This window comes from Lagenorhynchus albirostris, chromosome 8 (genome assembly GCF_949774975.1).
Source record: "Lagenorhynchus albirostris chromosome 8, mLagAlb1.1, whole genome shotgun sequence".
NCBI lineage: Eukaryota > Metazoa > Chordata > Mammalia > Artiodactyla > Delphinidae > Lagenorhynchus > Lagenorhynchus albirostris.
In genome coordinates this window covers 49,345,284-49,416,260 of record NC_083102.1, presented here as the reverse complement: position 1 = coordinate 49,416,260, position 70,977 = coordinate 49,345,284, and the positions used below count along the sequence as shown (strand labels likewise).

At 42.2% G+C, this 70,977-nt stretch overlaps 3 protein-coding genes and 1 long non-coding RNA gene across 16 annotated transcripts in view; 2 read left to right on the top strand and 2 right to left on the bottom strand.

Moving 5' to 3' along the window:
* Positions 1–15,824: 15,824 nt before the first annotated feature.
* NFE2L3 (NFE2 like bZIP transcription factor 3) lies at positions 15,825–46,971 on the top strand. The gene is made up of 4 exons (XM_060156970.1): positions 15,825–16,564; positions 39,545–39,709; positions 44,588–44,671; positions 45,350–46,971. Exons 1-4 carry the CDS (start codon positions 15,995–15,997, stop codon positions 46,604–46,606), a joined length of 2,076 nt encoding a protein of 691 aa, XP_060012953.1. The 5' UTR covers positions 15,825–15,994; the 3' UTR covers positions 46,607–46,971.
* LOC132524213 (uncharacterized) lies at positions 30,367–32,572 on the bottom strand. Its single transcript, XR_009541822.1, has 2 exons — positions 31,025–32,572; positions 30,367–30,721 (listed from the first exon to the last, which is right to left on the bottom strand). It is a non-coding gene; the product is annotated as an uncharacterized LOC132524213 (long non-coding RNA).
* Positions 46,972–51,035: 4,064 nt separating the features above from the next.
* HNRNPA2B1 (heterogeneous nuclear ribonucleoprotein A2/B1) lies at positions 51,036–61,438 on the bottom strand. Of its 11 annotated transcripts, XR_009541976.1 has the most exons (14): positions 61,209–61,437; positions 58,402–58,437; positions 58,194–58,304; positions 57,880–58,026; positions 57,352–57,562; positions 57,103–57,204; positions 56,948–57,028; positions 56,177–56,239; positions 54,771–54,890; positions 54,400–54,522; positions 53,648–53,730; positions 52,568–53,490; positions 52,139–52,274; positions 51,036–51,585 (listed from the first exon to the last, which is right to left on the bottom strand). XR_009541976.1 is itself a non-coding variant. In XM_060156972.1 (12 exons), exons 1-11 carry the CDS (start codon positions 61,212–61,214, stop codon positions 53,669–53,671), a joined length of 1,062 nt encoding a protein of 353 aa, XP_060012955.1. In that variant the 5' UTR covers positions 61,215–61,438; the 3' UTR covers positions 51,036–51,585; positions 53,648–53,668. The 11 variants fall into 11 exon arrangements, 1 of the variants encoding a protein (XP_060012955.1); XR_009541978.1 differs by having other exon boundaries at positions 52,139–52,796; positions 61,209–61,438; XR_009541977.1 differs by lacking the exon at positions 52,568–53,490 and having other exon boundaries at positions 61,209–61,438.
* Positions 61,439–62,188: 750 nt separating this feature from the next.
* The window catches only part of CBX3 (chromobox 3), a 10,655-nt gene continuing 1,866 nt past the window's right edge, over positions 62,189–70,977 (top strand). Inside the window, exons 1-5 of one of the 3 annotated variants that reach the window (XM_060156975.1) lie at positions 62,368–62,458; positions 63,633–63,684; positions 66,446–66,497; positions 66,580–66,722; positions 68,162–68,324. In XM_060156975.1, the coding sequence (XP_060012958.1) occupies positions 66,586–66,722; positions 68,162–68,324 (300 nt within the window). In that variant the 5' untranslated portion in view covers positions 62,368–62,458; positions 63,633–63,684; positions 66,446–66,497; positions 66,580–66,585. Of the gene's footprint in view, positions 62,208–62,325; positions 62,459–63,632; positions 63,685–66,445; positions 66,498–66,579; positions 66,723–68,161; positions 68,325–70,977 lie in introns of those variants that run through there. The other 2 variants (XM_060156974.1, XM_060156973.1) reach the window with 2 other exon arrangements.

The window sequence follows — 70,977 nt, the reverse complement described above, 5'->3', positions numbered from 1 at the left end:
GATTAAAAATCTTCCAACAAACAAAAGCCCAGGACCAGATGGCTTTACAGGTGAATTCTATCAAACATTTAGAAAAGAGTTAACACCCATCCTTCTCAAACTCCTCCAAAAAATTGCAGAGGAGGGAACACTCCCAAACTCATTCTATGAGGCCATCATCACCCTGATACCCAAACCAGACAAAGATACTACAAAAAAAGAAAATTACAGACCAATATCACTGATAAATATAGATGCAAAATCCTCAACAAAATACTAGCAAACAGAATCCAACAACACGTTACAAGGATCATACACCATGATCAAGTGGGATTTATCCCAGGGATGCAAGGATTCTTCAATATATGGAAATCAATCAATGTGATACACCATATTAACAAATTGAAGAATAAAAACCATATGATCATCTCAATAGATGCAGAAAAAGCTTTTGACAAAATTCAACGCTCATTTATGATAAAAACTCTCCAGAAGGTGGGCATAGAGGGAACCTATGTCAACATAATAAAGTCCATATACGACAAACCCACAGCAAACATCGTTCTCAATGGTGAAAAACTGAAAGCATTTCCTCTAAGATCAGGAAAAAGACAAGGATGTCCACTCTCACCACTATTATTCAACATAGTTTTGGAAGTCCTAGCAAACAGCAATTAGAAAAGAAAAAGGAGTACAAATTGGAAAAGAAGAAGTAAAACTGTCACTGTTTGCAGATGACATGATACTATACATCGAGAATCCTAAAGATGCCACCAGAAAACTACTAGAGCTAATCAATGAATTTGGTAAAGTTGTAGGATACAAAATTAATGCACAGAAATATCTTGCATTCCTATACACTAATGATGAAAAATCTGAAAGAGAAATTAAGGAAACACTCCCATTTACCATTGCAACAAAAGAATAAAATACCTAGGAATAAACCTACCTAAGGAGACAAAAGACCTGTATGCAGAAAACTATAAGACACTGATGAAAGAAATTAAAGATGATACAAATAGATGGAGAGATATACCATGTTCTTGGATTGGAAGAATCAACATTGTGAAAATGACTCTACTACCCAAAGCAATCTACAGATTCAATGCAATCCCTATCAAATTACCAATGGCATTTTTTACAGAAATAGAACAAAAAAACTCAAAATTTGTATGGAGACACAAAAGACCCTAAATAGCCAAAGCAGTCTTGAGGGAAAAAAAACAGAGCTGGAGGAATCAGACTCCCTGACTTCAGACTATACTGCAAAGCTACAGTAATCAACACAATATGGTATTGGCACAAAAACAGAAACATAGATCAATGGAACAAGATAGAAAGCCCAGAGGTAAAACCACATACCTTTGGTCAAGTAATCTATGACAAAGGAGGCAAGGATATACAATGGAGAAAAGACAGTCTCTTCAATAAGTGGTGCTGGGAAAACTGGACAGCTACATGTAGAAGAATGAAATTAGAACACTCCCTAACACCATACACAAAAAGAAACTCAAAATGGATTAGAGACCTAAATGTAAGACTGGACACTATAAGACTCTTAGAGGAAAACATAGGAAGAACACTCTTTGACATAAATCACAGCAAGATCTTTTTTGATCCACCTCCTAGAGTAATGGAAATAAAAACAAAAATAAACAAATGGGACCTAATGAAACCTCAAAGCTTTTGCACAGCAAAGGAAACCATAAACAAGACGAAAAGACAACCTTCAGAATGGGAGAAAATATTTGCAAACGAATCAATGGACAAAGGATTAATTTCCAAAGTATATAAACAGCTCATGCAGCTCAATATTCAAAAAACAAACAACCCAATCCAAAAATGGGCAAAAGACCTAAACAGACATTTATCCAAAGAAGACATACAGATGGCCAAGAAGCACATGAAAAGCTGCTCAATATCACTAATTATTAGAGAAATGCAAATCAAAACTACAATGAGTATCATCTCACACCAGTTAGAATGGGCTTCATCAGAAAATCTATAAACAACAAATGCTGGAGAGGGTGTGGAGAAAAGGGAACCCTCTTGTACTGTTGGTGGGAATGTAAATTCATACAGCCACTATGGAGAACAGTATGGAGGTTCCTTAAAAAACTAAAAATAGAATTACCATATGATCCAGCAATCCCACTACTGGGCATATACCCTGAGAAAACCACAATTCAAAAAGACACATGCACCCCAATGTTCATTGCAGCACTATTTACAATAGCCAGGTCATGGAGGCAACCTAAATGCCCATTGACAAACAAATGGATAAAGAAGATGTGGTACATATATACAATGGAATATTACTAGCCATAAAAAGGAATGAAATTGGGTCATTTGTTGAGACGTGGATGGATCTAGATAGAGACTGTCATACAGAGTGAAGTAAGTCAGAAAGAGAAAAACAAATATCATATATTAACGCATATCTGTGCAGCCTAGAAAAATGGTACAGATGAACCGGTTTGCAGGGCAGAAATAGAGACAGATGTAGAGAACAAATGTATGGACACCAAGGGGGGAAAGCGGCGGGGGTTGGGGGGTGGGGGGATGAATTGGGAGATTGGGATTGACATGTATACACTGATGTGTGTAAAATGGATGACTAATAACAACCTGCTGTATATAAAAAAAAGGTGCTAATAGGGAAGGACTCTAAGACACATCAATAAGTAAGAAAAATACGGTGTAGAATGGAGAGTTATGCTGCATTTGCATAAAAAGTAAGAATGATTTTTCTGCTTTTTGGAAAAAAAAAAAAATTCGCCTGCCAATGCAGGGGACACGGGTTCAATCCCTGATCCGGGAAGATCCCACATGCCGCGGAACAACTAAGCCCGTGCGCCACAACTACTGAGCCTGCGCTCTAGAACCCACAAGCCACAAGTACTGAGCCCACATGCCACAACTACTGAAGCCCACACCCCTAGAGCCCGTGCTCTGCAAGAAGAGAAGCCACTGCAATGAGAAGCCCACACACTGCCACGAAGAGTGGCCTCCGCTCGCTGCAACTAGAGAAAGCCCGTGCGCAGCAACAAAGACCCAACGCAACCAAAAATAAATAAATAAATTTTAAAAAAGAAAGAAAGAAAATAAATTGCCAAGCAGCAGATGAAAAGAACCTAGTCTTGGACATGAGGTAATTTTCTAATCATCAATCCTCTTTGTAAATGTAGGATGTTAAAATTGGACCTAAAGTTTGTAAGATCAGGATTTTTCAATATTAATGAGGTTTTTTCTTCCAGTTTTATTGAGATATAAGTGACATACAGCACTTATACAGATAAGCTTAAGATACGTAGCATAATGATTTGATTTACTTACATGGTGAAGTGATTATCACAATATGTTTAGTAAACATCTCATATGAATACAAAATTAAAGAAATAGAAAAAAATTTTTTCCTTGTGATGAGAACTCGTAGGCTTTACTCTCTTAACAACTTTCATCTATAACACACAGCAGTGCTCATTATGTTGATCATGTGGTACATTACATCCCTAGTGCTTATTTATCTTGTAACTGGAAGTTTGTACCTTTTGACCATCTTCCTCCAATTTCTCCTCCCCTCACCCCGGCCACTGGTAGCCACAAATCTGATCTGTCAGATCAGGACTTCTATCCTTTGTACCATATTTTAGGCTAAAAATTATCATTCTCATAATGCAGAATGGAGGTTAGTTACCTTTAGAGTCAAGAAAAGTAAAAACAAAAGCTAGAATTTTCAGTACTTACTGTGCACAGTGTTTGAAGTGTCTTACATGTATTAATTTCTTGTTCACAATCTTCTGTTGGCTTCCCATCCCACTCAGAGTAAAATACAGAATCTTCACCATGCCATCATGTCCAGCGTGAGCTGGCAGCGGATACTGCTCTCCCTTCCTCCGCGTGGCCTCCCCTTATTCCTTGAACACAGTTGGTGCTCTTCTGCCTCAGGGCCTTTGACCTTGCTATTCTCACTAGCTGGGTTATGCCTTTCCCCACTGAACTGCCTGGTGCTCTCCCTCACCTCCTGCAGGTCAGACTTTCCATGTCTCCCTCCTTATGTAACACGGGTGTGTGCACCGTACACCCACCATCACTCTCCTCCCCTTCAACCCCTTTTCCCTGCTTTATTTATTTATTTTTGTATCACCCTCTGATAAATTATTTATTGTCTGTCTGCCCCCAGTGGATTACAGACTCCATTAAACCTGGCGCTTTGTTTTATGCACAGAAACATGTTCTCAGAACAATGCCTGACGCATAGTAATGTTCACTAAGTATTTATTGAATGAATGCATAAATTTAGTCCATATAAAAAGCCATTAGAGAAACATACCCATGTATCTTTGGGGGCTGAAATATATGTTTCCATAGTGGCCAAGACCCTCTGGTTTAGCTGGATCTAGTTAACCTGGGCCAAGATGTCCAAGATGCAGAGCAGTGTGGGAAGATCTGCCCTCCTGGTTCATTCCAGCCTACAGCAGGGACAGCTAGAGGAGGTGGCCTACAGCCCTCTTGGGGCTGGGATGACTGCTCTTTTCCTGAGAAGAATGAGATTAGGTGAAGGTCCCACTGAGGGCTGGCAGCATCTGCTGGAAATAAACTTGGAAGAAGTGACATAGCTGGATAAAGTGGGGAATCATAAGAATGTTATGGAATGTTCGAGGTTCCCAAATAAATGTGTTCTCAGGGGAGAGCTGGACACTACACAGATGGACTGAAATTCTAAGTGGCAAACATCCCACTGAGCAGTGCTCTGGAGGAGGACTGGGCCCTGAAAGCCGTCGAATGTATTTTGAAGAATTTCACTCCAACCTGAGATGATCTCTTCAATTATTCTTCAGGTTGCTGTTCGAAGGAATCTGGGTTTTCTCCAAAGGAAGCCAGGTGACCAGGTTTCCTTTGGAATCCGAGTCAGGCACCTAACCATACTTCAGAAGCTGGACTCTGTGTCTTATGCCTCCACCCTAAAACTGCAACAGAACTGAGCTTCCATATATCGTAGAACAAAGTAGGGAGCTTATCTGCTTAAGAAGCAGCATGGTTGAAATAATGAGACTCTGAGAAGGAAGCTGTGTCTCATCTTACCAGCTGCTTACTTCCTGAAAAGCTGTACAAGAAAATAACATGTTCATGACCGGAATGTTTAAGTCAGCTAGGTGATCGTGCTGATTAAAAGATTCCTATGGGAAATATTTTGGTAAAGTAAATAATCCTTAGTTTATAGATTCAAAACTGAAACACATTTCTAAACTTCCCGTTTTCACACAGCAAAGTCTCTCTTTATCGGCCTGTTTCGCCTCTGAAAGCCACCTTGCTGAATTTCAGTATCAGTTATGCCAAATAACCATCTCTTGGCTGCGAAAGGATTTTCCTGCAGCCTCTCAAAGACAAGGACAGATGGCGTTCCATTGGGGGTAGTCCCAGCTCTTTGTTTTAGCACATATTGACACTTCTGTAGGAAACAGATCCAGGTACTGTTTCTTCCTAACTCATTCTGGCAATCCTGCAGGTTTGGAGATATTTAGTGCAACGGAATTGGGAAAGTGCACTTACCACTGAATTAAGAAAGACATACATCAGGGTGAGTCATGTTCATGGTTAATTGATGCTTGTAAGAGTCACAAAGTAGTAAATAACACACTGTGATCACAAAGCACTTTCAAACAGAAATAAGACAGAAAGGGAGAAAGGAGACAACTGAAGGAAAATGCACTCCAAAAAAATTCCAGTTACTGTATGAAACTCTTTTTTTTAAGATCCTTTCTAATCTAGATGTTAGTAACAGCAAGGTTATGATAGTTTATTCAGAAAATTAGGGAATATTTACTGTAACTCAAAATTAGGATATATTGATGAAAAGGACTGAAAGTCATCATACATGGTCCTTTCGGGAGAGTAATTGGCAGACTATATCTAACTCCTCTAAAAGTTTATATTCTTTCACTCAAAAATTTGGGGGAATTCATGCTATAGAAATAATCTATAATAATAATCTATTGTGCCCAAAATTATGTCTAAAAGAAGTTTATTGTAAAATTGTTTATAATAGTGAAAATATATGACAACAACCTAAAATTTATCAGTAGTAAACTCTAACTAAATCAAGGCACATCTGTGTTCTGGGATATTTTGCAGTTTATAAAGATGACAGTGTGGAACTATATTTGCTTATAGTGGTTTTTAGAAAGCAGTTACAAAAACAATTTGTTACAAAAACAAATTATTTTTATAAAAATTGTTATATAACTTACATATGGTATTATATAAATTATATAAATTATTTTAATAAAAATAATATAAATACAGGTGTGTATACTATGTTGGGTGGGGAAATTCTAGGTGATTTCAAGTTCCTATTTCCTTTCTCTCTTATCTGTTGGTGTTGTTTTACAAGGAGCACATATTACTTCTATCATCAGGAGGAAAACTGAAAGTTATTTCAAGTTTGTAGGAAGGAAGTCACAGATAAGTTTTTATCAACTTCTCTTACAAAAGCCTGATGCAGTGTTTCGCTGGGGCCTCCCAGCAGGTGAGAGGTGGGGGACAGGACAAGAGTCAGTGCAGATGGAGCCTTGAAGGTAAGACACAAGGATGAGGCCCAAGGTTCAGGTGGTTTCCAAGACGAGCCACCCACCCATCTGCCCTTCCCTGAACAGGCCTCCTGAGTGCTAATGTCGTAACTCCTGTTTCAGCGACGCTCCTTCCTCTATCCTGCCTCTGAGGTTGCCATGAACGTGACAGTACCCAGAGTATCCCAGTCTTTACGCAGGGACAAAAATCGTTCTTCTATAATAACAAGAACAAAACAAAAAGAGAAGGAAAATTGTAAAATTATGTGTATTACATTCCTAGAAATGGCATAACAAATGACACAAAAACCTGGTGGCTTAAAACAACAGAAATGTGTTCTTTCACAGTTCCAGGGACGTGGAAGTCTGAAATCAAACCGCGGGCAGGCTGTGCTGCCTCTGAAGGCTCAAGGGGAGAATCCTTCCTGCCTTCTTCCAGCTTCTGGTGGCTTGTTCAGCATTAACTCCAATCTCTGCCTCTGTCTTCACATCACCTCCTTCTCTATAGGTGTGTGTGTCCTTGTCTGTCTCTTAAAAGGACACTCACATTGGATTCAGGGCTCATCCTAATTCAGTATGATGTCACCTCAATCCTTACCTTAGTTACATCTGCAAAGACCCTATTTCCAAAAAAGGTCACAGTCTGAGGTTTTGTGTGGTGACATGAAATCAGGGGGGTCTATCCAACCTACTACAATGTCATAGACAACATTTGGTCAGCAAGCAGAAACTATGACTAGTATATACCTTTTTAAAAGGTGGGCGAAGGCAGGCAGAGGTTGGCAGGGGCTCAGAAACAGATCTAGATGGCCCAGGAAGCCCCACCTTCTGTTCTTGCATCAATAGTTTGGCAATCAGAAGGCTGCTGCTGTGTTAAGATCAGATAGAGATTCCAGAATTCAGGAAGAGAAAACTAGGAATTAGAGAAAACCAGCAGGGACAAAGAAACAGTTAGGCAGGAAGGAATTGGTTAATGATGTGAATTAGTAAAGAGAACATTATAGCTGCTATCAAAACTACAAATATGCTTAAGGGAGATGATTAAGCAAATGAGAGAGTTCAGGTGCTAAACTAAACCTCCGTTAGGTAATTTTTAAAAACCGTCAACCTTATTGAATAATGATCAGGGTCACTGGCCTCAAAACGAGTTTCTTATAGCAAAGGAGCAATACGTCAGTCCTCTGTAAACTGTACTTATATTAATTCTCAATGGTGGTTGCTTGGGTTTTCTACTTTGTGAATGATCAGTGACTTTCCCCACAACCCAACTTATGTGCTGCTTCCCTATCATCAAGTAGTGTAAAGTTGGAGAGTGAAGATCAATTGGAGTGTTAGACTTTCAGAATGTCATCAGATGGGGCATGTGCAAAAAAAGTAAGGAAGATGCATCACAAAGATGCAAACTTGTCAGAGAGAGATGCCTTTCAGATTCTTCTTCTAGTTCGAGATGGTTAAGAGTGGAGTGTATTGTCTTTTGCTTTCTTTTCTAAAGTTGTGTGGTGGTGCTTTAGGTGTGATAGCCTCATAGTTAAGTGAGAACACAGACCTGGTAGTAATTTTTTTTTCAGGTTTTAAAACTTTTTATTTGCATATTTAAAAAAATTGTGCGTTCCACTAATTAAAATCATTTGAACAACAACAACAACAAATGGCACTCTGATTAAACAGCATTTTACAGCCCGCAGGACACTGCGGACCAGCTTGCTCTTTACTCTAGATTTCACTGTCGTCCTACCCAGCCTCCTCCTTCACCAACATGCAAGTTCTTTTCCTTCCCTGCCAGCCAGACAGGCGGGCGGACGGGAGAGGCAGGCGCGGCCTTTGTTGTTAGTAGTTCTCCATTCTTTGATGTGAAAAGGGGCAGCACAGTCATTTAAACTTGATCCAACCTATTTGCATCTTACCAAGTTAAACAGCTGAAAGAAGTAAAATAAGGAGGCAATGCTTGTGGAATGTACAGTGCATATTGGCGGTGCACGCCTCATTTACGACTCATCTGCTTGCTTCTCCTGTTCAATCGTTTCTTTTGAAGGCAGTGGATTTTTCTCTTGGTTTCTGTTTTCTTCAACTTCGACTTATTGAATTTCTCAGTCTCACCCATATCGGGTTTGTCAGACACGGTTGCAGAGGAAGCAGAGTGAGTTGCGAGCGAGCTGAAGTCCGGTCTGCGCGGTGGTCACTGCCGAGTTCCTGAATTTAGTAGTGATCTAACATAGTCGTCAGTGGTCACCAGGACTTTCGGGGACACTCAAGGTGAGAAGGGAACTTAGAAACCTGTCCAGTTCAAGTTCTGACTGTGCAGGTGAGAGGTGCAGCGTCCAGAGATATAGGTGCCCTTCCCAAAATGACTTGCTTGGGCCAAACTGGGATTAGACTGGGGAATCCCAAGCTCTCGCCACATATGTACCATCGGCTTTGACCATTCTCATCAGGCATCATTTCTGTTTTCTTTTTAATTTTATTTTCTTGAAGTATAGTTGATTTACAATGTTGTGTTAATTTCTGCTATATGGCAAAGTGATTCATACATATATATACATTCTTTTTCATATTCTTTTCCATGATGGTTTGTCACAGGATATTGAATGTAGTTCCCTGTGCTATACAGTAGGACCTTGTTGTTTATCCATTCTATATATAATATTGATAGTTTGCATCTGCTAACCCCAAACCCCCTCCCCCTTGGCAACCAAAAGTCTGTTCTCTATGTCTGTGAGTCTGTTTCTGTTTCGTAGATAAGTTCATTTGTGTCATATTTTAGGTTCCACATATAAGCGATATCATATAATATTTGTCTTTCTCTGTCTGACTTACTTCACTTAGTATGATAATCTCTAGGTCCATCCATGTTGTTTCAGTCAGCATTTCTTAAACACTCAGACTGTCAGTGTAAAGTGCTGCTCTGCCTTGAACAAGCCATTCTAGTTTTGCATTTGTGTGCTAATTGCCTATGAGTGGCTAAAATAATATTTTTAGTCAAAAAGAGCTAGATACCTGTAGTGCTGAGTAAATGGCTTCTGAATGAATAGAATGCAAAATAAGACCAAGGGACAGATGTGGCAAAGACAGGTATCCACCCTTTCCCTTTGGTCTTGGGAGGACAGTTAGGCCCACCTCCCAAGCCTCCATTGCACTTAGGTGAGGCCACATGGCCAAGTTCTGACCGATGGCATGTGAGCGGAAGTCATGGGGGCCACTTCTGGGTTTGGCCCATAAAATCCTCCTCTGCTTGCTCTTTACTCTCTTTCTCCATATGCCAGCTGAATGGAGAGGATGCTGAGGACCCAGAGGAGGACAGAGCCACATAAGAAGAGGGCCTGTGTCCTCAAATGACCCCAGAGAGCACAGACTCCCCTTATCCTAAACCCTCTTCTGGACTGTGAAATAAGAAAGTAAACTTTCATTGGGTTAAGCCACTGAGTCTGGGAGTTGTTTATTATAGTGGTTCGCCACACTGACTAGGTCTGTGGTTAAACAGAACAGGCCCACGCTAGCTTAGGGGTCCAGCATTCTGGATGTGATAGACAGGACGAGGGTTGGCAATGGCAGTTCCCCTTTGCTCCCAAATGTCTCTACTGCAAACTTGTTGTAGATTTCTCATTCCCTGCCGACCGGCCTCACTCCAATGTCCCCTAGACCTCTCTTCTTAATTTCCTTTCTGTCCCTGCAATCCCCTTACACACACACACACACACACACACACACACACACACACACACACACACACACACACACACACACACACACACACACAGCAACTGCAGACTTTGGAACCTTGACCTGAATGTAAGAATTCACACCATAGAGACTAGGTGGCGGGCAGCAAAGCTGTTTAGCTTGTGAGTTCCCTGGCACAGGCCTGGCCTTAAACATACTTCTCACATGAGGAGTCTTATGCCTCCAGATCAGTGGCGTGCATTTCACCCTGTGCACGTCCTGCTTCCCTAATAAGACTGTAAGCGCTTGTCTTACATGTCTTTGTATCCCAATGACTGTCACCAAACGGGTGCCTGCTTTGTCACTGATGGTAATTGAGGCTGACGTGGATCCAGAGGAGTGAAAACTGTGCAGGGATCACCGAACCGCACAGCTGCTCTAAATACAGAGGTGGTTATTTTTGTGTAAAAGATCAAGAAGGTGGAGCATCGTACGGAGAGACAAAACCAATACTTCAGTTCCCCTGAAACTCTGCAGAGAAGATAAACTGCGAGCAGATTTTACACTTTCAAAAGCTGTGGGAAGAATGCAGTGATTGAGGAAGGGCATTCTCTCCTGCAGGAGCAGGAGGTTGAGTCATGAATAAACAAGCCAGACAGCACAGAGGAGGTGTGAACTGCAGTGGAAAGTGGAGAGATTGTGCATTTGAATTCTGACTCTGCCATTTACCACCGGCATGTCTGTGGGCACAGGGTATCATGACGCTGAACCTCAGTGTCCTTATCTAGATAATACAAAGTGGAGGTAATATGTACTTCATAGAGTTGCTGTGACTAGTAAATGAGATTGTGCCTGGAAAGGTCCCAGCACAGAGCAGGGTTCAGTACGTCGCAGCTCCTCCAATGAATGCCATGTGTGAACACACGATGGTGAGCATCACCATCCCAAAGTCCAGAGCAACTTTCAGAAGATTATAGACTGATAAGAGAATGAGGATAAACTCTTCCTCTTCACGAAGTATCAGTTGATTCCTCATCACCAAGACTGTTAGATATTAGATTGCAAATGAGGCCATTCATGAACCTATTTTGCAGAAGCCTTTGGCAAAATGTCTCAACAGTTGCAGAGTCATTTAAATTCTAGTGACTGTGCCTGTTTTGAAACTAGCTATGCTTAATTCTTCCTCCTAGATAATATGACTTATATCTTAATTTATGTCTTAGATTTTTAATATGCTATTAATCCTGGAATTTTTTTTTTGCTTAACCCTGGAATTTCTACCACGAATTTAAATTTCTTGTAGCTAATATTAGCAGAAACTTTCTAAAAGAAGGATGCCAATGTTCGGACCTGTTTTCTTTCTTGCTTATTTTGTTTTGTTTTTATTTTTTGTGGTACGCGGGCCTCTCACTGTTGTGGCCTCTCCCGTTGCGGAGCACAGGCTCCGGACGCGCAGGCTCAGCGGCCATGGCTCACGGGCCCAGCCGCTCCGCGGCATGCGGGGTCTTCCCGGACCGGGGCACGAACCCGTGTCCCCTGCATCGGCAGGTGGACTCCCAACCACTGTGCCACCAGGGAAGCCCTCTTGCTTATTTTGGATAGATAAAGGCAATTGCCATGGGAGAAGATGCTGGTGCTTGTGGTCACCTCACAGCAGCCGACAGTGCCAGTGTTTTAGTGATATCTTTCATGCCAAGTTACAATCTTATATTTATAGGGGTTAGCCAGATTATTGCATGAAGGACCCAGAATGTACTACTGTAATGTTACTTCACAGTTATAACTGACTCATGGAGAATGTCACTAACCATACTACACAACTGCAGTTGCATTTTTAGTTTTTCCTTCCACTTGTCTGATGTCCACTTCTGACACAGGTTGTTAGTTAACTAGGCTGTGTAACAAATTAACTCCACAACTTAGTGGCTTGAAACATTTATTATCTTAGAGTCATTTCTGGGTCAGGAATCCATGTGCAGCTTAGATACATCCTTTGGCTTGGGTCTTTCACAAGGCTGCGATCAAGGAGTTGGCTAGGGCTACCATCATCTCAAACCTCAACCAGGGGAGGATCTGCTTTAAGCTCGCTCAGATGGCTGCGGCAGGCCTCAGGTTCTCACTGGCTGTCGGCTGAAGACACCAGTGCCTTGCCACGTGAGCTTCTATATAGGGATCCTCACAGCACGGCAGCCCTCTCCAAGAGGGAGAGAGCAAGAGATGGAGAGAGAAGGTAGTGCTGTGTGAATGCTTTTATCCCCCCAAAATTCATGTGTTGACACCTACCCTCCAAGGTGATGGTATTACAAGGTGGGGCCTTTGGAAGGTGATTAGGTGATGAGTACAGAGCCATCATGAATGGGATAAGTGCCCTTAAGAAAGCAGCTGAGAAAGCTCCCTTGCCCCTTCCTCTCCGTGAGGATACAATCAGAAGCCAGCAGTCTACAACCCAGACAAGGGCTCTCACCAGAACCTAACCGTGCCGGCACCCTGACCTTGTACTTGCAGCCTTCAGAACTATAAGCAAATTTCTGCTGTTTATAAGCCACACAGTTCTATGGTATTTTGTTATAGCAGCCCGACTAGGATAGTAAGCAAGACAGAAGACGCTGAGTCTTTTTGTAACCTAATCTTGGAAATGACATCCCATCACTTTTGCCATATTCTGTTTGTTAGAAGCAAGTCACCAGGTTCAGCCCACACTCGAGGAAAGGGGAGGACTAGAAGTCATCTTGGAACCTGCCTACCTCACAAGAATGCATTAAGTGCATCGCAAACTAATCCTGGTGAAGGACCAGCTTTTTTTCCCCAATTTGTTATAGGTCAGTACTTCCGTACAATTAAAAAAAAATTCATTTCTAGAAAAATTAAGTAACAAAAGTATACAAAAGCAAACCCACTGATCATGGGTTGGTTGTTACAACAATGTCAAATTACTATAAACATTTCTAAACACTCTCAATTCTATTACTCTCCTCATCTGAACCAGAAACAAGCAGTTTATGGACTGATCCCAGTTTTGGACTATCCTTTGAGTAGCACTGATTTAAGGATTTTAATAAACATAGATAACTTTTCAAGACTTTTACAAGGCAATGGTGGAGGTATTCTAGAAAAAAAAACAAAAAAGAAACCCCAACCAAACAAAAAAACCCATTCTCACTCCACTCTCTCTGCCTTCCTAAAAATGGGACCTTTTGTTATGTTGAAGGTCAAAGGTGTGTAGGACTGATGATGAGTCTCCTGTTTCATATTTGGCCTCAAGGTCCTTTCTGTGCCCCCCTTCTCACCAGTCCATAATCCACACATTTGAATTGAGCAGTCTGACAGATACTGTGATTATCAGCTCACATTTTAAAGGTGGAGGGTCAACCTCTATCGCCAACCACATTAGGAAGGAAGTTTGAAGGTGCTTTCTGTTCCTAGTCTATTAGGATCCCTCAAAACGCATCTCAAGTGTAAATGCCTCAATTCAACTGAAAAAAATATGTCTTGAGCTCCGACTGCGTGCAAGGTTCTAGGAGATACCACCTTAAAGAAGGTACCATCTCTGTTCTCACCTGGGTTACGGCACTTCCTGTATAGTCATTTATATCTCCAAAATATTTAGGCATTTGAGAACATTCTTTCCATCCCTAATGAAATCATATCCTATCCTTCACAGTGTTAGGCAGCTCAGTGGGTCCTCAGTAAAAACTGAGGTAAATAGCTGAATTCAGCAGACGTTAACCAAGCCCAGAACCTGAATCCCTGTCCAGGGACTAAATGCTGTGAACAGGGCTACTGTCCCAAATCTCACTAACCCTGCGAGTGTCTCTCTTCCAGCCTCTTCACCACCCCATAACCCCACCCCCAAGGCTTAAAGCGGAAGCGACTTTGAAGAAGTCTGCTTCAGCTCCCCTGGTTCTCACGGGGCAAACTGACATCTGGTGTGAAGTTCTCATTACAGTAGGCCCAAGACAGAGGAGAAAACCAGGTGGAGGAAGGGGCCTTTAGAAACAAGTCTTGGGTCTTCCCTGGTGGCGCGGTGGTTGGGAGTCCGCCTGCCGATGCAGGGGGCACGGGTTCGTGCCCCGGGAGGATCCCACATGCCGCGGAGCGGCTGGGCCCGTGAGCCATGGCCGCTGAGCCTGCGCGTCCAGAGCCTGTGCTCCGCAACGGGAGAGGCCACAACAGCGAGAGGCCCGCGTACCGCAAAAAAACCCAAAAACCAAAAAACAAGTCTTGCTCAACTTCTTACACAACTGCCAACCCTCAGGTAGGCATCACCACCTTCTGCCTCTCTGCCCTCCCCACCCCGCCCCGGAAGGAAATGGGAGTTAGTAAAACCTACAATGGCAAGGCCCAGTGCTGGCTACCACGCGGGCACAAAGGTGAGCCAAACAGGTTTTTGGCCCTCAAGAATTCATAATGGGCAAATCAGAACAATTTCAACTACAATGCAAAGTGAAAAGTGCCAAGTGTTGCAATGTTGGCATATGGAGAAATCACTGTGGGAGAACAGATGGGGGAAGAGAATCACAAATGGTGAAAATTCAGAGGATGTTATCTTTGGGTTAAGCCTTGGAGGATAGGTAGTACAAATAATGGGTAACACTCAGAGACTGCTTCCTACCTACCAGGTACTGTGATTGGTGGTATACATACAGCTCATTTGGGGCTCACAACAGGTATGCTGAGGGGGTGCTCTTATTAGTCCCATTTCACAGTGAGGAAACTGAGGCACAGAGAGTGACCAATTTGTCCAAGGTTCCAGGCTAGTAAGAAATGGAGGGGGCTTTGAAGTCATGCACGATAACTCTAGCGCTGGTGCTCTTAACCGTCACTTCAGGAGCAAAGGAGACCATGAGGGAAGGCATAGCCTCATGCAGGGGTAGCCCAGGACACAGGGAGGAGTCTGTGAGGCTGGAGCACAGGGTCGGGAGTTGGGGGAGGCGGGAGGGAACGGAGAGCAGTGCTGTTTGATCCTTACGGTAGCAGTGGAATCTATACGTCAAATTCTGGGCTTTACATTTAATATTTCCTCTGACTTCACCACATCCCTATTGGACAGGTACTACTATCCCCATTTTACAGATAAGAGAACTGAGGCACAGAGAAGTAACTTATTCAAGGTCACACGACTGGTAGTGGCGCTGGGATGTGAACCCACTGGGCCAGCTCAGTGTTCTCGTGTGGGTGGAAGCCCTTTGCATGCTGCCCAGTGCCTCGACTCCCCCCCTCCTCGCCCCCCCCCGCCCCCAGTCTACACATCCGGTCCATTCCCACCCACCTTTACCGCGGACCCCCTACTCCCACCCCGCGCACTCAGCCACAACCGCCCAGCCCACGGCCACAGGGTTGGGGGCCACTTGGCGCTCAGAACAACTTCTGCTCCCAGAAAGCTTTGCGTTCCCCCCAAATAAAGAGCCTTTGAGCCCGGGAGCCCCGCCCCACGCAGGCCTGGGGCGGCAGTGGGCGTGTCCCCGGCGGCGGCGCCCGTGGCCCGGGGCGGGGTCTGGTTGCAGCGCGCGGCTGCGGGGCAGCGGGGCGGCTAAGCTGGCTAGCTCTGCGCGTAGGTAGCTCCTCCTCCTCCGCCTCTCCCGAGCCGCAGGCACCTGGGCGGCTGCGGTGGAACTGTTTTTGTGCCCGGCTCCGGGGGCCCGCGACGGCCGCTGCACGCCCGGGTCCATTGTTTCTGTCTCTTCCGGGCAGGTGCCGGCGGCGCGCAGGGGCCGCACGTGCCCAAGCGGCGGCCGGCGCGCAGGGATCCGCGGGCGCCGGCAGGGGCGTCCCCGGGCGCGCGGCGGGGGATGAAGTACCTGAAGCCGTGGTGGTCGGACGGCGGCAGCCTCCTGCACCTCACCATCCTGCTTAGCGTGGCGGGGTTTCGCCTGGACCTGGACCTCTACCTGCTGCTCCCGCCGCGGACCCTGCTCGGAGATGAGCTTCTGCTCTCGGGCGGCCCGACGAGCCCTGCCTACGCGCTCAGCCCCTTCCCGGCCTCAGGAGGGTGGAGGCGCGCCGAGCTCCTGCACCCTAAGGGCCGGGAGCGGGACCCCGTGGCGCCGCCGGAGAGCCAGCTGCTCCGGGAGGTGCGCGCGCTGGGGGTCCCCTTCATTCCCTGCACCCGAGTGGACGCGTGGCTGGTGCACAGCGTGGCTGCCGGGGACGCCGACGGGGCCCACGCGCTGCTCGGCGCCGCCGCCGCCTCTTCGGCCGGAGGAGTGGGCGCCGGCGTGAACGGCGTTAGCCAGGCTGCGCCGGGTAGCGGCGGGAATCCCAGAGCGGCTCCGAGTAGCCCCTTGGCCGCCGGGGAGGAGGAGAAGGCTCCCGCGGAACCGACGGCTCAAGTGTCGGACGCCGGCGGACACGCGAGCGAGGTAACAGGAGAGCGGGACGCGAGCGGGGTGCTGGGGGACCTGGCCGGGAGCCCTGGAGGGTAGCGAGGGACCTGGGGGGGCACCCCTGCGTTCTTCCACCCTCCACCCCCGGGGGACTGCGGGTTTGCGGACGACTGTGCGCCTCCCTTTTTTGTGAATCCGAACGAAGCCTCTTAGTGCTGTCGCTGTGGCTCTTAGGCTTTTGGGAATGAAGTGCGTGAAATCATCCGTTAGGTTTTAGAGAACACCTTTCCTGTGTTTGACGGTGATCAAGGGTAGTTCGGGGGCGGGGAGGGGAGACGGTATGCTGGAAATTTTCTGGCCCACTCTCTTCGTTCGGTACCTCGTGTAAGCTGAGGTGTCTTTTTCTGGAACCGAAGGAGGCCTTGGCCCCCGGGAGAATGCACGTTTCTCTTAAGAACCATGCACCCGGCCCAACACGGTGGCCCCCTCTGGATTTTAACCCATTGCAGTTCGTGTTTTGATGCGTCCCTGGATTAAGCAGCTGTGGTGAGTGTCAGCTCCGAGGCTAGCACACAAACGGACCTGCTCGTACCTAACCATCCCCCACACCTAACAATCCTCCAGCCCCCAGAACTCGTGTAACCCCTTTTTAGCATAAAGAAAACAGGTACCCTGACAGTCACCTAGTGACTAACAAGTCCCCTTTGGTTTGTAGGTTCAAACCTTTCAGTGTAACTTTCTTTTAAAACAAAGTTCACTGAGATCTGTTGACTGAAGCATCTGGTGCTACCAATGGCAAGTTGGAGTCTAAAGACGCAGCACAGCAATTTCCACAAAATGGGCTTATCCAAAGTTCCCTCAAAGGGGCCTTTTTCATTCTCTCTTGGCCCAAACCTTAGTGTTAACAATCGGTAGTGATCAACAAGGGTTCCTCGGACGTTGTTTTTTGTGGACTGCAATCCTATGCAAAATGGGAATTGGGGCCAGACTGGTTTGTTTGCTGCTCTTCAGAATTGCCCTGTTTGTGTAGGCAGTTGCCAGACGAGCTTCTCCACCCTCTCCTGGAGGGGTCATTGTGCCGAAGTGCTGGGTGATTCAGTGTTATGCAGATCTGATCCCTTCCTCTTCCTGGGGCCGGAACTAATGGCAAGGGGGTTGGTGAGAGTCTCGGTGGGCTCCTGTCTGTTCAGAACACCAGGAGGGAAAGATTCTTTCAGCTCACTCGTCCAGTCTCTCTCTACCCTGTGGGGTGGTCTCACCTGCATCCCCTGCCCCTGCAGGAGTGGTACGCACTGCACTGCTACCTTTCCCGATCCTGCGACATACATGGATGAAAGCCAGTGCGGGCTGCCGGCCCAGGTGGCACCCTCCCCTTATCACTGCTGAATGCCAGCCGGCCTGCAAAATGTGCAGTGAGGGAGATGAGGCTGTTCGCTCTTCAAGGACTTCCCTCCCCAGCCCAGCCTTTCCTGGTTGATACCTAGTTAGACCAGCAAGCCTGCCTTGGGGGAAGCTCTGAGGACTTAGGCCCAGCCAGACCTTGGATGCCCTGAGCCCAGATTTCCTAGGGGAGAGGGTGAGGTTCACGCTGGGCCATTCTTCTGGCGTTGCCTTCCCCAGCTGGCATGTGTGGCCCTGCTGGCCGTGGTAGCTGCTGGGATGGCCTGATTTTGTTCATTCTGACGATGATCAGCTGTGGAGCACCTTACAGTTTTCACAGCCAATTCACCTTTATCGGTAACACCTTTTACATGCCCTTATGCGGTCCACAGGCCAGGCATCCTTATATCCAATTCGTATTTAAGGAAAATAGAGGCCCGCCGAGGTTGGGGGGCTTGGCTAAACCAACACAGTTAATGAGTGACAGAAGTGGGTCTAGACCCCGAGCTCCCTGGCTCCCGGGCGGGCACATTAAGCATCCACGCTGTACTCAGGTTTTCCGTGCGAGCTTGCAGCTGAAATGGAGCCGTGCGCCCCACTCCTGACCCCAGCACCACTGCTCTCCAATGCTGGATTGACTTTGAAGAGCAGATTGCACCATCCATAATGCCAAAGTTACAACTTGAAACCATGACTCTGGAGAACATGAGCTGAAAAAACAGCCCTGGTTTCTGCAGTCAGCAAAGCTGCATGTTGGGGCGTCACATAATAATCTGCCCTCATTATAGGTTACTTTAATCTCCCCTAGTCTCAGTGTTTCATCTGTTGAGTGGGAAAGTAATGCCTACCCTCGAGGGTGTGCCAGTGAAGTAGGAAAAGCACGTGTGAGGTGCCAGCCCGGTGCCTGGGATGTAATCGTTGTTCTTCTTTTGTTCCCATCCTCAACCCACCCTCCTTAACCTGTCCCCACTCACATTGTTCCCTTTTGTCTTGTTTGTCTATATGTCTGGCTTGGTTGGTTGGTTGTTAGTTAAGGGGGTGGGGTGTGTTGGAGCCAGACTGCCTAGTTTGGGATCCCAGCTCTACCACGCGTTGCTGTGTGACCTCGGGCCATTTCTTAAGCAGTCTGTGCTTCATTCGCACCTGCACAATGGGAATAATAATGGTGCCTACCACAGGGGGTTGTTGTGAGAATTAAACAGTTCATTCCATGCAACAGGCTTAGAACTGCGCCTGTCCCATCTTAAATGCTCAATAAATGTTAACTTCGAAGAGTGAGTGCTGTGCCCCATAGGAACGTCATAGGTTTGTTTTGTTTTAAAATAGATAATTCTGGTGGCTTCCAGTTGAGCTGTAGGAGATTCCAGTTTTATAGTGTAACTTTCCATAATTTTTGTACATGTGCAAAAATATTTTGGAGTAGGGGATTTTCCAAGTATCAAAAGAAGTACTGCTTTGGTGTCACTTCTTAGTGGGGCTAATCATTAGCTGCAAACAGTACGTGGAATTCCCCAGGGTAGACAAGCTTCCCTTCTTAACCACAGCCATTCACTCCCAACCCGTGAAGCGCATGTTCTTCAAAGTCATGCATGGGTTCAACAAAGAAATGAACAGTTGTTGCAGAATCGTGTGTGTGAGCATATATGAAGATGGGGTGACTGCTAAAAGCCAGTATCCGTATTTCAGAGAACTGTTGCCACTTTACAACTGAGGGGGGTTGTGGTCATCTTGATGTGGTTTCATGCCCTGGGACAGACCAGGGACCCTCTGCTGGGAGAGGGCTACAGCAGGACCTCAGATTTACTGTCCTTTGGACTTGGTTTCTTCAGGTCACAGGAAGAATCTGATACAGTCAATATTTGCTTCTAAAAGTAAAGGGAAGGGAAAGAAGATCCTTGATGATAAAGTAAAAGTTGGTTTTTGTTTCAAAATCAAAGATAGTCCCTGATGCCCGGGCAATTGGAGATAGATGAAATATCAAACACTTGCCAGTTTTCAGCTCACAGCCATGGTACAGAGATAGTCTTATATGTAATTACATCCGTTGCAGTACAAGGTTTCACAGTAGACTTTGTTTTACTTACTAAAATATGCAGTGAAGATGCACCTATGGTCGTCGTATTGGAAAGGATGGCATGGGTCACTGCGTTAGTGTCCTAGGGCTGCTGCGACGAAGTACCACAAACGAGGTGGCTTAAACAACAAGAAATATATTGCCTCACGGTTCTGGGGGCAATAAGTTGGAGATAAGGTCTCAGCAGGGTTCCTTCGCTCCTAGCTTCTGGTAGTTTGCTGGCAATCTTTGGCAACCCTTGGTTTCTACTGCATCACCCCAGTCTCTGCCTTCTGCACGTGGCATTGTCCCTGTACGCATGTCTGTAGCCAGATTTCCCTCTTTATAGGACACCAGTCATATAGGATTAGGGGCCCACCCTACTCATCCTAACTAATCACGTCAGCAACGACCCAGTTTCCAAATAAGGTCACATTCTGGGGCACTGAGGGCTGTGACTTCAACATATGAATTTCAAGGGACTCAAGCCAATCTGTTATGCAGTCACCATCTCTCTTTCCTGGCACCTCTTGGGGTGTTCGGCTTGCTTATCAAGTATATACTCCAGTTGTTGAAAACGAAGTCAGCCGTCCTGGAAGCAGCTAGGCTATGCGTAGTGGCATTTGCAGAAGGACTTGGTATAAGTTCATGAGGGAATCGGGGTTTTTTGCTGGCTTGATGTGCCACAACCCCCAGGAACCTTACTCCAGACTTCTTCCCAGTCAGCCCCCTTCACCCGAAGTGGTAGGTTACGGAGAGGTCATCTCTGCGGTGTATGAGTCCCCTCTTTGCTCCCCCTGCTTCTCAGCTCAACTCAGAATCTGCACCGGCGAGCAGACCCCGGCAGGCCGTTCTAGCGGTCAGTGTGCCGGGCCTGGAGTTAGACCAGCTTGGGTAGCTGTAGGTCTCAGCTCACCGCTGACTCGTTATAGGACCCAGAGCGCAGTTGTTGACCTCCCCGTGCCTTGGTTCTCATATCTGTAAAATGGGATGCAGGAGCTGTCGTGAGGGTTAAAAGAGATCACGCAGGTTCAGCAGGGTTGGTACGTGATAAGCCCTCGATAATGTTAGCAGCTGCTGTCAATTCAGCGGGGCCTCTCTAATGCCCTTTCCCAACTTATTCCTCTGCGTTCCGTTGCCACGTGCAGGTTTCCAGAGCACGCCTTGGTCCTTACCATTTTCATCTGGGGAGCTTCCACTAGGTCCCCGTTACCTACCAATTTGATATTTTGTCATTCAAGGCTCCCCGTTTGGCCAGTGTGGCTCCCCGAGCTGAGCTCATCTCCCTCTGATCCTCCACCTGTAGCCTACTTTCCCGCTCTAACTTTCTCCCTTCCTTTCCCCCAGACAGCAGTGCTTTCCTGCCATTTACTTTGTTGCCTTTGCCCAGAATGCCTCCTTTCATTCCTCTCAAGTCTTTTACTGTTAAATTCTGACTTCTCTCCACTATCACCTCATCTACAAGCACTTCCTGTTCTTTCCTTTGAGCCCTATTGCACTTTGTGACATTTCTTCTGTGGGACTTGCATCCTCTACTTTGAACCGCAGTGTCTTGAGTGTGGAAACTGGATCTTTGCTTTTAACCTGCAAATGGCGCCCAGGGGACGGGGTTGGGAGCACAGGCCAGTTCAGCCAGCGTCTGTTGAGCGCCCCTCATCCATCCTCCACGTTGGCTCTGCAGAACTTCCAAGATGCTGTGAGCTTGAATATGTCTTGGGACCTTCACGGCCAGAGTCCCAACCAGAAAGTAGGTCATATCCGAAATCCTGATGCGCCATCTGACCACTTAATGCCAATTGAATGGATGGGGCAGTGGCAAGCAGGCTTGCAGGTTGGCATCATAATTAATCAGGTGGTGAAACTCAGGATTGCCTAAAGTGATATAGCAAGTTAGTGACCTTGCCCAGAATACACAAGTCACTGTTCTTAAGCACTGAGTAAACCATGCCTCCCTCCCACCCACTACAAAACTTAAAACGTAAAAACAAGCTTCTCCCATTTGTGGCAGCCTTTCGATATGAATAATTTATCCTCAAAATCTAGTTAAGGATCTGCATTAATATTCAAATACACTTCTGGAGAGCTGGAGCAGGCTGAGCCTCAGGTGCATAGCTGGGTGGTTTTTGGTTGAGTTGCAGGTGGTGGTTGGCAGAGTATGGGCAGTGGCTAGAAGCAAGGCACGGCACGGCCTTTTGAGACTGGGTGGACCCGGGTTCCCATTGGCATGAGCCAGCGTTCTCTAGAGAACACAGCCAGTATGAGGGTGTGTGTGTGTGTGTGTGTGTGTGTGTGTGTGTGTGTGTGTGTGTGTGTGTGTGTGTGTGTGTGTGTGTGTGTGTGTGTGTGTGTGTGTGTGTGTGTGTGTGTGTGTGTGTGTGTTTAAGAGACTTATTTCAAGGAATTGGCTAGCGTGTTTGTGGAGGCTGGGCACATCCAGACTCTAGGGCAGCTGGAAACCACCAGCAGGAGGTAATGCTGCAGGCTTGAGGCAGAATTTCTTCCTCGGGGAAACCTCACTTTTGCCCTTAAAGGCTTCCTTTCAACTGATTGGATGAAATAAGGCCCACTCAGATTACAGAAGTTAATCTCTTTTACTGAAAGTCACCTGGTTGATTGCAGCTGTTAGCCACATCTACAAAATACCTTCACAGCAACACCTAGGTTAGTGTTCGATTGACTTCTAGGTACGAAAGCCTGGGCACGCTGACACCTAAAACTCGTCGTCACCCCATCCCAGCTCTCTTCCTGGGCAACCTCCATGAGCCGTGGTATCCACATTGTAAAAGGAGAATATTAACCTCTTTCTGGGAGAGTTTGAGGATTAAATAATGCTGTATGTTAAAGGACTAGGACTGTTCCTGGCATGTTAATAAATATTCAACTGATGATTTGCTCTCAGTGCCCCTGAGCTGGGGGTTGAATCCCCAGGAAAGTCCTGTCTTCCAGAGGACATAACGGAAGACTGCTAGGTCATGAAGGAGGCCTTGGCCGTGTTGGAGAGGCAGAAGCCTGAAGGCTCATCTGAAGGAAGAGCTTCTCAGCCTTTCTTTAGAGCTGAGTTTCTCATCCCAGTGACTGTATCAATTACCGGGTTGCTTGTTACAATGTAGATTTCAGGGCCCACCCCCTGACTGGCTGAATCAGAGCCTCTCAGGTGGGGCCTGGGTTGGGTTCTGCAGTTTAGAAGACCTCCAGGTGATACTTGTGCTGCCCAAGCTTGACCTCAGCCACAGTGTTCCTCCCCCAGGGCCTTTGACTACCCGGCAACGTGTGAATGGAGGGGGTGCCTGGCTGAAAACTGCCTTTCTGTGAATTGAAGGCCCAGAAGAGCTCATGGACTGGGCCAGAGTTACCTGCTTCGGCAGCAGGACCTGGGGTAGTGCCCTGGTTTGCTAGCTGTTGTTTTCTTTTATTATTTTTTTAACATCTTTATTGGAGTATAATTGCTTTACAGTGTTGTGTTAGTTTCTGCTGTACAACAAAGTGAATCAGCTATACGTATACGTATATCCCCATATCCCCTCTCTCTTGCGTCTCCCTCCCACCTTCCCTATCCCACCCCTCTAGGTGGTCACAAAGCACTGAGCTTATCTCCCTGTGCCATGCAGCTGCTTCCCACTAGCTATCTATTTTACATTTGGTAGTGCATATATGTCACTACTACTCTCTCACTGCGTCCCAGTTTACCCTTCCCCATCCCCGTGTCCTCAAGTCCATTCTCTGCGTCTGTGTCTTTATTCCTGTCCTGCCCCTAGATTCTTCAGAACCTTTTTTTTTTTTAGATTCCATATATGTGTGTTAGCATATGGTATTTGTTTTTCTCTTTCTGACTTCACTCTGTATGACAGTCTCTAGATTCATCCAGGTCTCTACAAATGACCCAATTTCATTCCTTTTTATGGCTGAGTAATATTCCACTGCATATATGTACCGCATCTTCTTTATCCATTCATCTGTCGATGGGCATTTAGGTTGCTTCCATGACCTGGCTATTGTAAATAGAGCTGCAATGAACATTGTGGTACATGACTCTTTTTGAATTATGGTTTTCTCTGGGTATATGCCCAATAGTGGGATTGCTGGGTCATATGGTAATTCTATTTTTAGTTTTTTAAGGAACCTCCATACTGTTCTCCATAGTGGCTGTATCAGTTTACATTCCCACCAACAGTGCAAGAGGGTTCCCTTTTATCCACACCCTTTCCAGCATTTGTTGTTTGTAGATTTTCTGATGATGCCCATTCTAACTGGTGTGAGGTGATACCTCACTGTAGTTTTGATTTGCATTTCTCTAATAATTAGTGATGTTGAGCAGCTTTTCATGTGCTTCTTGGCCATCTGTATGTCTTCTTTGGAGGAATGTCTATTTCGGTCTTCTGCCCATTTTTGGATTGGGTTGTTTGGTTTTTGAATATTGAGCTGCATGAGCTGTTTATATATTTTGGAGATTAATCCTTTGTCCATTTATTCCTTTGCAAATATTTTCTCCCATCCTGAGGCTTTTCTTTTCGTCTTGTTAATGGTTTCCTTTGCTGTGCAAAAACTTTTAAGTTTCATTAAGTCCCATTTGTTTATTTTGTTTTTATTTCCATTTCTCTAGGAGGTGGGTCAAAAAGGATCTTGCTGTGATTTATGTCACAGAGTGTTCTGCCTATGTTTTCCTCTAAGTTTTATAGTGTCTGGCCTCACATTTAGGTCTTTAATCCATTTTGAGTTTATTTTTGTGTATGGTGTTAGGGAGTGTTCTAATTTCATTCTTTTACATGTAGCTGTCCAGTTCTCCCACCACCACTTACTGAAGAGGCTGTCTTTTCTCCATTGTATACTCTTGCCTCCTTTATCAAAGATAAGGTGACTATATGTGCGTGGGTTTACCTCTGGGCTTTCTATCCTGTTCCATTGATCTATATTTCTCTTTTTGTGCCAGTACCATACTGTCTTGATTACCGTAGCTTTGTAGTATAGCCTGAAGTCAGGGAGCCTGATTCCTCCAGCTCCGTTTTTCTTTTTCAATATAGTTTTGTCTGTTTGGGGTCTTTTGTGTTCCCATACAAATTGTGAAATTTTTTGTTATAGTTCCGTGAAAAATGCCATTCGTAGTTTGATATGGATTGCACTGAATTTGTAGATTGCTTTGGGTAGTATAGTCATTTTCACAATGTTGATTCTTCCAATCCAAGAACATAGTATATCTCTCCATCTGTTTGTATCATCTTTAATTTCTTTCATCAGTTTCTTATAGTTTTATGCATACAGGTCTTTTGTCTCCTTAGGTAGGTTTATTCCTAGGTATTTTGTTCTTTTTGTTGCAGTTGGTAAATGGGAGTGTTTCCTTAATTTCTCTTGCAGATTTTTCATCTTTAGTGTATAGGAATGCAAGAGATTTCTGTGCATTAATTTTGTATCCTGCTACTCTACCAAATTCATTGATTAGCTCTAGTAGTTTTCTGGTAGCTTCTTTAGGATTCTCTATGTATAGTATGTCATCTGCAAACAGTGACAGTTTTACTTCTTCTTTTCCGATTTGGATTCCTTTTACTTCTTTTTCTTCTCTGATTTCTGTGGCTAAAACTTCCAAAGCTATGTTGAATAAGAGTGGTGAGAGTGGGCAACCTTGTCTTGTTCCTGATCTTAGAGGAAATGGTTTCAGTCTTTCACCACTGAGAACGATGTTGGCTGTGGGTTTGTCATATATGGCCTTTATTATGTTGAGGAAAGTTCCCTCTATGCCTACTTTCTGGAGAGTTTTTAATCATAACTGTGTGTTGAATTTTGTCAAAAGCTTCTGCATCTATTGAGATTATCATCAGTTTTTATCCTTCAGTTTGTTAATATGGTGTATCACGTTGATTGATTTGTGTATATTGAAGAATCCTTGCATTCCTGGGATAAATTCCACTTGATCATGGTGTATGATCCTTTTCATGTGCTGTTGGGTTCTGTTTGCTAGTATTTTGTTGAGGATTTCTGCATCTATGTTCATCAGAGATATTGGCCTGTAGTTTTCTTTTTTTGTGACATCTTTGTCTGGTTTTGGTATCAGGGTGATGGTGGCCTCGTAGAATGAGTTTGGGTGTGTTCCTCCCTCTGCTGTATTTTGGAAGAGTTTTAGAAGGACAGGTGTTAGCTCTTCTCTGAATGATAGTATTCGCCTGTGAAGCCATCTGGTCCTGGGCTTTTGTTTGTTGGAAGATTTTTAATCACAGTTTCAATTTCAGTGCTTGTGATTGGTCTGTTGATATTTTCTATTTCTTCCTGGTTCAGTCTCAGAGGTTGTGCTTTTGTAAGAATTTGTCCATTTCTTCCAGGTTGTCCGTTTTATTGGCATACAGCTGCTTGTAGTAATTTCTCATGATCCTTTGTATTTCTGCAGTGTCGGTTGTTACTTTTTTTTCATTTCTAATTCCATTGATTTGAGTCTTCTCCCTTTTTTTCTTGATGAGTCTGGCTGATGGTTTATCCGTTTTGTTTATCTTCTCAAAGAACCAGCGTTTAGTTTTATTGATCTTTGCTGTTGTTTCTTTCATTTCTTTTTCATTTATTTCTGATCTGATCTTTATGATTTCTTTCCTTCAGGTAACTTTGGGGGGTTTTTTGTTCTTCTTTCTCTAATTGCTTTAGGTTTACGGTTAGGTTGTTTATTTGTGATTTTTCTTGTTTCTTGAGGTAGGATTGTATTGCTTTAAACTTCCCTCTTAGAACTGCCATTGCTGCATCCCATAGGTTTTGGGTTGTCATGTTTTCATTGTCATTTGTTTCTAGGTATATTTTGATTTCCTCTTTGATTTCTTCAGTGATCTCTTGGTTATTTAGTAGCGTATTGTTTAGCCTCCATGTGTTTGTATTTTTTTACAGTTTTTTTTCCTGTAATTGATATCTAGTCTCATAGCGTTGTGGTCGGAAAAGATACTTGATACGGTTTCAGTTTTCTTAAGTTTACTAAGGCTTGATTTGTGACCCAAGATATGGTCTATCCTGGAGGATGTTTCATGAGCACTTGAGAAGAAAGTGTATTCTGTTGTTTTTGGATGGCATGTCTTATAAATATCAATAAAGTCCATCTTGTTTAATGTGTCATTTAAAGCTAGTGTTTGCGTATTTATTTTCATTTTGGGCGATCTGTCCATTGGTGAAAATAGGGTGTTAAAGTCCCCTACTATGATTGTGTTACTGTCGATTTCCCCTTTTATGGCTATTAGCATTTGCCTTATGTATTGAGGTGCTCCTATGTTGGGTGCATATATATTTACAATTGTCATATCTTCTTCTTGTATTGATCCCTTGATCATTATGTAGTGTCCTTCTTTGTCTCTTGTAATAGTCTTTGTTTTAAAGTCTATTTTATCTGATATGAGAATTGCAACTCCAGCTTTCTTTTGAGTTCCATTTGCATGGAGTATCTTTTTCCATCCCCTCACTTTCAGTCTGTATGTGTCCCTAGGTCTGAAGTGGGTCTCTTGTAGACAGCATATGTACGGGTCTTGTTTTTGTATCCATTCAGCCATTCTTTTTCTTTTGGTTGGAGCATTTAGTCCATTTACATTTAGGGTAGTTATCGATATGTATGTTCCTATTACATTTTCTTAATTGTTCTGGGTTTGTTATTGTAAGTTTTCCTTCTCTTTTGTTTCCTGCCTAGAGAAGTTCCTTAGCATTTGCTGTAAAGCTGGTTTGTTGGTGCTGAATTCTCTTAACTTTTGCTTATCTGTAAATGTTTTGATTTCTCCGTGCAATCTAAATGAGATCCTTGCTGGATAGAGTAATCTTGGTTGTAGCTTTTTCCCTTTCATCACTTTAGATATGGTCTGCCACTCCCTTCTGGCTTGCAGAGATTCTGCTGAAAAGTCAGCTGTTAACCTTATGGGGATTTCTTGTATGTTATTTGTTGCTTTTGCCTCGCTGATTTCAATGTTTTTTCTTTGTATTTAATTTTTGATGGTTTGATTAATATGTGTCTCAGTGTGTTTCTCTTTGGGTTTATCCTGTATGGTATTCTCTGTGCTTCCTGGACTTGATTGACTATTTCCTCTTCCATGTTAAGGAAGTTTTCAACTATAGTCTCTTCAAATATTTTTTCAGACCCTTTCTTTTTCTCTTCTTCTGGGACCCCTATAATTCGAATGTTGGTGCGTTTAATGTTGTCCCAGAGGTCTCTGAGACCGTCCTCAATTCTTTTCATTCTTTTCTCTTTATTCTGCTCCCTGTCAGTTATTTCCACCATTTTATCTTCCAGCTCACTTATCCATTCTTCTGCCTCAGTTATTCTGTTATTAATTCCTTCTAGAGTATTTTTAATTTCAGTAATTCTGTTGTTCATCACTTTGTTTGCTCTTTAGTTCTTCTAGATCCTTGTTAAATGTTTCTTGTATTTTCTCCATTCTGTTTCCGAGATTTTGTTTGTTTGTTTGTTTGTTTTGCGGTATGCGGGGGCCCCTCACTGTTGTGGCCTCTCCCATTGTGGAGCACAGTCTCCGGATGCACAGGCTCAGCGGCCATGGCTCACGGGCCCAGCCACTCCGCGGCATGTGGGATCTTCCCGGACCAGGGCACGAACCCATGTCCCCTGCATCAGCAGGCGGACTCTCAACCACTGCGCCACCAGGGAAGCCCTGTTTCTGAGATTTTGGATCATCTTTACTATCATTACTCTGAATTCTTTTTCAGGTAGGTTGCCTATTTGTCTTCATTTATTTGGTCTTATAGGGTTTTACCTTGCTGTTTCATCTGTGACAAATGTTTTTGTTATTTATTTATTTATTTTTTTGATGGTGGTGCTGTATTCCTGTCTTACTGGTTGTTTGGCCTGAGACATCCAGCACTGGAGTTGGTAGGCAGTTGGACAGAGCCTGGTCTTGGTGCTGAGATGAGGACCTCCGGGAGGCCTCACTCCGACTGATATTCCCTGGGGTCTGAGGTTCTCTGTTAGTCCAGCGGTTTGGACTCAGAGCTCCCACCACAGGAGCTCGGGCCCGACCTCCGGCCTGGGAACCAAGATCCCTCAAGCGCACAGTCCAGCAGCAGCTCCAGCATCCTCACTCAGTCTCTCACTGCGAGACGCCAGCTGTTGTTTTAAAGTTAAAGCCAGATCTCTTTAGTTCCTTGCTGGGGTTGGGGAACTAGCTTGCCCCCAAAACTAAATATGAATGCAGAACTAACTTGCAAATCAGTGCAGTTTAAAATTAACTCGTGCTGAAGTTCTAGAACAGGTAATGCTAAGGTAAAAATGGAAGAATAGCAGAGAACTTTCTGGGGAGGTAGAAATGTTCTACCTCACAGTTGAGGTGGGAGTTAAATGGGTGCCTGCTTTTGTCAGAATTGTACAGCTAAAGTTTATGCATTTCTGGCCGGTGTAAATCCTGCCTAAAAACTGAAAGAATGATTGAGTGATGGGGACAGGGTGGCAGTATTGGTGATATAAGAATGGCAGGTAATTGTTGCCACTGGGTGTGATGGGCACCTGGAGGGCTTACTGTATTCTGCTTTCTGTTTATTTTCTGTGCTTGAAATTTTCTATTATAAAGAAAATACAAAAACATCATGCATTTTGAAAGCCAGTTGGCCTGTCCTGCCTGCTGGAGTAATCTGGCCTTAAATGAATCATAAGTGAATCTCTGTTGCTCCCCTGCCCCACCCTCTCCCGGTCCCGCAGCCCGCACCAGGGGTGACTTGCAGGAGAAGCAGCTTCTTTTAAAATCAAAGCCTGCAGGTTGGCGTTCATGCCCTTGTGTCCTAGGTGTTGAGGCTCCTGTTTAGAAACTGGTTATTTTCATACCCAGCTTCTCCTGGTGGGCAGTCCCATTGCATGGCTGTTTCGGCCACGTGGAGGACGCCTGCCAGTTTTCTAGCTGCCTCCCTGTCTTCTCCAGGGAACTTCAGAAGTGAGTTTAGTCTATATCACATGTTATGGTGGAAAGTTTCCAGCACATATAATAAGGGGAGAGAATGGAGATTGGATAATGGAGTCCCGTCCCTGTCACCAGCTTAACAGTCTTAGCTCATCTGTCACTCCCCCGGCCCTCCCCCCATTATTTTGAAACAAGTCCCAGACATCATTTCTTGTGATTCTTGTACCAGCTCTTTGCAGGCACTTAGCCAAGAGAAGAGGAAAGCCTGGTTTTGTTCCTCTCTCACTCTTCCCACAACCTTCATCAACTCCCAAAATCTTTTACAAATATTTTAGTGTATATCCCTAAAATATAAGGACTCTTCTAAACATCACCACAATGCCATTACCACATCTAAAAAAGACAACAAAAAATTGTTATCACCAAATATCCAGTCGGTATTTAACCCCAATTATCTCATGATACGTTTTTTCTCAATTGGTTTGTTGGACTCGCAATCCAAGTAAGATCAGCGCCTTGCACTGTTGCTAGCTGTTCTGCCTGATAAGGTGCTATTCAGACAGAGAGGAACTTGCTTTATTTGGGCGGCATGAGCTCTTCCCACCTCTGCTGTTCTCAACTGTGTGAAGCAAGTGGGAGCCAGCATGGGTGGTTGTGCAGTCGGCATCCCCGCCAAAGGCACGCTTCACCCCAGTGGCTCAAATGAAGAGTCTTCAGTGAATGACTCCTCACAGGAACGGACCGGGATGTTGGGACACCCGGTGACTACCGGAGCCCGGCATACGGGGAGGGATGCCCGGGCTTCTCCCCCCTCTCCCCAGCCCCCTCCAGTGTCCTGCTGCAGCCTCCCATTGGTGAAACTTGCTGGGAGCCCCGGAGTTTGCAGGGGTCAGCTTCTGGGGTACACGCGGGGACCTGGAGGGGCAAACAAGAATCAGTACAGTGTCCAAGCACTGGCTATCAAGTAAAAACACCTGCAGCCAAACCCTGGTCCTGTCACTTACTAGCTCTGTGACTTAAAGCAAGTTGCTTAACCTCTCTGTACCTCAGTTTCCTCCTTTGTAAGAGGACATAACAACAGTACCTACTTTAGCAACTTAAGTGAGATCATGTATGTGTTGCCTGGCCCACAGTGAGTGCTCAGTAAGTGTGAGCTCTAATTATTATAAACTGCTGCTAGATACCACCTGGGCCAAACAGGTCACAGTCTCTCTTTACCTGGCTCCTTGCTTCTCTCTAGACCTGATGACTCCAGCTTGCCTCCAGCCTAGAGATGGGCCTGAGAATTCTTTGGCCTTCACCCCTGTCCCTCTGATGTCATCCTTCTCATAGGCCCCGCACTGTTGTTTGTCTTTGAAGGTTCATCCAGCCCTGAAGGTCACAGCAGGTCTCAGTCCTTCCTACCCCAGATGACTAAATGAAAGGCCCAGCTAAGCCAGCTGGGACTGTTCACGAAGAGTGTTTTCAGGGTCAAATTCTCCATCATACTATTCAGGTCCCAATACAGTAGAGTAAGTACAGACTCAGAAATCATGTTGTCAGTTATCAGGAGCTTCAGAGACTTAGCAAAGACAGCAGAAAAGCCCAGCTTTGCTTCTTTCTTCACCTTCCCACTACCTTCATTGTCTCAGAAAACCTTCATGCCGGGCTCAGCTCTGCTCCCTGTGTTGGTGGCAAAGGTGAGTTCACAGCTGCAGGACAGGTGTCAGAAGTTTACAGCCCTGGTTACCAGGGGGGAAGGGTGGGGGGAGGCATAGTTAGGGAGTTTGGGATTGACATGTGCACCCTGCTATATTTTAAATAGATGACCAACGAGGACCTACTGTATAGCACAGGGAGCTCTGCTTAATATTCTGTAGTAACCTAAGTGGGAAAAGAATTTGAAAAAGAATAGATACATGTATATGTATAACTGAATCACTCTGCTGTACACCTGAAATGAACACAACATTGTTAATCAACTATAATATATTGGGTTGGCCAAAAAGTTCGTTTGGTTAATGAATATGTTCGATAAAGTTCTTGGTGAAAATGAAGTGTGTTTTATTTTTACCTAAAACCAAATGAACTTTTTGGCCAACCCAATAAAATAAAAAAAATTTAAAGCTGTTTACAGCCCAGTAGGAAAGAAGAGACCCAAATAATTGTCATTTTACGTACAGTAGAAGAAATGTCATAGGAGAAACCCTAGAAGCCATGGGATTTTAGAGACAGAAGAACCCAGTTTTAGCTAAGGGGCCCAAACTGAGAAGGTTCTGTATCCATGCAGAGGATGGGGTGGGTCAGCTCCCAACAGCCAGGGCTGTGGTGGGCAGGGCCTGCCTTACCAGCAGCTGCCAGTTCAGTACAAGTCCCTGGGTGTTTAGTTGTGATGAAGCACCCCAGCTCACAAGTTTATGATGGCTTCCTGTGGTGAGCGTGGAAACTTTCTTCTTCTCCTTTTTTTTTTAATTGAGTCCCAGCCCCACGAGAGTAAAAATCACCTACCTACACACAAATTAAAAAGTAACCTAATAATGGGTTTAGCTAACCCATTCTTTAAGGGCATGGGCCATAAAGCTCCAGTATATACCACAGTGCTAATAAAACACATGCACCGTCTATTTCAGCTCCACGTCACTGAGTTGAGGAAGACAGGAAAAGAAGAGAGCAAAGAGGTAGTAATTACTGGCTACTAAGGGCTGGACTCACTTTCTCTTGGGGTTTTGATTGAGTTGTCACCAGTTAGTCATTAATTGCAACTCTTCAGAATCAAAAAGCAGTAGAAAGGAGTAGTGATTAATGTCTATACAGCATCTTAAAATGTATAAAATGCTTTTTCTCAACGAATTCCTTAAAATGTGAATTAGAAATATTACCCTTTCACATCACAGACAAGGAAACTGAGGGTCAGAATGGCCCAAGGTCACATAGCTGGGCCTCTTTTACTCAGCCTGTTTTGGACCTGAGCCTTCCTAGCCGCAAGGCTTTCGTGGGGCCTTGCAGACTGTGCAAATTATACTATAAGTGCAATAGGCCGTTTTCACTTTCTAAATAGAAATATTATAATGTTGGACCCTCCACCCCTCCCTGCCTTGAGATCCTGGTGTCTGCACCCCTCTCCCCCCTGCAGATTACTGACTGTCACAAATTGGGTTCTCTGGGAAGGGGACTCTGAGCCCAAGTTTAGTGGGCAGGATGTTTCTAAGGGAATACCTTTGGGATTTACAGCTGTGGAAGGAAGTATAAGAAAGCACATTGGACAGAGGCAGAAGTGAAGCTGCGGAGCAGGCTGACAAAGCCAGGAGCTCTGGGGCTAAAGTGGCATATCACAGTTATCCCGTGATGGGCCGAGGTGGCCAGGCCTTTGGGCCCTCCCTGCTCAGTCCTTGGATGTGGGTGCCTTGGGAAGTGTGTGGCCCTGGGTAGGCGAGGCATTCCGTAAAGGCCCAGCTGAGGGCTGTCTGGGTTGCACAGCACCATGTGCGTTACGCTGACCTGGGGAAATTCTCATCCGTCACTTCTTACTACACCTGTTTCTGTTGGCTTTATAGTAGGCTCTCAGTAAATGATTGTTGAATGAATAAGTGAAAGACTAGCTAAAAAAAATACTCACTGAATAACTAAGGCTGTGCAAGTTAAAGTATCTGTCTTCCCCAGGGCTTTGGCATTCAGTCAGTGCTTTTTATTCTTCCACCAAGATTCTTGACAGTCACACGGTCTTCTTCCCCTGTGCCCTCGTAGGTAGGGTGGCCATTGGGACAGTCTTGGTTTATGCCTGTTGTCCAGCTTGTTAATAGCACCCTCTTACCTTCTCAGAAATGGACTGGTTTGGGTGATATATCATATAGCCACTTATTCACGGACGCTTGGAGTGTCAGAAAGGGCCCTCTTCTGAAACCAGGCTTTCAGCACTGGGGTGGCTCGCCCCAGCTCTCACGCTGCCTCTTCTGCCCCTTGCTGTGTGGCTGCAGAGGAAGCTCAGATTCCTGCTCTGACTGTGACTTTCCTTCCTTGGCCCTTTTGCTCCTCATGCCTCCATCCTTAGGCGTACTCAGGCATTCTCTCCCCTGCTGTCTTCATAGTCACCACTTGTTTCATATGTGCATCGATCGGAGACTGAATGGGAGAAGGTGAGTAAAAATTTTAAGCTACTACTGATCAAGACTAAGACCCGGATAGGAAAATGGAAAAGACCACAAACAGTTCACAGAAAAGGAAATAAAAATGCTTTCAAACTTGTGAAAGATGTTCAACCTCATTCATAATAAGAGAAATAGAAATTAAAACTACAGCGAGATGCCAGTTTTCATCCATCACACTGGCACTTTTGTTGGTAGGATTATTGTAAGTTACCACAAACATTCCATCAAATGAAAAATACAAGTTATCTGTTGACCTAGCATACATTCTAGGAATTTATTCTACTTGCACATGAGTGCAAAGTAGTATGTGTGAGGATATTTTAGTATCTTTTTTTTTAAAGAAATGACTGGAAACATCTAAATATCCATCATTAAGAAACTAATCAAATACGTTATGGTAACAGGAATGTATTCATTTCTCTCCTCTGTACACAGCTCTTTCTCTTTTTTTAGATCTCAGCTAAAATATCACCTCCCCTGAGAGGCTTTCCCTAACCAGTCTTTAAAGGAGGGCCCCCTCTTCTCTCTTTCACTTGCCATAACTTGCAAATTTTCTTAGTTCACTTGTATTTTGAGCTCCCTCTCCCTTTAGAATGTAAGCTCTGAAGGGGCAGTCTAGAATTCTTTTTTCACTATTGTATCCCCAGCATCTATCAATAGCATAGTATTGGGTTGGCCAAAAAATTTATTTGGATTTTTCCATAACATCTTACGAAAAACCCGAACAAACTTTTTGGCCAACCCAATATTTGGCACTTAATATGTATTGATTGAATGAACGACTTTAAAAAAGACTTGAATCTCAAATAAAACTGCATGTTATCCTTATTGGTGAAACATTAAAATAAAAATAAAGAATGTCAGGTGTGGTAATGTGATTTAGTGTGTATCTGGTCCTCATCTCCCCCCCAGTCCCCATTTGGCAGAGCTATCAAAGACCTTGGAATTTCCTAAGCATTAAGAGCAATGGGAGCAACTTTTGTTACAATATTTGGTCTTTCAGTCCTCAGTTCCTGAAATAGCTCCAGAGCCATGAAAGTGAAAGGAGTGTCTTCCTATTCATAACATGCCCCTTCTAACCACACCTGACTTATGTTAATGAGGTGACTTTTGGAGAGCCCCCTAAGGATGGGGGCTGGTTGCCAGGGGAACCAACCAAGTGATGAGAGGGTTGGAATTTTAAACCCCACCTCCCAGACCTCTGGGGAAGCAACTGAAGACTGAGTTAAGTCACTAATGGCCAATGATTTGATCAACCATGCCTGTGTAATGAAGCCTCCATAAAAAACCGGAAGGGTGGGGTTTGGAGATCTTACAGGTTGGGGAACACGTGGAGGTGCTGGAAGAGTGGTGCAAGGCATGGAGGCTCTGTGCCCCTTCCCACAATCCTTGCTCTTAGGCATCTGTTTGTTCCTGAGTTTTGTCCTTTTGTAATAAGATGGTAATCTAGTAAGTAAACTGTTTTCCTGAGATCTGTGGGCCACTCTAGCAAATTAAACTGGAGGAGGAGGGATTGTGGGGACCTTTTATTTATAGGCACTTGGTGGGAGGCACAGGTGACAACCTGGACTTGGAATTGACCTCTGAAGGGGGAGGTGGCGTCTTTGAGACCGAGCCCTTAAGCTGTGGGATCTGATATTATCCCCAATTAGATGGTGTCAGAACTGAGTTAAATTATAGGACACCCAGCTGATGTCACAGAATTGCTAGGTGTATGGAAGACCCACACATCCGGTGTCAGAAGTGAAGTAGTGAAGTAGTAGACTATTGAGAATAGAGGGGCGAAGAGTGTTCTCTTTTACGTCAGGTATCACCATTGTTGTTGAAGAGTATTCTGGAAGCATGATCAAAGCAACTAGACAAGAAAATGAAATAAATTTAAATGTTGGGAAGGAAGAGGTGAAAATAATTAGTAAAGCAGTTGTTATGACTATATATACTTTGGGGGAAAAATAAAGATGAACAGAAATTATAATGGAAGAATAGTTTTCCTGAGTCTACCTTTTGCTGTTGCCCTGGCCAAAGTGATTTTGCTATGTAGGGATTTTTGGGATAGCTTTAATCAGATATAATTTCAAACTTTAAAGTTGCAAGAATAGTATATATCCCTTACTTAGATTTACCTATTGTTTACATTTTGCCCCGTTTACCTATTTATAATTACATCTCTATACACATATAATTATTTCATTCTGAAACATTTAAGGATGAATTGAAGCTATTGTGTATAGTATTTCCTACAAAATGATTTTTTCTATAACCAATTAATCAAAATCAGGAAAATTTAATATAAGCTTAAGACTATAATCTGTTGTCCATATTCAGATTTTATCTATTGCCCCAGTAACGTCCTGTGTAAACTACTTTTTCTCCTGGGTCTGCATCTAACCCAGGATCACACATTGCGTTTAGTTCTCAAATCTCGTAAGTCATCTTTAATTTGGAAAAGGTATTTCAGTTCTTTACCTTTGAGTTTTGGAAGAGCATCAATCAGTTATTTTGTAAAGTGGCTCCCAATTTTGATTTATCTGATGTTTCCTCATTACATTGAGATGATGAATACTACAGACGTGGTATTGTATCCTTCATATCATATCAGGAGGCATCTTGGTTTATCGCCATATTGTGATGATAGATTTGACCACTTGGTTTAGATGGTGTTTGCCAGGTTTCTCCTAAAGTGTTATTATCTTTTTCTTTGTGTTTAAACAGTAATCTGTGGAGTGACGCTTTGAGACTGTTTATCTTATTTTCATCAAATTTTTATTCCCTAATTTTAGCGTTCATTTATGATTTTTTTTTAAATTTATTTTTTGGCTGCGTTGGGCCTTTGTTGCTGCACGCCGGCTTTTCTCTCTAGCTGTAGTGAGCGGGGGCTGCTACTGTTCATTGTGGTGCGTGGGCTTCTTATTCTGCAGTGGCTTCTCTTGTTGTGGAGCATGGGCTCTAGGCATGTTGGCTTCAGCAGTTGTGGTGCGTGGGGACACTAGTTGCGGCGTGCAGGCTTTAGGGTGTGCGGGCTTCAGTAGTTGTGGCTCACGGGCTCTAGCGCGCAGGCTCAGTAGTTGTGCCGCACAGTCTTAGTTGTTCCGTGGCATGTGGGATCTTCCTAGACCAGGGCTCGAACCCGTGTCCCCTGCATTGGCAGGCGGATTCTTTACCACTGTGCCACCAGGCAAGTCCTTTAACTGCTTCTTGCCATGTGATTTGTAGTCGTACAGAATTTCTCTACCTTCCGTTCTCCTCTTCCCGAGTTTTTAGGCAGGCCCATCTTACATACTTTTGTTACCAAACTCTCATACACTCTAAAAGTTTGATCAGTTTCCTTATGGGCTTGATCTAGTTGTGTATTAGCCACCTGTTCCCTCTGTTATTGTTTATTTATATATTGTTAAAGATAACATTCTTATGTTTGCAAGTTCATGTGTGTCTCCACATGTGTTAACTCAAATATTACAGATTAAGAGGACCCTGCTTCATGGCTCTAAAATAGATCATGTGAATTAGAGATAAGCAGCTCCAGTGCCCACCAACAGCAAATTTATTTGTAAACAAAGTTAGCTGCCTCAGGAATCTGGAATTTTGAGTTAGATTTTCTTAAGGTTTAACAAAAGAAACCTTCCCTTGGCAAAAGACTGAGGTTAAAGAGTGGTGACCAGTCTACCTTTTCCTTTCTTCCCTGAATTTAGATAGGAATCAGTGTTTTAATTGCAGGAAAGAGCAAGACTGTGGTATCTCACCCATCAGAAATCAGATCCCTACCAAAGTCTTAGGGTGTTGTGTTTGGGAGTTCATCTATTCAACAGCTGTTACTAAGGGTCTACTGTGTGTCAGGCTCAGGGGTAGGCAGTGGGCATACAGCAAGAACCAAGCAGACAGAGTCCCTGCCCTCAGGGAATTTGCATACTAGTCGGATAGACAACAAATATATCAGCTGGCGCTAAATGCTATGGGAAAAAAAATAAAGCAAGATAAAAGAGACTGATATTAATGGGAGGGGTGTGCTTTTTTATAGAGTACTTAGGAAAGAAAAGTGAGATGGTGATATTTGAATAGGAACCTGAAGGAAGGGGGGCCGGGGCGCTGGGAGGGGTAGAGATGGGGGGAGGTGAGCAGAGGGAGCACCTTACAAGCAGCAGGAACGGGGAAATGGGGGAGGAAGTTGAGAGAGTGCTTGCTGTGCCTGAGGCTGAGCGTTGGGGCATTTGCCATGTTTATATGGTGAAGATGAAGAATCAGCAAAGGAGAAGTAGTCGGTGAGACAGGAGAGTAGAGAGAGAAGGTACTTGGATGCCAGGTGAAGAACCTGTTTCCAGAAAAAGGGAGTAAACTCAGTGAAATGTTGCTGATGGGTCAAATAGGTTGAAGACGGAGAACTGTAGCCTTGCGGGACTCTGATATGCTGCTTCAGTGGAGGGGTGGAGACAAACCCTCATTGAAATAGGTTCAAGAGAGAATGCAGAGTCCGGATGACTCTTTAGAGGATTTTGCTCTCCGGAGGAGCAGAAAAATGGGATGGGATTTAAAGAGTAATGTGGGACCAAGGGAGGAACTTTTCAAGATGGGAGGTGTTAGTGTGTTAGTAGGCTGATGGGAATTAGCTGATAGACAAGAAACAACTTGACGCAGAAAAGAGGATAGGGTAGCAGAACCAATGTTCTTGAGCACACGAGCTCCTTGTGATCAAGTACTTGAACGGAGAGATCATTTGAGGCAGGAAGACTAGCATCCACAGTTGTCAAGAGGGAGGCTGAGTTTGTTGTATAGTTTGGTACAGTGAACAGAGAAGCAAGTAAAACCAAGTGGGCCACCAGCACATCAACTTCCTTTTCTGCTCTTGCTTTGATTTCTCTCCTTGTTTCTGGCATCTGTGGATTTCCATTTCTTTGACCTTCACTTTTTTGTTTTTAAGATGAACATTTCTGTGGTTTAGAGTGGGGGGCAGTGGTGCTGTCCTTATTAGTCCAGTGTGTTTTGTTGCTGGAAGAAATTAAAAATAGATCCTTTGAAAGGATTTAAGAGGCCTTGATGTTATGTTATAGGGGAAACATTATACAGAGAACTTTTAATATAATTGAAAGTATCAGAATATACAGTATATGCTAAATGATAACTATTTGAATGTTCAGAAAAATTCTCTTGCCTTTTGTCTCCTCAGTTAAAGGTGGAAGGACTCATCTGCGTAAATAAGCATAGTTGAAAATATCAGAGATGCTAGTTTAAGCTTTATTGTTAAACTTTATTTTTTCAAAATAAAAATATATTTACCTTTTTCCTGATTGTAAAAGAAATACATGTTTGTTGTAAAATATTCAAACAGTACAGAAATGTATAAAGTGAAGTCAGCTCTTCTAACCCACCCTGAAGTCCAGGGGCTTTATAAATGCATATAATTTTAATTACCCAGATCAGAACAGCCTGTCTCACAGTGAGTTCTTAAAAAGGACAGGACACAAAACTGACCTTTGTTTCAGAATTAAATGTTTGATAATGTAGCTTTTGACTTGTGGGTTTTCCTGATCACTGAGCAGTTAAGTACACAACGGTTTTAAAGATCTGACTTAATTGATGAAACGCGGATTTGTACTTAGCACATTTTGGGGTCCTTTTATAGGAGAATGAGGTACTAAGAGCTGTGGATCACAGTTCCCAGCATGAGGAAAATGAGCAAAGAGCATCAACCCAGAGGGAGAAATCACTACAGCAGAAGAATGAAGAAAATAAAGTAGCAGATAAACCTGCCTGGGAGGCAGAAAGGACCTCTGAACCTAGAAACGAGGTAAGCAAGTTAGAATATCCTGGCCGTACCATTTTGGCTTTAAGGTAGATTTTACGGCTTTTGATAGTTTGTGTTGAGAATGAATTTTGTGTATGTGTGCCTTACCGTTAAGTAAACCTGATATATGAAAATACATGTTTTTTTAAAACTGTGGTTATTTGGTTGACAAAGGAATCAGTCCACAGAACATTGTATCTGGTTAAACTCACAGACCCCATCCAGAAACTTGCTAGCAGGTTTTGCTGTGTTTGCAAGGGATAAAGAGATGGCTGGCATCCTGAACCCAGGAATCCTCAACCAACCAACCAACCAACCATTTGCAGAAGCAGCCAGGTTGGCCCCTGCAGGCATATCACCCTCAGTCAGCTGGGACTCGGGCGCAAGTCCTCACTCAGTCTCCTGGTATGCCATGCTGAAGGGGCAGTCCAGGAGCCCACTTTGCATCTTTGACCAGGCCGAGTAGGATAACCTCCTTGGCTCCTCTCTATAACCACACTCATCAGCAGTGAAAAGGGTGTGTAGAAAGATGAACTCCAGAAGCTAGGCTGAAGGGAGGGATTCTTCCTGTAGCCTGTGCTTCCTCCCTTCTTTCACCTGGAACATAACTCTGCTCAGCCCTGCTGAGGTCCTAGCCCACAAGCCTGGCAAACAAATGCTCCAGACGGGTCTGGAGGTTCCACAGACCTTTAGCCACTTGACACTTCCCCTGGCACCCTTGCAGGTTTTTCTTGCCCTGATGGGTCTCTCTCAGCCCTGAACTGCCCCAGGTGGCATTTGGGTGGGCCATGCCTTGGTCCTTCTCAGACAGCCCACCATCATTGTAGCCTTATTACCTATGTAACATCACACCGAACATCACATGATTGACAGTGGAGTCAGAAAACAGCTCTGCTCCCTTTGCCCACCCACCACGCCCCCACCCCCTCCAGCCTGTTCTAAGCTGTTCTAGGGAACTAGTTCTTCCCCTACACGCTGGGTGAAACCTGGGACAGACCCTGTGACTTCTAGATAATCAGACAAAAATTTCTCTCCCGTCATCCCAGTGCAGCAGTTGATAAATATAGCCAGTGTAATTCTCAAAAACGGAACTGAAATTTAGTTTTTCCCCTCCTATCCCTGCTGCAGCCTCAAAGCCTGGCTGAGTGGAAAGGGGTGTGTGTGGCCAGCTTCTCTTTTTCCCCCGTTTTTCCTCCCTTGCTTGTACAGCCAGCCGTCTTGGAGCAGAGGGTGTGATGGGTGGTAGGAGCTTAGGAAAGGTGTTCCTTGACTGGTGCCAGCCTGAAACTGTTTTCCCTGGACTGTAGGATGTTATTTAAAACTGCTTCTCTGTTGGATGGGCTCTTTCACTTCACAGGTTCTTTGGAGACCCCACCGCCCAGCTGGGAGTCCTTCACCTGCCCTTCTCTTCACAAGGACACATACACCTCCACCTCCAGGTGGCCTCTCAACCACGTGCTGGTCCTGGAAACCTGCACCTCACCTCCTTTATCAGTCCAATCACTTCTCTAACAAGCCCTTGCTTGGCCTCTTGCCCTCATTTTTCAGGCAAGCTCTGGATGCATATCTGCTGTGTTCCCTAAACACACCATGTTTCTATGTGGTTTCTAAGTCCCTTTTTGCTAGTCTCACAGTGGGGAGCTCACCCCAAGGAACCCTCCCATTTTCACTTTACCTCTCAGGCTGTTTTATGACCTACAGTTGAGGATCCCATTGCAGCCTGGCATTTCACTGTGAAATGCAGGTGTTTCCATCTGCCTCTGCTCTTACCCACTGTTGTTCTCCCCAGGCCTTGTGTTTTCCTTGTAATTCATGTACCTTCCTGTGGCTTTACCACCTGCTTATACACACACATCAGTGCCAGTGAACACTGAAAGAACCGTATTTGTTTTGAAGGAGACATTTCAGCTCACTTTCCTGAATGCCTCCCAAGTTATCTTTTTTGAGGCAAAAGATGTTTTTTTACCAGTCTCTTTACCACTTCACTGTGTATAGATTTATGCTCTTGGTTCATTTTTCTCTTGGGTATGTCTTTGCAATTACACCCCTTCACCAGACTTCCCAGAAAAATAGCAACTGTGTTCTCTAGAATTACCTATAGTAACTAAGGTAGTTACTATCACTGCTAGGTAACAGGCACTCGTTAAATAATAATGAAGAGATAGATGAAGTAGGGAGCTTTCCTCAGAATTTAAAATTTGACTTGAGACAAACATCAATTTGAACAAAACCTTCTAGAAACACATCACTTAGAACATGACATGACAATTACACACATTTCTTGTAGAAGCGTCTAACAACGCGTCTGCTCTCTTACTGAGATATGTTACTTAGGAGGGAGTTGTCTGTGACCAAAGTGAATCACTAGCATTTGAAAATACCTAGGATGACTGACATAATTCACTCTTTAACAGTAAGTTCTTTCTAGCCCCACTGCAAGCCTGGACTTGGCTAGCTGTTAATGAAGTAAAATACACAGTATATATAGGAATATATATATACTGCTCTGAAGATACTTTCCTCTCACTAAAGACAAGTTGAATTTATATATTGCTTCATCTTTTAAAAGGTATAAACTCCTAGTGATCTCTGTTCAAAATGCAGTGAATTCTTGACGAAAAATAGAACTGTTTGTATTTTATGTGAAGATTTAGGAAGGAGGATGACTGCAAACAGAATGCTGTCCATAGTTAAAGCCCTCAAGTAGAAGGCATCAGCCCGTGAGATTCTGAAGAGAAGTGAATGAGATATTTTTTAAGAGGTGAAGGCAGGTTTAAGGGAAACACAAAGGAAGAGGGAGGCCCCCCCATGGACTAGCAGTTACCTGAAGCCAACCAACACAGCCAATACCACCCTCAAGAGCAGAAAGGAACCTGGGGAGAAATACAGCTCGATGAGGTGCCTAAGGGACTCTGTCACACCCTGCACCCTCCCGTCTCTTGCCTCTGTCTCCTGTGGATCACCCAGGGGGCTAGCTCCTCAGACCTCTATCTCCAGGGGCACTGAAGAGGAAAACAGGTATCTAAATAAAACACTTCTTTGACTAGCTAAGGATAAGTCCATAATTCATTTTAAGCAGAATGATCTTCATACATCATATTCTGCATATTAAGGGTTTCGGGTTTTTCTACAAAGTGTTATTTACCTACAGTTAAGGATTGTTTTTGCAGGAATGCAGATTTGTGATGTTGTTGTTATTCATTCTCACACACTTGTGACCATCAGGCAGATTTTGGTCAATGGCTAGCCAGGACTGATGAATCAGGTTTATGAAATTTCTTAACTAGGAATCATTTTAAATAATCCAACTGGTGAAGAAGTCTGCTACCCACTAAGAATGTGTCATTTGCCAGTTAAAGAAGAACAAGAAATCTTATTATTCACCAGTTTACCTTAAGTAAGTCCTATAGCATCCATAGAAATAGAAGCCTTGAAAACATGGCTTCATAGAACCCAAGGTATTTTGCAGACAGAGAAACCCCTAAAGTAAAAAGTTGGGGATGGGAGTTACACACAGCACAAGTCAGGAATTTGAACTTGCTAACATGTAAAGACATCCCCCTTTGACGCATCAGATGCACAAATCCTGGATAAGACAGAATGGATAGTATCTGCAAATGTATAAGTGAACTCAAAAGCAAGACACAGAACTCTACAGATACAAGCAGCAAAGAGGGAACTCAAATCCAGAATTTAAGACAATCAGGCACCAAGGCTGAACTGTATCCAGATGCCATGACAGAGGCTGGAGTTGGAGAGTTCCCTGCTTTAAAGCTCAATGTTTAAAGCCTTTTCTGGTTCAGGAAATGAGGAATAGAACAATCCTAGCCACCAGCGAGGAGACAGAGCAAGGAAGCTGTCCATCCAACCTTTAGAAATCTAAATGGTGTGGATTCCGACTACCATCACCATTAGGAATCCTGAGTCAAGAAAAGGTCTAGAAAATGATACAAAAACTGGTCCTTGCAGAGAAAAGTATAAAACCTAGTTCATACTAACCCTTGGTATGTGTCATTGCTATAGAAACTGTTCTCAAAGACGAGCTCACCTTTACATAAAGAAAGAAAAAAGTGATAGAATATGAAAATCTAAATTATTTCTAATACGAGTCCCAGGAGAGGCAGGGAAGTATGAAGGAGAAGCAGTATTCAAAGAGTTTATGGCAGAATATATCCAAAATTAAAATGATCTTATGTCTCAGATTAGAGGAATACAGAGTCCCAAGCAGAGTAAGTAAGTTAAATCCCAGACATATCACAGTGAAATGGCAGGGCAACAAAGACTAAGAAAAAAATCTTTAAAACTACCCAAGGGAAAAAAAGATTAGCTGTTGTAAAATGACAGACCGATAGCATATTAGTAATAAATGCCATAAGACAGGGCTGAGGGAAAACATTAAGCGTGAGAGATAAACTATCACTTAAGCATGAAGGCAAAATAATTCCAGGTTACAAAGACTAAAGAGTTCCTGGAGCCACTCTAGAGAACTATCAAAGTGATTATTTCAACAAACTTAAACCCTTAAGGCAGGAGACAAAGCAATAACAAGTTGATAGAATTTTGGTAACTCTAAATATCTTGTAATCAATTTGGAAAGTTGGCTGGAGAGGGACAAATAAGGTGGAACTAAGATATAAGCTAAAGACATAAGATGAAGAACGGTTAGGGCAGGAATGGAGAAGTCATCAAGTTAAAAGGTTGTTTACAGCAGGATGTTAAAATACTGAGTACTAAAAAAGGAATAGAACGTAAAAATTTAAAACTAGAGATAAAAATCCAGCATGGATATAACACCTGGTTACCCTTTCCAGATTAAGCCTAAAAGCCCGAGTCAACCACTTCAGTCTTAATTTAAGTGAACGATGCACCTTCTTTTTCTAGATACATCGAAATGGAACAGAGAGAGTTTTCTCTCTGGAAGACTTATTTCAGTTGCTTTCATCACAGCCTGAAAATCCACTGGAGGTAATGGGAATCTTGGCTTTTATCCTTGCAGGAAAAATATCTGCAGTGACCTCTCTGTGAATAAACACAACCTTATTACCTAGGATACACAGCAATTTAATACTTAGATAACGGTTTCTAGTGCATTATTTAAGCACAGACTTAAGATTTACTTCTTACAGAAACACTTCTTTGGAGAATTAGCCAAATATGTATAGTTCCCCCCTCCAAATAATCACAAAGATATAATCAAATTCATAAAATCCATATTGAATCAAAACGGCAGTACACAACTTGACAAACTAAGGCACACCTTAGTTTTTCTGGCAGCATTACACTTTATGCTGGTCCAATTTGCTTTTAGATACCTCTCTCCCTGCAGTTAAGACTGTTTCACTAGTAAGGTATTAGAATTTTTGAATAACAAGACCTGCTTTCACACTAACATAAATCTTTCTAATTTCCCATGATGTTCAAAGAACAGGTCTTTCCTGACATAGCATATTCTCACCTGGGCTCACATCATGTATTCTATTGCCTGCATTATTTAACTAAGGGAAGTTATTCGTAGCCAACAGCATATCCTTACTTACATAGAGGAATTAACACGAGAAGAACAAGTACTGTATTAGGTACTAGAACTGCTATTAAAATAGTTTTATGTTATTTATAGTGCTCTTTTTTCCTTTCCTTTTTCAGGGCATCTCACTGGGAGACAGTCCTCTCCCAGGAAGTATCAATGATGGCATGAATTCTCCTACACATTATAATGCAAATTATAGCCAGGCTGTAAGTCACGATGTAAATCTCCGTGAGGCCATGTTGTTGTGTCCTGACAATACATTTAGAAGGGATCCAGTAGCAAGGACTTCACAGCCACAGGAACTATTTCTGCAGTTAAATTCTCCTCTTACCAATCCTGAACAGACCCTTTCTGGAACTAATTTGACAGGATTTCTTCCATTTGACAATCAGGTGAGGGACCTAACAAACCAAGACCTTCTGTATGACCTTGATGTAAACATATTTGATGAGATAAATTTAATGTCTTTGGCCACAGAAGAAGGTTTTGATCCAATGGAAATTTCTCAGCTTTTTGAAGAACCAGATTCTGATTCTGGGCTTTCCTTAAACTCAAGCCACAACAGCACCTCTGTCACCAAGTCTAACTCCTCGCACTCTATATGTGAAGGTGCTTCACTTTCTAGTAGTGAATCTCTTTCCCACCGTGACTTAGAAGGGGCTGTAGGAGGCTACTACCCAGAGCCCACTAAACTTTGTCACATGGATCACAGAAGTGATTCTCATTTTCATGGGGACTTTGCATTTCAACCTGTATTACATAACCACACTTACCACTTACAGCCAAGTGCACTAGAATCCACTTATGAATCTTTTTCATGGCCTGGGAAGTCACAGAAAATAAGGCGTGGGTACCTCAATGACACAGACAGAAACTTAAGCCGTGATGAACGGCGTGCTAAAGCTCTGCACATCCCTTTTTCTGTGGATGAAATTGTCCAGATGCCTGTAGATTCTTTCAACAGCATGCTAAGCAGGTACTATCTGACAGATTTTCAAGTGTCGCTCATCCGTGATATTAGACGAAGAGGGAAGAATAAAGTTGCTGCTCAGAACTGCCGTAGGCGCAAACTGGATGTAATTTTGAATCTGGAAGATGACGTATGTAACTTGCAAGCAAAGAAGGAAACCCTTAAGAGAGAGCGATCCCAGTGTCACAAAGCTATAAATATAATGAAACAGAAACTGCACGATCTCTATCATGATGTTTTTAGTAGGTTAAGAGATGATGAAGGTAGGCCAGTCAATCCAAACCAGTATGCTCTTCAGTGCAGCCGTGATGGAAGTGTTTTGATTGTACCCAAGGAATTGGTGACCCCAGGCCAAAAAAAGGAAAACCAAAAAGGAAAACGAAAAAGTGAGAGAAGAAATTGAAGATGGATTCCATCCATACGCATAAAGTCGTAATGTTCAGAAACTGATCAAAAACCATTGAATCTGCTTCGAAGTTTAGCTCAAGTGTTATCTACTGCTACTTGAATCACTCAGTTAAGGCTACATTTTGAAGCTTATATGGACCAGTTTAGGACTTCAATATCAGACTTGGGGGCCTGTTTCATGAACTAATGTAGAAATAGGGTGACGTGATGGTCCCTTCAAAGAGAGCAAACACATTTCAAAACATGTTTTTATGATTTAAAATATTTTCATTTAGAGTTTTCAAGAACTGTTTTAGTTTAATTGATGAAAACTTATGTAGCTTTTTCTGTGGAAATAAATTTTGTATTTGATTTTATAAAGTACTAACTTTCCCCTTTTATACAGAAATCCTAAGCAAACTTCTCTTCCAAAATACCCACATTTAAAAACACAGGTGAATATCTAGCAAATCAGGCAGCAGTGTTAAATTTTAAAAACTACACAAATTGATCAGACTCAAGTCAAACCGAATATAGTCAACACTGAACTGACAAGTGAAATCCCACCCCCCCTTAGACCTAACACATAAAACATGACATGAAATAGACCAAGCTCTACACCAGGATGCCCAAACAAAACAAACTGAAGCTTTAAAATATTACTGCATTAGGCTTTAACACCTGAAGACAAAGAGCCTCCCTGCCTCCCATAACTAGAGTTGCCTGCATATACAAAAATAGGACTAATTCCCTGACAGTAAAAGCCAGCCTGTAGGGATAGCTCCACATCTAGAACACTGACAGCTCACACCAAAAAAACCCTAACTTGCTTAAATATGTAAAGATTTAATCAAGAATGTACAGGAGGCCCTACAAGAACTCAGACCACCACTAAGGGATGATAAGCACAGACTTTGTAAAGAAATGAAAATACTGAAGCAAAATGAAAGATAGAGGCAAAAAGACAGCCATTTGATAAAAAGGACAATAGGAATGGCACTTGAAATGAAACCTCAAGAATTTTCTGAAGACAACTGCCCTGTCACGGTTTGAGAACATTAACATGAATAGTCTAATATCAAAATTAGAATCAAGGTTGTCAGATGTTTTCTGCGGTTATAACTGCCCCAAAACGTAAATGTCACAAGTCAAAGTTATTTTGGGTTACAGAAATGCAGGGTGTGGGTTTTTATAGTAAACCTTTATACTTTAAATTGGAGCTAGCAATTTGTTCCAAGCCCCACGTAGTAGCAAAATGCTTCTAGATGCAAGTTTCGCTCTTCTGACCAGTTTTGTGCAATAACCACTTTTTCAATGGTGACAGGCTGGCTTTTTGCAAGGGAGCCCACCTCAGATGTCTTAGCTTCTTAAATACAGAGCTTCAAGGCACATTCTTTCAAGTCTACATACAATGTAAAATGCCACAACCAATTATAAGTTTTGAAACTGCAGATATCCCAATTTGCTCAATTTCAGTGCTTGCTCTTGTCAGGCTCAGCATTCTCCCCAATCCCTGAAAATATCCAGAACATCAAACGGGCAAAAAAGAGGCGCACAGCAGAGACAGCTGGGATTCAAAACATTCGCAGCAACTGAAAATTTGAGATCCATGAGGTATTTGGTGCACTAGTGACCAAAGGTCAACGAATGCAGCTTTCACCAGCCAGTTTCATCTCATTTGCCATAGTCTAGTTTCTGGACAGTCCCTTTGAACAAATACCACACTGCTTTCCATCACTGATGTCAGCAGTGAAATTTTCACACCACTATTTTAGCCTAAGCTCCCTACTTACAGATTAAGATACACCAAGATTGAATATTCTGCTAGTTCAGTAGTCTTTAAAAAAAAAAAAAGCCAGGTTTTATCAGTTGAAAGGAATAGGTGGAGTGTTGAGAAATTTTGATTCTCAAGCTTTTATAAACAGATCAAAATGTCAAGTTCTAATGGAAGCCATATGCATTTTAATTTTACTGACTGTTGAACAGCTGTTAGCTATCTGACCCATTCCTTAAATAGTGAAATCACTCTTCAGCTAATCTGAACAAGACATGGATAAACAGTCAAGACTTACTTGAATTGAGAAACAGTTCTATCAATCAAGGTTAGGGGGATGATAAACTTAAGTTCCCAAGTGTCTCTAAGTATTTGTTTGGGGGTTTAAATACAGACTGTAGCCGCAAAAGGACCCACAGAACTAGGTAAGATCAGCAGTGTTTACACCTGTAAATCTGGTAGTCTGTATAACTGGCCTTCGGCCTCTTTGAAGCATGTTTTTTGCTAGGCATCATTTTCCCTCCTGATTTCAGTGGACTGGCCCAAACTTACATTTTTTGCTACTTCCAACATAAAAGCAGTCTTACCTTCCTTACCTATAGAAAATACTGTTATTCCTGAAATCATCCCTTTGTCATAGAATTACATCAGTTGAGAATTAAAAGTGAAATCTGGTTCCGACAGGCGCTCAGCATCTCATTTGTCCTTTTCCTATTAAAACCTTATTTACTTTTCGTAGCTAAAACAGGCCATGATGAAATCCTCACAGGGAAATAGAACTATTGCGTGTAATCTTCAAGCAACGTGTGCTCAATATGATTTGGATATCTGGGTTCCATTTCTAGGCTGGCTCCAGTTCAGCACTGACCTTTAGAATACAGGAGCAGTTAAGAAGTCAGCCCAGCTGCCAGAACAACAAAGTGAACAAAGTCATCCTATGGAGTACATATTAGTGCTTAATAATTTAAATATTTTTCACTTAAATAGTTTAGTTGCAGTAATAGCAGAGCAGCATTAGAATCATTGGGTAGGGGGACTTCCCTGGTGGCGCAGTGGTTGAGAGTCCGCCTGCCGATGCAGGGGACACGGGTTCGTGCCCCGGTCCGGGAAGATCCCACATGCTGCGGAGCGGCTGGGCCCGTGAGCCATGGCCGCTGAGCCTGCGCGTCCGGAGCCTGTGCTCCGCAATGGGAGAGGCTGCAACAGTGAGAGGTCCGCGTACCGCCAAAAAAAAAAAATCATTGGGTATATACCACCTGAGAATATTTGTTCCGAACTTTAGACTGATTTAAAATATAACTAAGCCACAATGTACACACGCACTTTGGGTATACTGAGATTAGTGATGTTTTCGACCTTCTGCAAAGGCACCACATATCTACACGTTTGAACTAGTAATTGTCATTACTAAGGAACCAAGACACGATTCTTTTAAAGCCTCCCTTAATTGCCTCAGTACTTTTAAATATTAAGAATCACTTCAGACCAACTTTAACATACTCATGCACTTAATCGCAATACTGAAAACCACACAGAAGATCCAATTTCAAAAGCTTTTACCAAAGAGGAAAACACTCCAGGTATGGGAGCCATCCCCCAAGATGGCTCCCAATATCGTGCTTTTTGGTCGTCATGTGAGTAAAACCCTCCCCTCCCACACTGTGATCACACGATAACTTACAAAAACACTGGTTGTATTTTGAAGATTCTTTTGTTGCTTCACTATGGGTAAAGGAAATAGCCAGTACCAACCTTCAGTCCTGTCAGCAGGCCATTTTGGATTCAAATATTCCAGCCCAAGTCATGTTTTCCCTGACTTACACACAACCCTAAGTTTCAGCTAGAAATCGCACAGCTAAGCTGTTTCCAAACTGCTGACCTACAAAAACAGTGAGGTGAAAATTTTAAGTTCTCTAAAATATTTCCTTTTAGAACAAAACCGTCCTTAAATCTCAATTTCTAAAAGAAAATTAGCAGCTCAACACACAACATATACACACACAAAATACTCAACATTACCTATTGCATGTTTCAATAAACTATGTCATTTCGCCCCGTCAATATGTAATACAGATGTCTTCCCCTATTTGTGCTAGTGTTAAATGCTGGGTATTTTAGGGTTGTATTATACCAACTTGATTTATCTTCAGAAGTTAACTTCTTTGAAGAGCTAGACATTTTTAAGACATTAAGAATTATTTTTTCCTAGTAAATCCACAGCCAAATGTAAACAAATTTATAGCTGACAATGGACGCAAAGCTCATCTTCCGTTAGCCATCATTAGTTTGACTTACCTGTGAGATACCTCGTATCAAAACCAAAAGAGATAGTTAGAACAAGTCAACTTTACTTTGTCCCCTATTTTTCTGGCTTTTCATCATTTCAGGTGAACATCCAAGTAAGAAACTCACTGCTTGCTATTAAATTTTATCCACCATGTTTAACCCTTCAAGACAACCACCTGATACTAAGTGTATAACGAAACAGAGCTAATTCACATTTGAGAGAAACTAATGACAGATTTTGTCTCAGTGCCTTTTGCATAGCCACTTAAACTTGGTTGGACCACTTTAGCTGGTTAGAATCTGTAATGACTTTTAAAACACCACCAGCAATGTTAAACATACAAGGCAAAGCCAGAAATCTGTAGCATTATTCAAACGCTGAATATACAGTGTATAAAGAATGGCATTTTATTAGGGACAGCCAATAATGTCCACAGTGCTTTTCTCGTTTGTCTATCCATATTGAAAGGAAAATGGCAATATGCATTGCTTTGTGAAACTGCTTTAGAAATCTAGTGGATGGCAATCCTTTAGACAACTTAATGTTCATAGAACAAGATTCACATTTTATGTGTAAACATTACACCAAGTATTTGAATACAAAAGTATTTATTTTAATAAACTTTATATTTAAAATAGAATTTTAATCTGTCTACTCACAAAACCTAATTCAAAACACGATACATTTCTCTCTCTAGCTGAACTGATGTTACTCTGTTACAAACAATACTCAATTTGTAATTGTTTTATATTAAGAACCTGTACTAAATGAAGTCTGTTATTTTATCAGAAAACATTTCCCTTTAATCTTAAAGAGTGCTTTTTAAAATGAAGGCACCAACAAGAACTACTTTCAGATGGTACAGAATTTCTTATTTCTTGAAGATTCTGTGGTTGACCACTTCTTCATTAGTTACCTGCAGCAAGACACCTTCCTGCCAAAGGAAAAAAAAAGTATCTGAAGAAGTTTATCATGTTTGTCCAAAGAACCTAAATAATTTCAGTGGTGGTCTTAGGATCAAAGAAGACTCACAGGTGCATACAGTAGAATATGCCCTGATTATCACATTCCTGAAAAGGCAATAAAGCCAGGCAATCAATCTCTGATGACATCTAAGAAATGAAACTTCAGCAGCCAACCTACGTCTCTCCTATAGGTTAGGGATTGGGAAAGAATTACCACATTTAAACCTAAGTATTTAGAATTGGATATATACAAGATTTATAATGTAGACACTTTTATTCATAAATATAAATTATCTGAAAGTAGATTTAACCATCTTGCCCTACCTTCTCCTTAGCCTGATCCTGATAAGCATGTAAAGCTAGAACCGTATCAAAGTAACAGAAGAACAAAACGTCTTTATTTTTAATAAAAAAAAATCCCTAGTTCACTCAAAACGCTTGATCCAAGAAATGTGAATACACAAGGGTGTAACGATGGGAAATTTCATGATTCATTCAACTTGCAGCCTAACTTTTACCTACCATTTCACTACCAACACCACTGAAGGAACCAAGAAAAGCTTTATTAATGATCACTTGGCTTGCCTCAGCTGTTGAAATGAAGCACTTTACAGTCTTTGTGGCAGCAGAATATACGTGTCCATGGTTCATATCAATGCTAAAATTCCAGCAGGGAAAAAAATGATATGTTAAGCACCTGAATCTTCATAGAGGGGGAGGGGGATGGGAAAGAAGGAAAAAAAGGGGAAAAAAACAACCAAAATAATTTAAGTAAATGACAGATTGGAAAACAGGGTTTATAAAATTATTCTCTTGAGTTTATAAATTGTTAAACTCAATTTATAGCTATGTTAAACTACATGAGAACCACTATACTGAAAGACCATTAAAGAGTATTAGTTTATCTTTTGGGGAGGAAAATTAAGAAAGGAAAAGTAAATGAGATCTTACCTAAAGAAGTTTAACTGAAGCTTAGAACTATTTTGCTCTACACCCTCAGCTTTCGTTGGCATCCTTATAAACTACTGTAGTTAAAGCTTTGTAGAAACAGCACAGTTTCTTAAGACTGGCTGAACTTAGTAGCCGTCAAGAGTTCTCTTGTACTAGACCTGTATCCCTGAAGAGTACCTCGCTGGGGTTATTTCCTTTCCTTGCATTGAAGAAGCAGCATCTAAAAGATCTAAAAAGGTGTTTCTCCTTGCAGAGATATCCCTTAAGTTATCTAGATAATTTAATCCTGATGAATTGCAGACAACACACTTGTATCTGACCAGCATTTATCTTACACAAATATAACAACAGCTTTGCAATGGACCTTAATTATACTACCCACTCCTTAACTTATTTAAAATAAAAAGTCTATAATTACACAATTTCCTTTAGAATTATTTTATTAAATCATAAATGTACAACAGCTTCTTAACTCTACACACGCACTTAAATTTTTTTTAAAGGAAAAACGTTATGTCTTATTACACCATGATCCTGGCTAATAGCTTTTCAAAACTTTGAGAAAAATCTTAAAAAAGGTTTCACATGTCACCTGAAACTTACAAATTTAACATTATCAAAGAAGGAATGCTTCTACACTCTTACAAAGACCACTAGAAAGAAACAACAATTAAAAAGCTAAGAAACTGTCTCAAAGGCATTTTTTTTTTTTTTACAATCCTTCCTCCACAGTAAGGTAATGTTATTAAATAATCCAATCCATTCACAAAATGGCTCTCTGCATCTGCTCTGGTGTCTTCTGCCATATCACTGCATATTTATGCATGACTGAGATAAGAGTTTCCTTAACATTGTTATTTCGATAACCTGAAGCTGTTCTGTTACCTCTGGGCTCTCATCCTCTCCTATTTATACAGTGAAGCCTGTTTCAACAGAAGTAAAGAGTAAAAAAAAAATAGGTTATGAAATTATCCATCTAACCAGATTTTAAGGAAAGATAACATGATCCTAAAAAGCTTTTAACTCCTGGCAGCTAGGTCTCCCAAGACATTAATAACGTGAAACTTAAAAGCTACTTACCCATGGTAAATAGGAAGAAGCTCAATATCGGCTTCTCCCTCCATAACCCCCACTTCCTCCACTGCCTCCTGGACCATAGTTTCCTAGAATTATTAGAACAAGAGAAAGCAAACTTATTTTGATTTCCCAAGTTCTACAATTGATTTTATTTTACAGCCATACACTCCCTAAAACATGCAGATCAGAGACCATACTTGTTTCTAGTTAGCATCGTTAACTCAAGATTAAATTATCCAGATTCACAGATTTTTCAATTTTTTCCTTTAAACTTGAAACCATTTTACTACTGCTTCTCCTTTAAAGGGCTCTCTTCCATGATCATTTAAATGATTTTTTAAGAAAGTATACCCAGCATAAACATAAGGAATCTATTTCTGTCCCACTAACAACTCTCAACGATGATTTGAACGAAAAGTTCAGATTTACTAAATTAGCTTTCTAAGAGTCATACAAAATTTACACCACTTGCAATATGCTCAGCAATTTTATCTGGCTTTTTCTTAATCAGCCAAAGCCACTGAAAACATCTAATCCACTTCACTAACCCCAAAATATTTTATATCACTGAACATCCCACCACAACAATCCCCCCCAGTGATGTTACATTTTTCTTTTCCCAAAAAATTTACTCTGAATAACACTGTATTTGATGGGAAGTGTTACCCAAGCATAAATAAACTTGAAAGTTATCTTTCTTCAAAGTCATGGAACACAATATTTTCATCACAAATTTGAAAAATCTAATAAATTACCTCCACCATATGGTCCTCCCATGTTTCTGCTACCACCAAAGTTTCCACTCTTCATTGGACCGTAGTTAGAAGGTTGCTGGTTATAATTTCCAAAATCATTATAATTTCCACTTCCATAATTTCCTGTAAAAAATTTGGAAATTTCTGTACAATAAACCCCATAACACAACCAAATATTAAACCAGTGGTACATGCTAAGTACTTAAAATTCCCACAGAAACAAATCAGAATAAATGCAAAACACCTATCTACAATTCTACATTTTTTTTTAAAAGACAACCATCAACAACAATGAAATGAAAAATCTCACGTGTTGAAAATCATTAATTCCAATCCAAATTCCCACATAAAGATGCAGGTGAATTTATTACCTCCTCCATAGTTGTCATAACCACCTCCGTAGCCCCCACCCTGGTTGCCATATCCAGGTCCTCCACCACCATATCCTCCTCTTCCTCCTCCATAACCAGGGCTACCTCCAAAATTGCCACCTATTATAAAATAAGCCTTTAAGTAATCACTTAATATTTTCAATGCCATTTGAACACCCACTTCCAGCTTTCCAAAACACGTATTTTTTAAGTAAGATATTCGTTCTACAAAATCTCTAAAATCCTCAAGGGCAGATTCTAATATCCATCCTTGGTAAACAGTTGGGGGTGGGGAGTGCCTACCCACTAACAACTGGATAAAACCTTTAGAAACAAATACCTGTAATGCCACAGGTCTCCCCTAAAACTAAAGACACATCATGGATTCTCTGGAAGGTATCCTGAAATCCTATTTATGTTTTGTGTAAGGTTGTAGGTGGGGTGGGGCAGACAAGATGTGTAGACTAATGGAACAAAGTAGAAGTACCACATCTTCCTGCTGGTCCAAAAGATTAAGTTCCCAACTCATGTTTCCTTGTGAATTACCATGTCTCTTAAATAAAATGCCCACCACCCTTCTCCTGAGTAGAAATGGGGGGGAGGACCAGAAATTAGCAAACTTGCACATGTAATTAAACTTAAACTGGTATTCTCAGATTGCTTGCAATAAGTACAAAAACTCATCTTTCTCAAACCAAATCAATATTTGGATTTCAAAGCAATATTGGAAATAGTGAGATTTATGTGACTCCTAAGTCATGCCTAATGAGATCAAAACCAGAAATAAGGCCTATTATTTAGATCAGTTTTAAATGTCTTGTTCCTTTCTATTAAGACATTTGTCAGCAAGTATCACTCTTTTCTGTACTTCAACAAAACATACCACTTGATAAATTTAACAGTGGCTCACCACCTTAGGTAGACACAGAATCACACTTGTGTATGTTTTGGAAAAGTTCCTTCGGGGACTTTTGGAACATTATCCTCCTGGACTCATCTTGGTAAGAGCTAAGACAACACAGGGCTCTTATATACATTCCCCTTACATGCTGATCTTGCTCGTAACCACTTTTCTATACTTTTTCAGGAGAACAGTATACAAAATATCACATCTATCTCCAATTCTCTTGCTTGAAAAACAACAGGACAGCTTTAAACAGCATTTTTAAATTCTCATTTAATATCTACCCAATTGATTTTGCAAAAGTACAAACACCTACAAACCATATTTTTCCTTTTATAATTTACAACAAGTAAGATGCAAATCAGAATAAAAATCCAAATAACAGAACCATTATCACCTAATCCCTTTACAAAAGGTAAAACATTAAGAAAAATTTCATGTATACACTCAAAAACGGACAACACAGTGTGATTAAACCTTAAGACGCGTAGAAGAAACTGACCTCCAGGTCCTCCTCCATACCCATTATAGCCATCCCCAAATCCACGACCACTTCCATATCCATCTGTTATGGGCAGGAAAAAGAAGATTATTTTCCTGTGGTTCATGCCACTCAATTCCTTACCCTCCCTTCCTCCACGTTATCTATTAGTATCTATGAATAAGAATTATTAGGAACCCATTCCCCTTAAGCTGTACACTGGTGTTACTGTATATTTTATGCTGTATTTTAGTGTTAAAAATACACTAAAGTATGTGATTCCATTTCATCATCAGGATAACTGCCTGATTTGGGGCTTGCACTTGGCAAACCTCCACTTAAGATATTCATTTATGAAAAGGAATGACAATGGACAGGGGCAGTATTTCTGCTGGCACCCCACTACTTTAATTCAGATTAACCTACATATAAAGCCCAAAGCAAAAAACAAAGACACAGACCTCTTCAAACCTACACATATAAGCCTCTACAGTATTTCCACCGACTATTCAGGAATACCTCATATATTTAAGATGGCTGCACTATCTTAACTTTTCCAGAAACTGAAAACCATAAAGGATCTATGCAATTATTTGCCCTTGACTATAACTACAGGACTTTTAAAATGTTACCTCTTGCCTAGCCAAATCAGAATATCCCATCAGGACAGAACCTACATTAGACCTTAAGAATAACTTTTTAAAAATCAGGCTGGATTTCCTAGATTCTAATTAAAACTCACTCATAGTTTTCAAGCACATTCACCCTTCTAAACTTAGAAGACGGACTTACCAGATCCTCCTCTGAAGTTACTTCCTGGTCCTGGTCCAAAATTTCCACCACCACCGCGAGAATCTCCAAAACCAAAGTTGCCTACAATAAATACCCTGGTTAGTAACAAACACTTATACAAATAAATCTTAAGAAAAAAATGGAATTGAAGTTACCTCCTCTTCCACTTCTAGAACTTTGGACTTCCTGCATTTCTTGTCTAGATAAAGCCTTCCTTACTTCTGCATTATGACCATTGATAGTATGGTATTTCTGCACTGGAATGAAAAGTTCAGAGTCCATTAAGTCAGCATCCTATAATATTAGCCAAGTTACAAGTTAAACTTTAACAAAGTTTTAGGTGTTAACATACTCAAAACTTAAAATGTGAAAAAGCCACACCCCTAGCACTTATGGACACTTACACACAATCTTATCCACAGGATCATGGTCATCAAAAGTAACAAACCCAAAGCCTCTTTTCTTTCCAGACTGCCTATCGGTAATTATCTCAATGGTATCAATTTTTCCATATTCCTCAAAGTAATCTCTAAGATGATGTTCCTCAGTATCTTCTTTAATTCCACCTACAAACAGCTTCTTCACAGTTACATGAGCCCCTGGCTTTCCAGATTCCTGAAACAGAAAAAATCATCCTGACTGAAGAAACCACAAACATAAACGAAGGCACACTATCTGAGTAACACACATGGCTTCTACCCTATGACCAAATACTAAGGCAACTTATGAATAAGAACCTAATCTTTGAAATAACTTACGTCTAGGAAATTATAAGTACAGAAACCCAACGAAGCTCTATTAAAGAAACAAAAACACCTTGAGCTAAATACAGATAACTTTGTTCTTTCAAAAGTCACTTTCTAATCTTGAGCAAGAACGAAATGGAATTTTCCTCAAAACTGTTTGAACAAACAAGTTATGTATTTGCTCACCTCTCTTGCAACAGCACGTTTTGGCTCAACCACTCTCCCATCAATTGAATGAGGTCTTGCAGCCATGGCAGCATCAACCTCAGCCATGGATGAAAAAGTTACAAAACCAAATCCTCTTGATCTTTTGCTTGCAGGATCCCTCATTACCTTTAAATCCAAAGGAGTGATGTTACCATTTAATCTCATCACTTACAGCATTTTAAAATAATAAATATGAATTTTAAAGTGATTTTCTCCATGATTCACTCATTTTAAACAGAGTAACCCAACACTTGAAGGACTACTATCTCTAAGCACTTCCACACTTAACGTACCACACAATCTGTAAGTTTTCCCCATTGCTCGTAGTAGTTCCTCAAACTTTCTTCTGTAGTTTCAAAGCTCAAGCCACCAATAAAGAGTTTACGGAATTGTTCCTTTTCTCTCTGCAAAGGAAAACATCATTTCAATTTTTATTTACATTTTCTCTTTGTATGCAGGAAATTAAATTCTTAAATATGAGGTGACCTGCTGGCAGAGTACCTTTTTCCTCTCCAAAGGAACAGTTTCTAAAGTTTTCTGGGGGGGAAAAAAAAAACTTACATCAAATTTAAACCATATGTTAAACTGCATTAGTTGTGTTACACCAAAAAAATTGCCTCAGCTGAACTACACAAGTTTCAAAATCATTAACGCTTGATCTAAATTTACTTCACATTAAATTATTTTAAACAAATCTAGCATAACTTAGTTTAAAAAAAACTTTCTGAAGAAAAAGGAGCAAATCTACTCCCTGGTGACTGAAAAGTTAAGATTCTTATCAAAATCTGCATTCAATCCTATAACCCAGAACAGAGAACTTTTAAATATTCCGTTTAAATATAAATTTTTAAAATATAAAAACTGTTGCTTTTTTATAACCAAGAGTTGCCATTTATTTCAGGATTCAGTTATTTGAAAAGTGAGTTTCTCTTCGTTGCTCCCTCTGGTGGTGATTCTAATGCAACGCAATTTTCAAAAACCTAGTATTGTTCTCTCCCCATATACCAACTCTTCATTACAGAAAATTTTAAGCGTTCAATGTAGGTACCAAAATATCCGTAAAATTTACCTCTCTTCTGATCAAGGCAGAATAACTTTCATAATTAACGGTGTCTAAAACTTAATAAAGTTTTAACATAGCTAGTTTTTGACATGTAGACAACACAGAAACAATCTGAACCGTTACTGAGCTTAAAAGCTGAAACATAGTTAAGACACTGTGATCATCTCACTTTTCAAAGCCATAAAAATATTTAAATGACCACTGTGACTATCCCGTAGCTACAAAGTACTACAATTTACACTTCACCATGTTGAACTTAGTGGTCTTCTGGCAAATTACACAGCATAAACAACTTTCACATGTGAAAAGAAAAAGAGCCTGGGCTGAAAACTCAATCCTTACAAACCAGCAAGCAAATAAGTTGCATTAACAGCTCTGTATTTGGGGCTATGAGTTAAAGCAGGCTGGGTCATTGTTTTCAGTTGACTAGGTTAAAAAACTAAGAATATTCAGAAACGAAAGTTAGTCACAACGTCCGTGACCAACTGTTATCAAACAGGATTACAACTTTCAACCCATAGTTCTATGAAGTTCCTCCTCCATGCATGACATTCTCCCAACAGCTCAGAAAATACAGCGATAAGCAATTCAGTTTTTTCCCTATATAGTTAACTTTTCAGGATTCTGAAAATTTTGAAAACAAATTATCAAACTAGCTCCTGAGACACTTAAAAAACAATTATAGAAGTTACTTAGCATACTGATATTTGGACTCTTAAGCAAATTTTATTTACTCCAAATATTGTCAGTTAATAGGCCTTTTAAAACCCAAATAAATTAAATAGATTAAAAAATACATCTACAACAACTTTTACAAATCACTAACAAAGGCAAAAACTCATTACTTACCTCATTTTCCAAACTTACCCGCTGTCCACTATCGATTACAAACAAAGTTATTTTATAAGCGTGCTTAGGGTCAAGGAAAATACCCAGGTAGACCCCCTTCGCTTGAGACCTTATGCTTATCAATGTAATCATCAACCATGATTGCAAACATAAACGAGAAAAGCAAGTGACAAAGTTCAAAAACATAGCGGCCCAGCCTAAAAGTTTTGTATATTGCAATACACGCATTGAAGGACTGAACCATGTTTTAACCAGAGTACAACTATAAAGTCATTTTTATTTCATTTTCATCATGATTTCTAACTTATCACTAATAAATACCTGTGGTCTTGCCCAGTAAAGATTAAATTTCCCAGTAAAAATAATATTTAAAATACAAATACTACGTTTCAAAGAGAATCCTTCAGGAAAATAAAGGATTCTGAACCAAATACCGCCCCCCACAGACCTCCTTCCCCCACGGCCTCCCACACAGTCGGTAGTAAGCTGATGGCTCTAAATCTGATTCTTCATTTCTTAAGTTTCCTACGATTCAACTGCCTTTTTAGTTACCGCAGACCCAGATAAAACCGTTACTCAAATAAACAAGGGCTGGAAAACAAAATGTGGTCTTCATACTACCGCTCGCCTTAAACCGGGCCCGACACCCTATACGGTTTTACCTCCTAAGCCTCGCGAACCCGCCCTGGAGAACGCCGCCCCCTCCCCCCGCCCTTCGGTGCGGCTCCTGAACGCAATGGCGCCATTTCATCGAGGGGAAGGGAGCGAGCCTCTAATGAGGTGCGCAAGACTTTAAAGACCCGAGCTCACAAGACACTAGGAGTCCACCTCGAAACGGCATGAAAACAGTCCGAGAAAAAAAAAATAGTTAACCAGTTCTAGTCTTTGTTAAAAGAGTCAAACTAGTTGAACTTAGAGAGTTAAAAGGAAAACACTGCGAGGAAGGAGAGAAATGAAAATGGCGGCCGCCAAATCCGGTTCCCGGGAGGGGGGAGGGGAAGCTCCGCAGTCCCGCTCGCGAGGACCCGAGGCCCGCCGAAACGCTTAAGCGCGGAGACGCCGGGGCCCCCAAACCAGCGTGCTGCAAAAAGGGAGTAAGAATTCCTGCCTCCGCGCCCCATTTTAACTAAAGTGGGGCTGCGTCCGCCATGTGGAAGCGCCCCATCCCCCACCCCCAGCAAAGGGAAATGGCGCCGGGAGACTGAGGGTGGGGAAAGCGCTGTACAATCAGGCCTCCACTAACGACCCCGCTTCAAAAACATCCTGAGACCAGCCGCTTCTGAAGTGGCCCAATTTCGCTGCCGCTCTCCCACGGAGGCGGATGGCCGACTTCCAATGAGGCGCCAACGGCCTCGCCATGCCCTTTCCAACAACTCATTGATTTCAAACCCGTTACCTCCATCGCGGACTCAGTCGCTTCAGCCCGATTTCCCGCAGCCGAGCGAGATGAGAGAGATCTCCGCGGACGAACACGAACCGGACTCGTCCTGGCGCTGTAGTGAGAACTGCCGCTGGTCGAGAAACAACACCGCTAGGAGCACCTCCACTCTGGACCCGGCGCTGCTGCTACTGCCGCTAGAGCCGCTGCCGCCGCTTTTCTAGAACCTTCCCCCCGACTAACGCGTCCTCCCCTACGTCAGGCCGTTGCGTAAACGCCCTAACCGCCGCCAATGGCGGGAACGCTCTACGACCTCCTTGCGCCAACTACGTGCCCCTCCCCCTTGCGGCCAGTAGTGGTGCTTGACGTCAGTTGCGTAAAAGGGCTCTGTGAATTGTGGAAGGCTCGAGTTCTGCGTATTTGACTCTCGGAACTGGGTCCAGCCCCCGCCTTAGCGCAGGGCAGGTGAGAAACGGTCGCGCATTTTGAAATTAACGCTGTTGGGAGGAGCTTAATCTTCAGCCCAGAGGTCCAGCCCCCTCAACCCCGGAGGTGGTCTTTATAGCAACACTTTGATAATCTCCCCCCACCCTCGTCTTAAAAAAAACCTAGTAGCCTTCTCTACTGCCTTTTCCCTCCCCCACCCCTCCTCCTCTGCGCGGAGGACCGACTCGGCCCCTTCCGGAAACACCCGAAGCGGCTTCTAGTCAAAAAATTACACTTCACGCTCCACCAACCCAACCCTGTCCAACGCTTTTGGGGTCGACCTCGCGGGTAGTCGAAAGGAGCGCTCGTTTTTATTTCCCGATTTCCACCCCCGCCACCTACCCCCTGCGTTCGGAGGCACCCAACCCTAGGGGCAAGGAAGTGGGCGGAGTCCTGTTTTGGCGCCAGCCACTACTGCTGCAAACCAGGAAAAACCTCCGCCGAGACTTCGGTCACGGCCCTCAAACCCCCCCCCAACCTTCCCTCTCCCTCCCCTCCCTCCGGGGACCACCAGGCGCCACGCCACGAGCGGTAAGCGCCACCGTCGCCACCCCCTCCCCCTCTCCCTCCCGGGCTCGGGCTCCCGGCGGGCACTGCGCGGCGCGCGCCCACCCCGCCCCTCGCGGCCGCCGGGCGTGGGCGGTGCCACCTTCCCCTCCCCCCGGCGGCGGCCCCGCGCGCAGCTCCCCAGCCCCCTCCCCTTCGGATGTGGCTGGAGCTTGAGGCGCGCAGGGCCGGAGACGGTGCAGACCCGGGACCCGGAGCAGCTCGGAGGCGGTGAAGTCGGTGTCTTTCTTTTTCTCTAGCTTTCACTCGGTGGTGTTGCTTAAGATACCATATGCGCCCCAGAGGCCCCCAGTTCCCCCGCTTCCCATCCCTTCCCCGCCCGACCCTGAATCAGGAGCTGGTGGGAAGGAAAGGAGAAGCGAACAGAGACCCCGCGGCGGGCCTGGCGCTGGGCCGGCGTCTGTAGTTGGTTTAGGGGACGAGACTCCTCCCCAAGGTTGAAAGCTGTGGCGACAAATGCCTTATTTCTAGACAAAGCGCATTTCTTTCTCCCCTCCCCCATCCCGGATCAAGAAGAGGGGCTCTCCTTCCCCTCCCGGCCTCGGTCGGCGACTTGGGCCTCCAGGGAGGGCGGTGCATTCTCCCGTATCCGCGCGGCCCGATGTCCGGAGGCTGCGGCGGGCGCTCCGTTACGTGGTCGCCGCCTGGTCGGAGGAGGCGCGGGCCCCGTGGCGCAGTGCCCTTGAGCCCCCGCGCCGCGGCCTTTGTTTCTCCCCGCGTGTGCGCTGACCACGAGGCCCGCGCTCCCGAGGGGGGGAGGGGGCGGGGCGGGGGCCGGGCGCTAAGGCCTTGTTAAGCCGAGTGGGGCAGGGGCTTGAGGGGAGCGGATGAAAGTGCAGAAAAGAAGTGATTTGGTTTCAAAAGTGGCACGAAATGGGACTGGAACATCTCGGTGTGTTTTTCCTTTAATTTTTTAACTAGTGATTGGAAAGGGAGGGTTGCTAAGAAGAAACCAGGTTGGGATTACATTACATAGGCGACTCTTTGGACTGTTAAGTGTAGAGGAGAAATACACAATAATTGGTTATTGTGATCGTTCGGGCAGTCGTTTGATTTTGAACCAAACTATTTGGCCATTTTTTTAAAATTCTGACTATGGTTATAAGTGGGATTTGGACTGGGGAAAAAAATTGTCTATTTTTTACCTAAAGCTTTCTCGGGTACTAACGTGCCCGGTAAGGTTATCTAGGTACACTTGGTTACAACACTGATATACTCTTAGGCATGTATCACTAGTTTGTGCAGAATCTCAAAACTGCTTCTCTGTGGATTTGTGTACATGTTTGATAACGTGAGTTACCTAGGTGGGGGTTGGAATCCAAACAAAGCTTATGTTTAGCTACTTTTTTGTGTCTTGCAAACTTTTTTAACTGTCATGCATTTTTCTAGTAATAGCTCTTCAAGTCTGCAATAAAAAATGGCGTCCAATAAAACTACATTGGTAAGTTAATGACAACCTAAAATATTTAAGGATCTAACACAAACTTTTTCTTCAAAAATTATAACTTTGCATCTCTGTGGTTGAGAAATTTACATCCATATATAGTTTACAGTCCCTTCTCTCCCCACTGTTATTATGGGGAGAGTTAGGAGCAAAAAGGAAATTACTATATTGAGATATTTATTGACTTGGTTTAATAGTGTCTTGATTCGTTTAGGGAAACCTAATCTTGGGAGAGTAGCACGAAATAAATTTTTACCAAGTATTCTTATCTTGAAATAAAGATACAAAAAGTTATTTGACCTGGAAGAATGTTAGAAGCATACACAGACAAAGCAATAAAGCCCTTGTTGATTGGCATACTATTCTTGAAATCACTCTACTGAATTCTAGAGAAAGCAGGTATTTTCAGCATTGCCCTGTTTAAAGAACGGTTACCTTGTACGCTTAGATGGAGACAAAAGTCATTGAATGTTTCGAATTGTTTTGGTCACTGTCATATTTCAGACTTGCTTATTCTAAAATACAGAAGGGTCTTTAAATCATTGCAGTGTGGTTTTTTTAATACACGACATGAAAAAACATCACACATACGTCCAGGAAAGAGGAAACTAGCTCTTCTGCATCTTCTCTCCAACAGTTTTCTTAAACCCACAGTTTGCATTCTTAGGCTTCATTAAAACTTCTGTAAACCTGTAGACATGTATGTATTCAGCCATGTCAACTTTGGAGTTTTAACATAGTCATTGGAATATTCACATAAAAATCACGAAATTCAAAGTTATGGTTCCCACGGTATTTAATTCTAACACATTGCGTTAATAACAATTGCAAGTATATAAAGGTGAGTGTAAACATCTAAATAAAGCAAAATGGTTTTGGTTTGTGTATTCTCCCCTTGAGTTTTGCAATATAAAGGGCACTTTGGTGATTTTTAATTTGTTTCATCATTAGATTGCACTTTAAAGTCAAACATCCTGAGAAACATTTAAATATAAAGCCTGTCTGATGGCATAATTTATTCCCATCAAAGCCATCAATGGAAAAAGCACAAAGCATAATCTGTGCTTCCTCAGGATTGAACTGTCCTTCAAATTTCATAATCAGTAAACCAAAATGTAGATAATTAAATTGGTTTTACAATCACCAGTATCAGAAGTATTGGATGGGAAACGAAATAGCTGTCCCTGAGACTGTGAGGATGAGTATAGATACAGAAAGCAAATAGATGCTTCTATTAAAATTAAATTGCTTTGCATACAGTTTGATAGTCTTCAGAATCTACCTAACTCTGCATTTTAAAATAATTTTGTTAGTGTTGTGAGATAATGTGTGCTGTAATTTAAATGGGAAAGTGGGTGGATTTTCTTTTAAAAAGAAAAGGATGAGCATTTGAAACTAGTTTATGGGTGCCATAGTAGTAAATACTTTATTTCTTTGACCAAATTTTTTTTAGCTTTCATTTTCTGTGTTTGTTTTTCTTTTCCTGTTTACCCTGTTAGCCTCTTAGTTTCATGGACATACTTTTTTTGTTTTTCATTTAGGATCAGTGTCTGATAAGCTTTGGTCTATACCAGTTTTTCTTCACTCTTTCCACTACCACCATCATTACCTTCCTTGTACTGTACGGAGGCAGAAGGCTATTTGACTGGGTGCAGTACCCAAGTATCTTGACTAATGAAAGTTATAAGACCTGACATGGGGAATGGTATCCAACAAAATCAGGTGTTTGCTGCATTATTTAAGTTTCAGAGGATTTTTATTTCTTACATGTGTGTGTACACCTCTAAATGATTATGTATTTTTAAATGTCCTTTGCAGTCTTGAGGCATAGCTGTTAATTTTTCTGCTTACATGCTTTAGGAGGGATGACTTTAGTGACTGAGCAATTAATTTTTTTTTTTAATAGCACCTGTTTTAAGGTGAAATGATTCCAAGATGAACATAACATGTGGGATTTCCCCCCTTAATCTCTTAATAACCATTTCCGGGTTTTTTTGAAAGTTTATCCATTTTCAATAACAAATCTGTTTTGAGTTATTTGTCTGTTGAGCTTGGTCTCCTGCTTCTCTCAAAGAGTGTTATACCAAAAAAAAAAAAATCTAACCTAAAAACTTGTAAGTTAGTTTCATTGGCTACCACTTTAGAGTCTTTCTCTTGAGAAGCCAAGAAAAGGATTTTTTCACATTAGATAATTAAAATGATCCAGCATTTTGGCCTCTTAAAGTGACAGCATTATAGGTTTGTTCCGAGTGGTCAGTGACATTATGTGCAGAGATTATGGGGAAATGATCTTGTCCTTTTTAACCTATTTATGGTCTCATTCGTTGACCCTGCAATTGATATCAGGGTTCTGAACCATGTTTTTGTTCTGCAGTTCTCTTTTCTCTTAAATTGTCGAGGCTTTTAACATCGGTGTTTCAATTGGGAAAGGGGGTCTTAGTGTTTGGGGGCTGTAGTTTTAATGGGTCTATGGTTCACTAATAAGACCTGTCACTACTAGTTATTCTCCTTTGTATCATTCTCTAGTAGTTTCTAATAGTTGTTTGTTGCTGTCCTGTGGTTAAAATGAGTGAAAACTCTACAAAAATTGGTCTTGTAGACTACATAGAAATAAGACCAGGAAAAGATAAAACAGTGCTTTCAAAGAATGTTTTTGATTGTATTATTTCAGTGAAGGGTGGTGGGTGATAGTTTTGAGTTAAACCCACAGAATCAAGAATTCCTTTATTTTATTATCTGTTAACTTTTACCTTTTCAGAAGGTATCTGCTCTGGGATATAGAAGTGGAAATTTAGGTGTCAAATGCAACGGTAATATAAGTACTCTAGCCTTTAAAATGTACTGAAAAAATCAAAAAAAGACATTTCTTAAATCTGTCTTGTTTTGTTTTAGCAAAAAATGGGAAAGAAACAGAATGGAAAAAGTAAAAAAGTCGAAGAGGCAGAACCTGAAGAATTTGTGGTAGAAAAAGTACTGGACCGACGTGTAGTGAATGGGAAGGTGGAGTATTTCCTGAAGTGGAAGGGATTTACAGAGTAAGAGATCTCAGTGCTTTTATTATATGTTTAACTGCACTTAAGTAACATTTAAAATTTGTTTTTAGTCTAAGATGTTTTTATCCATTTTCTGTAAGTTTCTTTAAATTTAAAAGCACCTTTAACCCAGGGTATCTTGTTTGAGGTATGTTTAAAAAGAGCCATCCATGTCTTTTGCCTGCAGTGGTAACCTAGCAGATTTGAGTCTAGTTGATTACCTTGGAGAGTCAAATTTATATAATATAGAGTACAGTTTGCTTTTTAATGTCTTTGGATACTGTACTACCAAGAATACCTAATGTACACGGTTTTCCTACAGAGGACATTAAAAAATAGTGAAGCTATGTAAGGTATACTCGTAGGTCTTAAACAGAAGTGCTCATCATAATTCAGATCCTACACTAGGTTTACTGTATCTTAATCTCTAAGAAGTAGAATCTGGGCATCAATAGACCAAGTTGTAATCAGAGGTTAAAAGTATCTTTCCTAGCATCTCTAAAATGATTTATTTCATTCTGTCTAGTTCTGTAAAGGCTTTCTGGATCAGAGCACACAAAGTTAGCAATCTTGTAACTAGTGGTGTAGGGTGATCTTACTTTCACATTTGGTAATTGATATTCATTTTCTTTCCAGCCCTTCTGAAAAACACATGGAAATGGTCATCTCTGCCATATATCAGGGATTGGCAGACTTTAATAAGAGTCACATAGTAGATAATCTAGGCTTTGTGGGCTTCTGTCACAGCTATTCAATTCTGAGAATGCAGTACAAAAGCAGCAATAGGCAATACGTTAAACAGATGAACATGGTTGTGTTCTAATAATGCTTTTGTTTATGGGTCCCAAAATTCAATTCCATATGACTTTTACTGTGACATTTTTTCCCCAACCAATTAAAAATGTAAAAAACAGTCTTAGTTTGCCAGCCATACAAAGGGCTGGATTTGACTTTGAGTTGCCAACCCCTGTTTTATATCACTTCCCAATTTGAGTACCCAGCAGAAATTGAAAATACTGTCTCACATTTGAGAGCGCCTCTGAATTGCTGTGTTTTAAAACACAGTATTGGAGGCCTTAACCGTAAGAACAATCTGATAAAGTAATTTGAGGTGGGAACCAGGAATCCGCCTTTTTTAAAGGCTCTTCCAGAGGAATTCTAAAGTGAGTTGTCCGCATAACTTGGAAAAATATTGGTTCCAGTTATTCTGCTAGAGTCAGATTCAGTTAACCTTGGAGGTAATAACGTTGCCCACTTAGTACGAACTGTGAAAGTAGACACAAAAGGAAGTATAGATTTCCTCAAAAGAATGTGAGGGGAGGGGGGAAATGATTAATATCTGCAGTACAGAGGACTTTTTGTCAGGTATGTATTAAATGGATCTGGATGATGGTGATGAACCATGTTTAATTGAATGAATTTTTTTTTTTAACTGAACACAGTGCAGACAATACTTGGGAACCTGAAGAAAATTTAGATTGTCCAGAGTTAATTGAAGCATTTCTTAATTCTCAAAAAGCTGGCAAAGAAAAAGATGGAACAAAAAGGAAATCTTTATCTGACAGTGAATCTGATGATAGCAAATCAAAGAAGAAAAGAGATGCTGTACGTATAAAACATTGGCCAGCAAACTGGCTTTTTGTAAAAGGATGACTTGATTTTTTAAATGCTTTTTAAAACTCAAGTACTTTAAAAATATCATTAAAAGACCTTTGCTAAATACTTAATATTTAATATTTGGGACAGAAAGGATAGGCATGGTTTACCCTACATTGTGTAAATGTCTAGTAAGTGCTTACACCACTTAAAATTGTGCTAGTGTTACTTTGGATAGATTGATGAATTTGACTTCAGATCAGACAATTTCCTCTGATCTAGACCAGTTGTCTTAAGTAAAAACAATACAAAATTGATCATTGAAAATCCCTTACAATACAGTGAAAACAATCTACATAGCACATTTTGATTATAGATCATTAGTGAGTGGTAGTGACCAAAACTTTGGCACATGATCCTTGTATTGCCAAACAGTACTTTGATTTTGAAGTATATAATCTTGGATAATAGTTTTTTTTATTAATTTTTATTAGCATAAAATGAGATAATTGGTTCATTCACTGCATGTGTATTTTGAGCCAATCTTTTCTTCGTTGATTTCTTTGTGGCTTTGAGCAAATTACATAAATCCTTGCTTTTACCCTCAACTTTAAAACATACTTGTCCTGCCTTTTGGCCTAACACGGCAATTTGGGAAAAGGTCTTGGGTCTGAATTACATCTAGGCTTAGGGACTAAACATACAATACAGATTTATTGATAAGGACTTTGGATTTAAAATTTGATCATTTGGGGCTTCCCTGGTGGCGCAGTGGTTGAGAGTCCGCCTGCCGATGCAGGGGGCATGGGTTCATGCCCCGGTCTGGGAAGATCCCACATGCCGCGGAGCAGCTGGGCCTGTGAGCCCAGCTCCAGCCTGCGCATCTGGAGCCTGTGCTCCGCAACAGGAGAGGCCACAACAGTGAGAGGCCCGCATATCGAAAAAAAAAAAAATTTGATCATTTGAACTAGATGCTAAGTACTTCGCAGTCCATTATTTATTTATTTATTTTTTTTGGCTGTGTTGGGTCTTTGTTGCTGCATGCGGGCTTTTCTCTAGTTGCGGCAAGTGGGGACTACTCTTCGTTGCAGTGCGTGGGCTTCTCATTGCGGTGGCTTCTCTTGTTGCGGAGCACGGGCTCTAGGCGTGCAGGCTCAGTAGTTGTGGCACATAGGCTCTAGACCACAGGCTCAGTAGTTGTGGCACACGGGCTTAGTTGCTCTGAGGCATGTGGGATCTTCCTGGCCCAGGGCTCAAACCCATGTCCCCTGCGTCGGCAGGTGGATTCTTAACCACTGTGCCACCAGGGACATCCCAGTCCAATAACTCTTAATGACAGTTCTGTCAAGATCATAGGTATTACCCTCATTTTTCACAGAAGGGAAACAGAAGTGAGCTACAAATTTGGTTCTGAACACTTTAGCAGCCAAGGCAAAAAGGTAACAATCTTAAGAATCAGTTGTAAGTAAATTGGAAGTCAACCACATGCTCAACAGAAGCACTGTTTAATAACAATAGTCATCCTGTATTGAGCCCTCGTAATGTGCCAAGCAGTGTTCTAAATGACTTAATTTGCTTTTCATATACTTTAAAATTTCTATGAAACAGATAGTATTAATTGTATGTATTTTATAGAAAGTGAACCTGAATCACAAAGAGGTTAACTTGCCCAAAGCCACACAGCGAGTGAAGGTTAGAGTCATCATTATAACCTAGGCAGTCTGACTCCAGAGCTCGAGGTAATGATGTGAAAAGTCTCATGGGGAGAAAGGATTTGTTATGTAAGCACTTCTCTTTTTTGGTCTCAAGCCCCCTTTACACTCTAGAAAATTATTGAGGATCCCAAAAAACTTGTTTATATGGATTATAACTATCTGTACTAACTGCATTAGAAATTAAAGTAGAAACTTACGCAGTTTTGTATATTCAGTTAAGAATGACGAATACTATTACATGTTATTCATAACTTTTCATGAAAAATAACTTTAAATGAGAAGAGTGGCATTTTACATTTTTGCAAATCTTGTCAGTGTCTGTCTTAATAAGGCATTAGTGCTGTATTCGATTTGCTGTGCTATGTTGTTTGGTGGAAAGATGCAAAGACAATCTAAAGTCACAGATACATGAAAAGAGGAGATCTTGCAGATAAACAGATACTCCAGAAGGTCTCAGGCATCCCCAGGAGTCCCTCAGGCCACAGTTTTGGTTTATACTAAGTATTTTATAACGTTTACTGTAATTCAGATTGATTACAATACTGATTAGTCTCATTTTAAAGTTTTTATTACTTTGCTGTTGATAGTTTCTGTGTGCTTTAAAAAATAACGTGGGTAATTTAGAGGATTCCTAGAAGTAATTTGAAATACTTTCAAGAATTTATAATTATTAATTGATTTAGAATTACCAGAAAAAGATTGGGGTTTTTTTCCTGCCTTTTGGTGTCTTTGAATGAAGAAAGTTTTGTCTGTTTTCTTAATTTATGATTCAGAATATTTTAGACATCCAGATTTGTTTTTTCTGCTTGTAAGTTTAATGGAAATTAATATGTGTTTTAGTACTAAGTATGGGCTCTTGCTCTGGTCATTTGTTTCACCATCAGAAGGTTTTTATTTAAAAGTTATATATCATGAAAACAAATTGGAAGTTAACATTGTTAGTTTGC

Excerpts from the sequence above, each read along its gene's own strand:
- NFE2L3 (XM_060156970.1), top strand. The coding sequence starts at position 15,995 with ATGAAGTACCTGAAGCCGTGGTGGTCGGACGGCGGCAGCCTCCTGCAC. Across the intron at positions 16,565-39,544 it reads CCGGCGGACACGCGAGCGAG|GAGAATGAGGTACTAAGAGC; the intron begins GTAACAGGAGAG and ends GTCCTTTTATAG. Across the intron at positions 44,672-45,349 it reads AGCCTGAAAATCCACTGGAG|GGCATCTCACTGGGAGACAG; the intron begins GTAATGGGAATC and ends TTCCTTTTTCAG.
- HNRNPA2B1 (XM_060156972.1), bottom strand. Across the intron at positions 58,027-58,193 it reads GAAAACTTACAGATTGTGTG|GTAATGAGGGATCCTGCAAG; the intron begins GTACGTTAAGTG and ends TTGGATTTAAAG. Across the intron at positions 54,891-56,176 it reads GTATGGAGGAGGACCTGGAG|GTGGCAATTTTGGAGGTAGC; the intron begins GTCAGTTTCTTC and ends ATTTTATAATAG.